At 46.6% G+C, this 71,412-nt stretch overlaps 2 protein-coding genes and 1 non-coding gene across 4 annotated transcripts in view; all 3 read right to left on the bottom strand.

Annotated features, from left to right (window-relative positions):
- Positions 1-28,577: 28,577 nt before the first annotated feature.
- Positions 28,578-31,477, bottom strand: RPL39 (ribosomal protein L39). The gene is made up of 3 exons (XM_049767646.1): positions 31,211-31,477; positions 29,401-29,504; positions 28,578-28,673 (listed from the first exon to the last, which is right to left on the bottom strand). The coding sequence occupies exons 1-3, from the start codon at positions 31,211-31,213 to the stop codon at positions 28,625-28,627; spliced, it is 156 nt and encodes a 51-aa protein (XP_049623603.1). The 5' UTR covers positions 31,214-31,477; the 3' UTR covers positions 28,578-28,624.
- Positions 29,096-29,230, bottom strand: LOC125999683 (small nucleolar RNA SNORA69). Its single transcript, XR_007492164.1, has one exon. It is a non-coding gene; the product is annotated as a small nucleolar RNA SNORA69 (small nucleolar RNA).
- An 18,119-nt stretch (positions 31,478-49,596) lies between the features above and the next one.
- Positions 49,597-71,412, bottom strand: part of UPF3B (UPF3B regulator of nonsense mediated mRNA decay) — a 24,434-nt gene continuing 2,618 nt past the window's right edge. Inside the window, exons 4-11 of one of the 2 annotated variants that reach the window (XM_049767584.1) lie at positions 61,395-61,493; positions 59,998-60,108; positions 57,115-57,158; positions 56,427-56,609; positions 56,000-56,038; positions 53,720-53,880; positions 52,884-53,196; positions 49,597-50,552 (exon numbers count right to left, since the gene is read on the bottom strand). In XM_049767584.1, coding sequence (XP_049623541.1) covers positions 50,403-50,552; positions 52,884-53,196; positions 53,720-53,880; positions 56,000-56,038; positions 56,427-56,609; positions 57,115-57,158; positions 59,998-60,108; positions 61,395-61,493 — 1,100 coding nt within the window. In that variant the 3' untranslated portion in view covers positions 49,597-50,402. The remainder of the gene's footprint in view (positions 50,553-52,883; positions 53,197-53,719; positions 53,881-55,999; positions 56,039-56,426; positions 56,610-57,114; positions 57,159-59,997; positions 60,109-61,394; positions 61,494-71,412) is intronic. The other variant, XM_049767585.1, reaches the window with a different exon arrangement.

The raw sequence follows: 71,412 nt of genomic DNA, 5'->3' as shown, positions 1-71,412 counted from the left end.
CAGGAGTAAGCTCCGATCATCATATATGTGGCTCCAAAACCAAGGAAATAAATGAAAATCCATGCCACTTCCTCCAGGAAATAATCTCTGCATCTCGGGTTAAGGAAGTGTCTTGCTTAGCCCATTGTGCTCCTTTCCACTGTCCTTTTCATACTTGAGAAGCTATCTTTGAAGTTATTAGATTTATTTCTGCTCTGTCACCACTACACTTAAACCCTGTAAGGGTGAGGACCTGGCCTGCCTTATTCAACATAAGCAATATTCACCTAATTCCTGAGAGATGAGTCACTTGATAAATATTGGTTGAAAAGAGAACTATAGATTTTTACCTAAAAGTACAAGAAACAAAAGAAGAACTTGATATTTTGGACTTGATTTCTTTTGGAGGAGGCCACCATTGGCAGTGCTCTGGGACTACTCCTGGTTCTGGGGACTATAAAGTGCTAAGGATTAAGTGCCTGCAAACCAAGTGCCTCAATCCCTGTACTATGTTGGTTTTTTGGGGGGGAAGGGTGTTTGTTTATTTTGGTTAGAGAATCACACCTGGAAGGGCCCTTCAGTGACTATTCCTGGTTCTATGCTCAGAAGTGGCCCCTGGCAGTGCTCTGGGGACTATATATAGATAGTAGCAGGAGATTAAGCCAAGGACAGCTATATGCAAGGCAAGTGCCTTATCGCTGTGCAAGCCCCTCAGCCCTGCATTATCTCTATGGCCTAATAAATTGGCAAATTGAAAACTTCTCTGGGCTCAAGAGAGCCTATAAGGGGCTGGAGAGATAGCACAGTGGTAGAGCATTTGCCTAGCATGCAGAAGGACCGTGGTTTGAATCCCGGCATCCCATATGGTCCCCTGAGCCTTCCAAGAGTGATTTCTGAGTGTGGAGCCAGGAGTAACCCCTGAGTGCTGCCCAGTGTGACCCAGCCCCCCCCAAACAAACAAACAAACAAAAAGAGAGCCTATAAGAAAATGAGAGGGCTGGAGCAATAGAACAGCAGGCAGGACGTTTGCCTTGCATGTGGCTGACTTGTGTTTGATCCCTGGCACCTCATATGGTCCCCCAAGAACTATCTTTTTTTTTGGTTTTTGGGTCACACCTGGCAGAGCTCAGGGGTTACTCCTGGTTCTATGCTCATAAATCACTCCTGGTAGGCTTGGGGGACCATATGGGATGCTGGGATTCGAACCACCGACCTTCTGCATGAAAGGCAAAAGCCTTACCTCCATGCTATCTCTCTGGCCACTATCAGGAGTAATTCCTAAATGTAAAGCCAGAAATAACAACCAAGCACTACCTAGTGTGTCCCCAAAACAACAAAAAAGACAACCCAGAGAGAAAAAAAATATCTGCTTAAACTCTGAATACAAAACTGAAGTTTCCATGGGGAGGAGGGCAGGGATGGAAGATGCAGACTTGGTGACACTAGGACACTGTGGAGAGTTTTCAACAAATTGTGGTAGTGAAGGCAAGGTAGCTATGTATAATATAAGCATAAATGTGAACATTATTGTAACCATGACACCTCAACATTTTTGTCTTTTTTTTGGGGGGGGTCACACCCGGTGGCACTCAGGAGTTACTCCTGGCTCTGTGCTCAGAAATCGCTCCTGGCAGGCTCAGGGGACCATATGGGATGCCGGGATTTGAACCACTTTCAGTCCTGGGTCGGCCATGTGCCAACAAACGCCCTACCGCCATGCTCTCTCTCTGGCCCCTACAGTTTTGTCTTTTATTGGCCACACCTAGTTGTGCTCTGGACTTACTCCAGAGCTTTGTGCTTAGGGATCAACTCCTGGCCAGGCTCAGAGGACCCTATGGGGTGCTAAATATCCAACCAGGGTCAGCCATATGCAAGACAAGCACCCTACTCACTGTACTTATGCTCCAGATCCTCAAAATGTTTTACTTTTCTCTAACTTTATTTAAACACTGTGGTTTACAAAGTTGTTTATAATATAGTTGTTTAGGGGTGTTCAATGTTCCAACAACCAATCCCACCACCAATGTGACCTTTCTTTGACCACTGTCCCCAGTTTCCTACCAACCCCCCACATCCTGCCTTCTTAGAAGACAAAAAAAATTTATTTTGTATTGCTTTGTTACAACAAAACAGTAAATAGATTTATCAAAAATATAATTCAGGGGCTAGAGTGGTGGCACAACTGGTAAGGCCTCTGCCTTGCCGGCCCTAGCCTAGGACGGACCGTGGTTTGATCCCCTAGTGTCCCATATGGTCCTCCAAGCCAGGAGCAATTTCTGAACACATAGCCAGGAGTAACCCCTGAGCGTCAGTGGGTGTGGTCCAATATATATATATATATATATATATATATATATATATATATATATATATACATACCTTGCATGTGGCAAACCAGGATTCTATCCCCAGCATCCCATATGATCCCACATGCCTGCCAGGAGTGTTTTTTGAGTGTAGATCCAGGAGTAACCCCTGAGCACTGCTGGGTGTGCCCCCCAAAAAACTTTATAGGGGCCATAGCAGTGGTGCATAGCGGTAAGGCGTCTGCCTTTTTTGTGCTAGCCTAGGACAGACCATGGTTCGATCCCCCAGTGTCCCATACAGTCCTCCAAGCCAGGAGTGATTTCTGAGCACAGAGCCAGGAGTAACCCCTGAGCGTCACCAGGTGTGGCCCAAAACCAAAAAAAAAAAAACCCAACAACTTTATATATATAATTCAGTGAAAGAAAATTTGTGTAAAATGCTGTATCTTACAATTGTGTATTGAAGTCCTTGAAGATTTACGAGCTGTTTGTTACTAATTGACCCTTCTTTGTTATTATTTTCATTTACTGAGTTTAGTGGCTTCTGTGCTACTTAACCACCTAATTTGCTCTTCTACTGGGCTCCTCTGTTGAAAAACATATTAATTATTGTGTCCTGGATGGAGGTGGATGATGATGAGATGGATGGAGGCATGGTGAGGCCTTTGTCTGCCCGCCCGGGTCATGTGCCTGCAACCCCTTCCCGTCGGCGGGTCTGAAGGTTCCGTGTAGTGGCAGGGAAATGATCTACAGGCAGTCAGGTTTCAGGAGACATCAACTTTATTAAGGCCCTGGCCACTGTGTGTGGCCTATAATCTGAAACCTTTTTAAGCATGCTCTCTTCAGCTGCCCTGATATCTCAACCTCTTTCAACCATGTCTACTTCTGCTTCTTGCTCAATCCCTGGCTGAATCCCCCTCACACCCCTCAGGAAATCCTTTTGTTACCTTTCAAAGATTCCTCCCAGAAATGAGCAGATCTTACCATCAGGTAAGCTAACACTGAAAGATGGGGGTGGAGTGACATTCCTCAAGTACTCTTTTTGGGGAAAGAGAGAAACACCAGTGATACTCAGGGGTTACTCCTGGCTCTGCACTCAGGAATTACTCCTGGAGAGCTCAGGGGACCACTGAGGATGCCAGGATTGAACCTGGGTCTGCCTCGTGCAAAGCAAGCACCCTACCTTCCATAGAGTCTCTCTGACTTTCCTCAAAGTACTTTAAGTCCTGAAAAAGGAGCTGGAGCAATAGTACAGTGGGTAGGGTGTTTGCGTTTTATATGACCAGTTCAGGTTCAATCCCCAGCATCCCTATGTCCCCAAGCCCACCAGGAGTTACCTCTGAGCTCAAAGCCAGGAGTAAACCTTGAGCACTATCAGGTATGGCCAAAAATCAAAACAAAACAAAAATCATCGAAATACATGCTTAGCTGTTTGTATCAAGCAATGAAATATTTCCAATGAAATGGAATTTTCTTTGACTTTCATTTTTTAATTTATTTTTGGGCCAAACCGGTGACATTCAGGGGTTACTCCCGGTTCTGTGCTCAGAAATCGCTCCTGGCTTGGGAGACCATATAGGACGCCGGGGGATCGAACCACAGTTCATCCTAAGATAGCAGTTGCAAGGCAGATGCCCTACCACCTGTGCTACTGCTCCAGCCTCTCTTTGATTTTCATTCTTTTTTGTTTGTTTGTTTGTTTGGGTCACACTCAGCAGCGCCCAGGGTTTCCTCTTGGCTCTATGCTCAGAAATCGCTCCTGACATGCTCAGGGACCATATGGGATGCCGTCCTTCTGCAAATGCCTTTACCTCCATGCTATCTCTCCGGCCCCGATTTTCATTCTTACACTTTCATTTTTTTTTGGGGGGGGGGTCACACCCAGCAGCGCCCAGGAGTCACTCCTGGCTCTATGCCCAGAAATCGCTCCTGGCAGGCTCGGGGGACCACATGGGACACTGGAATTCGAACCACTGCATGCAAGGCAAATGCCCTACCTCCATGCCATCCCTCCAGCCCCTACACTTTCATTCTTTTGGGGGTGGTTGGGGCACACCCGGAGGTGCGCAGGGGTTACTCCTGGCTGTCTGCTCAGAAATAGCTCCTGGTAGGCTCGGGGGACCATATGGGACACTGGGATTCGAACCAACCACCTTTGGTCCTGGATCGGCTGCTTGCAAGGCAAACGCTGCTGTGCTATCTCTCCGGGGCCATACACTTTCATTCTTAAACAAATAGAACAGGGCTGCTATTTTATCCATGATACACAGTAAATTATTCTACTATATATTCTCAAATATTTCCAGGAGTTTAATGTGTAACATTCTTGTAGTTTGTGTTCTTAAGTACCTGAGAAAATGTAACTATTTTTTTACATTGCAATAAAAAGTGACTAGAATTAATTATAGCTGGATTTAGAAAACCAGTGGGCAGGTAATTTTCCAGAGATTGCTATCATCCTTCCTACTAAGATACAGAGATAGTGGTTTGAATTTCATAACACGTCCACAGAAAAGAAAATATTTGCAAACATATCTCATAAAGGTTTAACATCAGATTATAAGGAACTCGTACAAGCCAACAACAAAAATACATAAATAACTTGCTCTTGGAAATGAAGACATAGCACAGCGGATAAGGTGTTTGCCTTGCATGTGGCTGACATAGGTTTAATTTCCTGCACCTCATAGGCTCCTCTGAACACTACCAGAAATGATCCATGATCATAGTCAGGAGTAAACCTTGAGCCCTGCCAGTTATGGCCCCCCAAAACAAAACCAACTTGATTATTTTTGGTTTGGGGGCTACACTCAACAATGCTCAGGGTTCTTACTAATGGTGCTTAAGGAATCACATGGTTACTCAGGCCTCCTGCATAAAGCAGGCACTCAGCCCATTGTGCTATGTCTTCCACTCAGTGGCTTGGTTTTTGAAATGAGCAAAGGAATTTAGTAGACATTATTTATTTATTTATTTATTTATTTATTTATTTATTTATTTATTTATTTATTATTTTGGGGTGTTTGGTCAGGAGTTACTCCTGTCTCTCCGCTCAGAAATCGCTCCTGGCAGGCTCAGGGGACCATATGGGATGCCAGGATTCGAACCACCATCCTTCTGCATGCAAGGCAAATGCCATACCTCCATGCTATCTCTCCTGCCCCCACGTAGACATTTATTTTTTAAAATATTATTATATGGGCTGGAGCGTTAGCACGGAGGTTGGGTGTTTGCCTTGCATGTAGCCTACCCTGAATCTACCCAAGTTTGATTCCCGAAATTCCATATGGTCCCCGAGACTGCCAAGAGTGATTTCTGAGTGCAGAGATGGGAGCAACCCCTGAGCACCTCCAGGTATAGCCCCCAAACAAAAAAGTTATAATACTATGATTTACTAAATTGTTCATAATACAGTCTTTTCTGGCATTAAATGTTCAAACATCACCAGTGTGACTTTCATTCCAATGAAGAGTAGAGCTTCGAGGTGCAAGAAATCAAAGCTAGGACTAGAGAGATAAAGGATAGTAAGTAGGGCATTTGCTTTGCAAGCGGTGGACCAGGGTTTGATTCCCAGCATTGTATAGGGTCCACCAGGCACCCCTATCGTTGATCCCTGAACACAATATTGGGAGGAAGCCCTGAGCTCTGTAGTGTGGCTCCAGAGCAAAAAAAAAAAAAAAAAACTATTGTCAGAACCATGGTTACAACATGTGGGACACCAAAGGGTTGAACTCATGACCATATGCTTACAAGCCAGGCGTTCTAAGCTGCTGTGCCACTCCTCAGAGTCCTCCAGTTCTCCCTTGACTTGCATATGCAATGCCCAACTGTCTATTCACCTGGTCGTCTTGTACCCAAGTATAACTATATCTATTCTAAATCAAACCCCTGACCCTTCTGCCCTCCCACCCAATTAAAATGAAGTTTCTCCTAGTCTGGTCTATCTTACTAAATGGCAAAACCCTCTTCATGATATTGCTCCAGCCAGAACACCTACAGGGTTCTCTCTTCCAAATCCCCAAATCCCTTGGCTTCTCTCTCTCTCTCTCTCTCTCTCTCTCTCTCTCTCTCTCTCTCTCTCTCTCTCTCACACACACACACACACACACACACACACACACACACACACACACACACACACACACACACACACACACACACACGTCTGGCATTCGGCTGACCGGGGAAGGACCCAGGTTCAATTCTTGACATTCCATATGGTCCCTGCAGCCTGCCTGGAGTGATTTTGAGCACAGAGCTGGAGTGATTTTGAGCACAGAGCCAGGAGGAATCCTTGAGCGCCACCAGGTGTGGTCCAAAAAAAAATTATTCCTGGGCCCGGAGAGATAGCACAGCGGTGTTTGCCTTGCAAGCAGCCAATCCAGGACCAAAGGTGGTTGGTTCGAATCCCAGTGTCCCATATGGTCCCCCGTGCCTGCCAGGAGCTATTTCTGAGCAGACAGCCAGGAGTAACCCCTGAGCACCGACGGTGTGGCCCCCCCAAAAAAAATAGTTCTGGCAATGCTCAGGGAACCATATGGAATGCTTGGGATTGAAACCAGGTCAATCTCTACATAGGGATTTTTTGCTAGGAAAGTGCCCTACCTGCTGTTCTATCTGTCCAACCCCCTGGCTTCTCTCTGTCTTCTCTGTTTCTCTTTGTCTCCACTGCCTCCCCTTGCGACACCAATTCTCCCTGAGCTGATGACCTCTCTGAGTCTTTGCTTCAGTTCTCTCTCTAGCTATTCCTACCCAGACCTTGGTGATCTCATCTTTCTCATTGTGTGTGAGGGAACCTCCATTTAGTGGTGCCTACAGGCTGCTTGCTCAGGATCTCACTCCTAGCAAGGTACAGAGGCCTCTGAGGCCCCTGAGTGTCATGCCAAGCCCTGTGAGCTGCTGTTTGATTAGATTTTGTGTCGAGAAGCCAATGTCCGAGGTAAAGGGGTTTTTTTGTTTGGTTTGGTTTGGTTTTTTTGGTTTTTTTTTTTGTTTTTTGGGCCACACCCAGCGGTGCTCAGGGGTTACTCCTGGCTGTCTGCTCAGAAATAGCTCCTGGCAGGCACGGGGGACCATATGGGACACTGGGATTCGAACCAACCACCTTAGGTCCTGGATCAGCTGCTTGTAAGGCAAACGCCGCTGTGCTATCTCTCCGGGCCCCGTTTTTTTGTTTTTTGAGTCATACCCGGTGGTGCTTAGGGGTTACTCCTGTCTCTGTGCTCAGAAGTCGCTCTTGGGTAGGCCTCATGCAAGGCAAATGCACTACTGCTGTGCTATCTCTCCATCCCAAAGTAAATGGTTTTCTGACTTGCGGAGAATCCAAGTTAGACACCTTGGCTTGGAGGTTCCTGGGACTCTGGCATCCTGCTTTCCTCCCCCCACCTCATTCTATCCACTCAACACTACTTCCTCTAGACACCCTCTCCTGCCACCCCCAAATGGGTCATTTCTACACTCCCACGACCCAGACTGGTTTTCAGTTCTCTAAAATCTTCCCACTTTCTCTGGGAAATATCTTTGCTGTCTGGTTCCTCTGTATCAGAGATGAACACTCGATACTTTAGCCCACCTTCAAACGTAACTCTCCTTGGGCCTTTGGAGTTCTGTCCTTTCTCAGTTTGTGACATTGGTACAGCACAGATTCCCAGAGACCAATGACATTCTCTTAACAACAAGAGGGGGTGATGGGCCCGGAGAGATAGCACAGCGGTGTTTGCCTTGCAAGCAGCCGATCCAGGACCAAAGGTGGTTGGTTCAAATCCCGGTGTCCCATATGGTCCCCCGTGCCTGCCAGGAGCTATTTCTGAGCAGACAGCCAGGAGTAACCCCTGAGCACCGCCGGGTGTGGCCCAAAAACAAACAAAAAAAATCAACAAGAGGGGGTGCAACTTCCTGTCTGCCTGTGACTTTTGTGGGGAAAAGGTCACACCCAGCAGTGCTCAGAGATCACTCCTTGGGTTACCATCTAGGGTTTTGCAGATGGAATCCAGATTCACTGCATGCAAGACAAGTACTCTACAGTTTTACTATCACCTCTCCAACGTCTTGAGGTCTTTTTCTTGTCTCCATAAGCCATGTATTGCCAGACCATATTTGGTTTCACTCTTTGCATAATGCACGGAATTAAAAAGAATGTCATGATCCGGGGCCGGAGAGATAGCATGGAGGTAAGACGTTTGCCTTTCATGCAGGAGGTCATCGGTTCGAATCCCGGCACCCCATATGGTCCCCCGTGCCTGCCAGGAGCAATTTCTGAGCCCGGAGCCAGGAATAACCCCTGAGCACTGCCGGGTGTGACCCAAAAACCACAAAAAAAAAAAAAAAAAGAATGTCATGATCCTTTTGTCTTGCCATTCTCCAAATGGATTCTGGTTCTAAACATAAAGAGGCCTTCTGGAATGGTCTTGTACACTGTAGCCAGTTTCTCTCCGATGTGTTTTGGGGACTGTTCCTTTCTGCTTCCCATTTTATCAAAAATCAGTGGGAGATCTTGAACTTCCTGATTTGGATATTTCTGTTTCATTCTGGACAACCTTGTCTCTTCAACACAACTGGGAGGGAAAAGTACAGTTAGTAACAGTTTTTATACTATGTTGTGCTTAGGGAGTGACAAGTGTGTCATTCGGTGGTGGCAGAGAGATAGTCAGCCAGTAGGGTGCTTGCTTTGCCCTTGTCAGCAGCCAACTCAGGTTTGATTCCCAGTATCCCATAGGCCCCCTGAGCACTGCTGAAAGTGATCCCTTAAGTATAGAGCCAGGAGTGACTCCTGAACCACCACCCAATTAAAAGTGTCATTTGGAGTTCATGAACCCATTTCCTGGATGGATCACAGTTCTTGAAGTCTACTCCATTAATTGGATCATACTGTGGCTTCTGCTTACTGCATGGTCTTCTTCATCCTCCTCTTCCTCTTTTTTTTGGGTTTTTAGGTCACACCCAGTGACACTCAGGGGTTACTCCTGGCTATGCACTCAGAAATCGCTCATGGCTTGAAGAACCATATGGGATGCTGGGGGCTCAAATTGAGGTCCATCCTAGGCTAGCACGGGCAAGGCAGACACCTTATGGCTTGCTCCACCACTCTGGCCCCTCTCCTTCTTGTTTTTTTTTTGGGGGGGTCAACCTTGGCAAGGCTCAGGCATTACTCCTGGCTCTGCACTCAGGAATCACTGCTGGCAGGCTTAGGGAACCATATGGGATGCTGAGGATCAAACCCGAGTTGGCCGAATGCAATACTAGCAACCTACCCACTGTGCTATCTCTCTGGTCTGCTGGATGCCTCTTGAATGGTGGGTGATTGATAGTCATACTCCCCTCTTTTCTTCTTTGCATGAGTTATTGCTCTGGCCTCAGGTGGGGAAGGAAGAATCAAGTCTCTGATTTCTGCATTCCAGTACTTTCCCTTCTCTCTTAGCCCATGAAATATGGAATAAAAACCGCTCTAACTTCCTTGAGCGTCTCAGTGGGAGAGGTAGTCTAGAACCCTTTCCCTTAAGGTTCCATCACTATCTAGGCCCTGTTTCTCAACCTTGTGCCCACCATGGCCCCTTCCCATCTGTTTTCTTCTGGTGACCTCCCTGTACAACTGGTTTGTTCCCTAGACTGGTGCTATGGATGCCACAGGTCTGATTTTTACCTGTGGCTCCTTTGGAATATCCTGGCCAGACACAGAAGTCATGTAATCTCTGGCTGAGAAATGCTGGCCTTCAATAATAAAATACTACTAAGAAATACATGGAGCATGTTTCAGACCATGTTCTCCTTTGAATAAACACCTCAATTTCTCTTTGCTTGCTTGCCTGCTCTTTCAAGTTGGTGGAAAAAAACACATATTCCTTCCTTCTGCCTCCTCACACTTTTTTTGTTTTGGGACTACACTTGGTGGTGCTCTGAGGTACTCCTGTCTGTGCTTAATTAAGGATCACTTCTGGGAAGTCTCAGGGGACCATATGGGGTGCCAGGGATCATAGCCAGGATGGCTGTGTTGCAAAGTAAATGCTCTGCCCCCCGCCCTGTATGCTCCAGCCTACCCTCACATTTCTCAATAAAAACTATTTTGTTTTATTGAGAAAATGAGAGTGAGAAACTGAGAGACAGACAGACAGACATTAGGAAGGGCCCAAATGCAAATAGGGATGTCTTCCAAAATAGAATTTCATTTCAAGATGCTAGGGGCCCAAGGAAGGCCCATCAATGGAAAGTACTAGCCTGGGGTCAGAAAGATAGCACAGTGGGTAGGGTGTTGTTGCCTTACACACAGCCAACCCAGATTCAATCCCTGGCATCCCATATGATCCACCAAGCACTGCCAAGAGTAATTACTGAGTGCAGAATGAGGAGTGACCCCTGAGCATGACCAGGTGTGGCCAAACAAAAAAAGATAAAAATATAACAGAAACTAAACACAAAATCAAGTGTGATTGGTCAGATCTGCCACCCAGAAAGCTGGTTCTGAGATCTATGTCAAGGTTCCAGGTTAGAAAATATTGGCAGTTTCTGGTTCCAGTTTCACATTATACTTGGTCAGTCCACAGCCTTAGTCTCACATTCACTTTTCTGATCTCACCATGCAGTGAGAACTTTAAGGCATTGCAGAGGGCCTGAAGGATGTGAGGCCAAGTTGAAAGAGAAAGGCAATGGAAAGCCATAATACCAGTGCACAAGAGAAGTCACGTACTCTTCTCTCTGTGCTCAGGAGTTACTCCTGGTGGGCAGAAAGCCACCATCTTGAGAGGGTCGTGAAATGAGGATGGAAATGATACTGGTGGCAGTCCCCAATTGACTTACATAAAGTGGGGAGGAGAGAAGCATCAGCCTAAAAGGAGAATATGCTGCTTTACTCTTCACTTCTGCCACACTTGAATGACTGAGCTTTAGGACTGACAAAGTCTGCAATAAGCCCCAACATAGCAAGGACCTCAAGTCCTACCAGTCCCACTAGGTGACCATCAAGCCACACCTATGGCCCACTTGATCGCCTGGCATGGGAATGGGTCTCTGCTGCCTGATTGTTCAGGGATCTGGAGTGAGAAATCATTCAGTACAGGAAAGAAGAGTCAGTCCTAGATCTTACTCAGGTTTTTCTGGCCTGCTGCCTTCCCTCACAGAAAAGAATTTCAGGAGGAGATGAGCCATGGAGGCAAAACAGGCTTTATTGGAAGGCATTGAAGAAGGGGAGGAAGGGGATAAGAAATGGAGAGAGAGAGTAATGTGCTCAAGAGAGAGCCTGGGCTTCTCCAAAGGGAGAGAGAGCCCCAGTACACAATTCAGTATGAAAGTAGGCAAGTCCACATCTCAGGAGGGGGGGATGCAGACAACATGTGCTCAGGCACTAAGTTCATAGGCCCAGGGAGCCTCTCTTTTGTTCCAAGATGGCTTTTATGGGGTTTCTCCCAATCTGTCCTATGTGGGCCTTCCTTGGTTAAGAGTCTGTTGTGTGGAGCCAGAGATAGCACAGTGGTAGGGCATTTGCCTTGCATTCAGCTGACCAAGGAGGAACCTGGTTTGATTCCCATATGGTTCCCCAGCCTGCCAGGGGTAATTTCTGAGTGCAGAGCCAGGAGTAACTCCTGAGCAATGCTGGGTGTGGCCCAACAACCAGCAAATCAATAAAAGTTTGTTTTTTAAAAAGAATCCTATTGGGGGGGCGGCGAGGTGGCACTAGAGGTAAGGTGTCTGCCTTGCAAGCGCTGGCCAAGGAAGGACCGAGGTTCGATTCCCCCGGCGTCCCATATGGTCCCCCCAAGCCAGGGGCGATTTCTGAGAGCTTTCCAGGTGTGGCCCGGAAAACCAAAAACAAACAAACAAACAAACAAAAAAACAAAAAAGAATCCTATTGCGGTTGCCAGAGGGAAAAGAAAGATTAGGGGTTTTTTTTTGTTTGTTTTTGTTTTTGTTTTTGTTTTTGTTTTTGAGTCACACATGGAGTGTGTAACTCACAGTACACAGAATCACTTCGGGTTTTGGGAAACCATATGAGATGCTGAAGATAGTACCATCTACAAGACAACACCCTACCCACTGTACTATCTTTCTGGCCCCTCATGTTAGATCTTAACTTTTCTTTCCTGGGGGCCGGAGAGATAGCATAGTGGCGTTTGCCTTGCAAGCAGCCGATCCAGGACCAAAGGTGGTTGGTTCGAATCCCGGTGTCCCATATGGTCCCTCGTGCCTGCCAGGAGCTATTTCTGAGCAGACAGCCAGGAGTAACCCCTGAGCACCGTCAGGTGTGGCCCAAGATCCAAAAAAGAAAACAAAAAAACTTTTCTTTCCTTTTTTTGTTCTTTTCCTTTCCTCCTTCCCTTTGCCCTTTCACCTTGCCTCACCTACTAGGCAATATTCCAAGGTTATTCCTAGATCACCACTTAGAATCTAATCATGAGGGCTGGAGCACAGTGGTAAGACATTTGCGTGGAACAGCGGGACCGACCCAAGTTCGATCCCTGGCATCCCATATGGTCCCCCGAACCTGCCAGGAGCAATTTCTGAGTGCAGAGCCAGGAGTAACCCCTGAGCACCACCATGTGTATCCCCAAACGCCCCCCAAAATCTACTCCTGGCAATGGTAGGAGGACCATCAGATCTTTTCTATTTAAAACCTGTGAGCTCAGAGCCACACCCATGATCCAGAGCTCACAGCCATGTTTGCACAAGCGGCCAATGCCTTAGACTCATGTGGGGTGGGGCAAGTCCCCTGCTTTGCTGAAGTCCTGGCAGCTGTTCACACAGACTCACCCTACAACTGCCACCACGTCAATGGCTCAGCTTCAATTCTTTTCACTGTTCCCTGAAGTCTCTGAGCCACCAAAAGCTCCAGGTATGCCAGTTTTATATCTATCTCCAGGAACATTTGGAGCCAGGACGAGTCACCTTCCCATGTCACCCCTCACCCCATGCCTCTGTACTTCCAGAAGTCACAGCGGCCACAACCATGAGCCACCAAATGTGCTTATCGGCCTCAAAGCTTCTCCATATATCCTGAACCAAGCTTAAGTGGCTGTGCAATACCACCACGATTTTATATTATTTTATTTTTGGTTTTTGGGCCACATCCGGCGGTGCTCAGGGGCTACTGCTCAGGGATTACCTAGCTCTATATTCAGAAATCACTCCTGGAAGGCTCAGGGAACCATATGGGATGCCAGGAATCGAATGCAGCTCCATGCCGGATCAGTCGCATGCAAGGCAAATGCCCTACCACTGTGCAATCGCTCCGGCCCCACCACCAGGATTTTCATACTGACTTTCCCAGTAGGAATACACCAAATTAGGTGTGAAATTCTTTGTTTTTGGCTTTTTGGTTGGGAGGCCACACCTGGAGGCACTCAGGGATTACCCCTGGCTCAGCAATCAGAAGTTATTCCTGGCAGGCTCGGGGGCCATATGGGATGCTGGGGATTGCACCTCGGTTAGCCTGTGTGCAAAGCAAGTGCCCTACATTCTGTGCTATCACTCTGGCCCATAGGTATGAAATGATCATAGAAGCCACATAAGCTAAAAAGAGCCATATAATAACAGAATAACAAAATATAATAACAGAATGCTCTACTAGCAATAAATAACTTAGCGAACTATCAAATAAAACACCTGTGAGTTTAGAAGACTTCCCTCAATCTCTGAGTATTCTTTTATTATTGCAGTCTTGAGTTTGGTTTGGAGCCATACCCAGCTTTACTCAAGGTTCACTCAAGGTTTAACTCACTGTTGGTAGTGCTCAATGGACATATAGGATGCCAGGGATCAAACTCAGGTCATCAGTTGCAAGGCAAGCCCTCTACCGGCTGCACCATGGCTCCAGCCTCCAATGTGTTATCACTCTTTCTGCATATCTCCCCAACTAGATCAGAAAATGGATGCAGCTGACTAATGGGTTCTAAGTTCCATTTCTTGGCCTTAGACCAGGGGTCTCAAACTCGAGGCCCATGGGCCGTTTGCAGCCCTCTGTACAACATTTTGTGACCCTGCCCTAGAGGAATCCTTTTTGTTTTGTTTTGTTTTAGTTGTTTGGGTCACCCCTCCCCCAATGTTCAAGACTTACTACTGATTTTGCACTCAAGGATCACCCCGACTTTGCCTCCTGCGGCCCCCAGGTAAATTGAGTTTGAGACTCCTGCCTTAGACTCCATTTTTCTGGGTGAAATCAATTAAAATAAAAAATACAAGGGACTGGGCCGGAGAGATAGCATGGAGGTAAGGCGTTTGCCTTTCATGCAGGAGGTCATCGGTTCGCATCCCAGCGTTCCATATGGTCCCCCGTGCCTGCCAGGAGCAATTTCTGAGCCTGGAGCCAGGAATAACCCCTGAGCACTGCCAGGTGAGACCCAAAAACCACAAAAAAAAATACAAGGGACTAGGGAGATAGCTCGATTGGTTGAGAACATGCTTTGTATGAGGGAGCCCTGGGTTCAATTCCTGGCACCACATGATTCCCCAAGCTGGGAATGAATTTCTCCTCCTGTCCCCTGCCCTAACACAAAGCCAAGTGTAACCTCTGAGCACTGTTGGCACCTAAAGAAATGAGAACCAAAACAGTATTAAATGATTGGATAGCAATTTCTTTGCTTTTTTATGTCTTTTGGCCCCACCTGGTGGTACTTGGAGCTTACCCTTGGCTTTGTGGTCAAGTATCATTTCTGGCAGGCACAGGGGACCCTATGTAGTGCTGGGAATCAAAACTTCATTATCAGGTCCTGAGTGGTAGCACAGTGGTAGGGCGTTTGCCTTCCATGTGGTTGATCCACGATAGACTCGGGTTCAATCCCAGACATCCCATATGGTTGCCCAAGCTAGGAGCCATTTCTGAGCGTAGAGCCAGGAATAACCCCTGAGAGCCTCCAGGGTTATTAAAAATACAATAAAATTTTTATTATCCAGAGGCCAGAGTAATATTACAGCAGGTAGAATATTTGCCTTACATGCTTCCAACCTGTGTTCAATTCCTGGCATCCCATCTGACCCCCCCTTTCCTGCCAGAAGTAATTTTTGAGTGCAAGATACAGGAATAATCCCTGACTGCCACTGGATGTAGTCCCCAAACAAACAACCTCCCCAAAGGCAAATTAAAAGCAAAAACAAAACTTCATTGGCTACATGCAAGGCATGAATCTTACCTGCTGTACTATCTCTCTGGCCCCAACCTTAACCCAGCCACTTTTGACAAGTTATGTCATTTATTTGTCACAGCAATCCTGTACTACAGCCATATTTATTTATTTATTTATTTTGGTTTTGGGGGATCACACTGAGTGTTGCTCTAGGGTTGCTCCTGGGGACCATGTGGTGCCAGCAAGATCAAACCCAGGGTTCCTGCATGCAAAGCACATGCTCAGTCCTTTGAGTTCTCTGCCCAGGCCTCACTGTCCAATGTATGCAGTCCAAAGTTAGCCTACTCATGTCACCTCTCTCTGTTGGGTCAGGCTAAAAAGGCAAAGCTGTTAATCATGAAATTTTCCTATACATGGATGACATGGAAACTATTATACATAAAAAAGACAGAGAGAGATACACAGAATAGTCTCACTTATCTATGGGTTTTAAGAAAAATAAAAAAAAACAATATTGTAGGGGCCGGAGAGATAACATGGCGGTAAGGCATTTGCCTTGCATGCAGAAGGTCAGTGGTTCGAATCCCGGCATCCCATATGGTCCCCTGAGCCTGCCAGGAGCGATTTCTGACCGTAGAGCCAGGAGTAACCCCTGAATACTGCCGGGTGTGACCCAAAAACCAAAACAAGACAAAACAAAGATAAACAAAACTAAACAAAACAATAAAAACAATATTGTAATAATGCCCAGAGATAATAGAGATGAGGGCTGGAAGGACTGGTCTATGTTATGAAGCTTTCCACAAAAAGTGGTGAGTGTGGGCCTGGAGAGATAGCACAGCGGTGTTTGCCTTGCAAGCAGCCGATCCAGGACCAAAGGTGGTTGGTTCGAATCCCGGTGTCCCATAGGGTCCCCCGCGCCTGCCAGGAGCTATTTCTGAGCAGACAGCCAGGAGTAACCCCTGAGCACCGCCAGGTGTGGCCCAAAAACAAACAAACAAAAAAGTGGTGAGTGAAGGTATAGAAATAACTACACTAGGGCCCGAAGAGATAGCACAGTGGTGTTTGTTTTGCAAGCAGCTGACCCAGGACCTAAGGTGGTTGGTTCGAATCCTGGTGTCCCATATGGTCCCCCGTGCCTGCCAGGAGCTATTTCTGAGCAGACAGCCAGGAGTAACCCCTGAACACTGCCGGGTGTGGCCCAAAAACCAAAAAAAAAAAAAAAAAAAAAAAAAAGAAAAGAAAAGAAAAGAAAAAAAGAAAAAAAAAGAAATAACTACACTAGGGCCCGAAGAGATAGCACAGCAGCGTTTGCCTTGCAAGCAGCCGATCCAGGACCCAAGGTGGTTGGTTCGAATCCCGGTGTCCCATAGGGTCCCCCGTGCCTGCCAGGAGCTATTTCTGAGCAGACAGCCAGGAGTAACCCCTGAACACTGCCGGGTGTGGCCCAAAAACCAAAAAAAAAGAAAAGAAAAAAAGAAAAAAAAAAGAAATAACTACACTAGGGCCCGAAGAGATAGCACAGCGGCGTTTGCCTTGCAAGCAGCCGATCCAGGACCCAAGGTGGTTGGTTCGAATCCCGGTGTCCCATATGGTCCCCCGTGCCTGCCAGGAGCTATTTCTGGGCAGACAGCCAGGAATAACCCCTGAGTATTGCCGGGTGTGGCCAAAAAAAAAAAAAAAAAAAAGAAATAACTACACTAACAACTATCATGACGATCTCAATGAGAGAAGTAGAATGCCTGTCTTAAACACAGGTAGGGGTTGCGAAGGTGGGAGGGGGGCATCGGTGGTGGGAATGTTGCACTGGTGAAGGGGGGTGTTCTGTTTATGACTGAAACCCAACTACAATCATGTTTGTAGTCATGGTGTTTAAATAAAAATAATATTTAAAAAAAAAAGGCAAAGCTAAGCCTTTTGAGACACTCTGCTGCCCTCTTGCGATCGATTACAGAAGCTGCATGGAGGGTCCGCTGAAACTGGACTTACTGGATCAACCTCTGGCACACGCTGAGGAATGGGAGTGGAAGTAGGGGGTTAGGAATCCGCTGTACTCAGAGAGGTTGTGTGCTCAGAGATAACCCCTAGCAAGACTTGGAGGTGCCAGGGACAGAACCTCAGTTGGCAGTATGCAAGGCAAGCGCCTGAGCAGCTGAACTATTCTGATTTTTGTGTGTATTAGAGATTGAACCCAGGGTATTACTTGCAAGGTTTATACTCTACTGCTAAGCCCCATCCCCAGTTCTAGCTTTTTATTGGAGGGATGAGTTGGGCCACACCCGGTGGCGCTGAGGGTTACTCCTAGCTCTGTGCTCAGAAATCGCTCCTGGCAGGCTCAGGGGACCATATGGGATGCCAAGATCAAACCCAGGTCGTTCCCATGTCAGCCTCATGCAAGGCAAATGTCCTACTCACTGTGCTATAGCTCCAACCCCAGTTCTACCCTTTTTGGAGTATAAGAAAGCACTAAACAGAGGGCCACTGGGATAGATGTTTGCTTTGCACGTGGCTAACTAGGATTCAATGCTCAGAGCTGCATATCAGGAGTAAGTCCTGAGCACAGTCAAGTGTGGCCTTCCGCACAAAGAAAAAAAGGAAAAGTAGTAAACAAAGAAGCAGAAGAGGACAAAGATGCAGGGGAGTCATCTTCTTCCTCACCTCCACGCCCTCCCCTTTTTTTGTTTTTGGGCCACACCTGGCTCCGTGTTCAGAAATTGCTCCTGGATTGGGGGACCATACGGGATGCCGGGGGATTGAACCGAGGTCTGTCCTGGCTCAGCTACATGCAAGGCAAATGCCCTACCGCTTCGCCACCAATCCGCCCCCTCCCTCTCCCCCATTTTTTTGAACTGTGCTGGGGATTAAATTTAGGACCTCACACACACAAGGCAAGTGATCTACCACAAAGGGATTTCTGAAGCCCAGCTCCTCGACTAAGCTCCAAGAAAATTCTGTCCACCAACTCTTCCTATTAGTCTGGTCCTGGCTGAAAACTTGGAAGCCTTCTCAGAAGCAGTGGAGACAGATGTCCCTTTCTGCCTCAAGTCACAGCAATCTTTAGCCACACCCAATACCTACCCAATACCCTCTGATGGAAATGGACCAGCTCCACAACTGAACCTTAGCAAACTACCACTCCACCAAACTTGTTCCAGATCTCTAGGTCCTGGAACATGCAAAGACACCTCAAAACTTCATAGAATGTAATGTCAGCCCAGTGCAAGAAGCAGAAACCCCACATCAGAACTTATAAAAGTGGTTGTTATTTGCATAGGCATAGTAAAAGTTGGCTGTAATATCGTCAAAGTTCAAATTGTCTGCGTCATTCTCAAAATAATCAGCTTTTTACATATCTTTCTGTCTTATACATGTCACAACATTTTTTCATAGACTTCTCTGAACATAAACATTAGAACATAGGGACCGGAGATACAACACAGCAGTAGGGCGTTTGCCTTGCATGTGACTGCCCCAGGACAGACGGTGGTTCGATTCTCGGCATCCCATGTGGTTCCCTGAGCCTGCCACGGACAATTTCTGAATGCCAACCCAGGAGTAACCCTTGAGTATCGCTGGGTGTGACCCAAAAAACCCCAAAAAACAACAACAACTACAACAACAAAAATTAGAACCTTTCTGCAGATACACTTGATTAGAAATTTCTTAAACAGGGCCCGGAGAGATAGCACAGCAGCGTTTGCCTTGCAAGCAGCCGATCCAGAACCTAAGGTGGTTGATTCGAATCCTGACGTCCCATATGGTCCCCTGTGCCTGCCAGGAGCTATTTCTGAGCAGACAGCCAGGAGTAACCCCTGAGCACTGCCGGGTATGGCCCAAAAACCAAAAAAAAAAAAACTTAAACATTCTTTTTTTGAGAGAGAGAGAGAAAGGACAAAGAGAGAGAGGAGAGAGAAGAGGGAAGAGAGGAGAGAGAAAGAGAGTGAAGAGGGGAGGGGAGAAGAGGAAAGGAGAGAGGAGGAGAGGAGAGGAGAGAGGAGAGAGGAGAGGGGAGAGAGGAAAGAGACAGAGAGAGGAGAGGAGAGGAGAGGAGGGGAGGAGAGGGGAGGGGAGGGGAGAAGAGGAAATCTCTTAAACATTCTTACACTGAGCACTGAATACGAGTCTAGGATATCCAAGTTCCTTTTCATAAACTTCCTTAAAATCAAAAGAACATTTCTGCAGATATATATACAGTTTAAAATAAGTTTGCTAAAACATTCTTATTGTGAGCAACCCGTAAAATTTTATTTTACAAGGAAGGAACAAAGGAAGGAAGGAAGGAAGGCTGCTTCTAGAAGGCTGGCTGCTCTTTGCCCTCGGGCTCCACCTCTTTCAAGTCCTGAATTCCAAACTTTATTTTTTTTCTGTTTTTTAGGTCACACCCAGCAGCGCTCAGGGGTTACTCCTGGCTCTATGCTCAGAAATCGCACCTGACAGGCTTGGGGGATCATATGGGACGCCCGATTCGAACCACCGTCCTCCTGCATCTAAGGCAAACGCCTTACCACTGTGCTATCTCTCCGGTCTCCAAACTATTTTCTTTTTTTTTTTGTTTTTGTTTTTGAGCCACACCCAGAGGTGCTCAGGGGTTTACTCCTGGCTGTCTGCTCAGAAATAGCTCCTGGCAGGCACGGGGGACCATATGGGACACCGGGATTCGAACCAACCACCTTTGGTCCTGGATCGGCTGCTTGCAAGGCAAACGCTGCTGTACTATCTCTCCGGGCCCCAAATTTTATTTTCTTTAAAGAGCTACAAGATGGGTTCAGTGGGTAGATTGCTTGTGTGGCATGGAGCCGAACTGGGCTTGATCTCCCACACTCCTAGCACTGCTATGAATCATTCCTGAGTGCAGAGCCAGGAATAAGGAACATCTCCAAGTGTGTCCCCCCAAAAAATTTTTTTTTGGTTTTTGGGTCACACCCCGCCGGTGCTCAGAGGTTACTCCTGGCTTGTGATAAAAAAATCACTCCTGGCTGGCTCGAGGGACCTTATGGGGTGCTGGGATTCAAACCAGTCTGTCCTAGGTTGACTGCGTGCAAAATGAAAGCCTCACTACTGTACTATCTCTCCAACACCAAGAAAAAAATTTTAATGAGTCCCGAGGCAGAGCTCAAAGAGCTGGAACACATGCTTTGCATGCAGGAGCTCTGGCTTTCGTTTTTGGCACCTCAAGTTCCCCTGATTACCACTAGCAGTAACTCTCAGCAGGATCCATGGAGTAGCCCCTAAGCACCACCTCATGTGGCCCCAAACCCCAAAAATTCAAATGAAATACACACACTAAACAATATTTTGTGGGTCCATTATTATCCTGAAGGTGAATTTATCTTTATTGCTTGACAGAAAGCACATGTCTTGCATGCATGGAGCCTGAGCTCAATCCCCCACCAAATATTTTTATTCAATAAATCTATTTTTGTTTATGAACAAATGCTCAATGTAGAAATTCACTGGTTATGGGGATAAAGCTTTGCACAGCACTCAAAGTCAGGTTTTTTTGCGAGAGAGAGAGAAAGAGAGAGAGGAGAGAGAGAGGAGAGAGAGAGAGAAAAGAGAGAAAAAGAGAGATCTCCATCAAGCTATATGCTTGGGGTCCGTACACTTTCCTGTATGTCTACTTCTGGGAAGATTTTTGGGGGTTACACCCAGTGATGCTTAGGGGTAATTCCTGGATCTGTTCTCAGATCAACTCTGCTCTCTGGATCTACTCCTATTGAGCTCAAGGGACAATAGAGAATGTGCCTGGGATCAAACCTGGGTCAGCTGTGTGCAAGGCAAGCGCCATACCTACTGTTTGTTTGTTTGTTTGTTTTGGGTCCATATCCAGTGGTGCTCAAGAATTACTCCTAGTGGTGCCTGGTAGGCCACATAAGATGCTGAAGATCAAACCCAGGTTGGCTACGTGCAAGGCAAACACCCTACCCACTGTACTATCGCTCCAGTTCCCATGTATGTCTTTAGACTTTTAAAGCTACCCTGTAATTCCAAGTACTGATAACGGTAGGCTTTTTGCTTTGAGGTCACAACCAATAATGTCCAGGGCTTACTCCTGGCTCTGTGCTCAGAGATGACTCATGACAGTGCTCAGGGGGACTCTAGGGGTGCTAGGGATCAAAAACAAATCGGGTATGTGCAGCAAATGTGCTGTACTATCTCTCCAGCCCCATAATGGGCTTTTTATTGTGGGGAAATGAGGCAAATGGTTCACTTTTATTTTTATTTTTTGTTTCTTGGCTACATATGACAATGATCAGGGGCTACTCCTGGCATTGGTCAAGCGACTGAGCAGTGCTTGGGATCGAACTCAGGCAAACACCATGCAAAACCTGTATTCCAGGTTGTTGAACTCTATCCGTGGAAGCTTGCAGTTAAACTTCCAGGCTTTATTTCTTCTCAAAATATGACTGGTCTGAAATAAAAAGACTGGTCTGGGGGCCAAAGCGATAAAAAGTAGATAGATCATTTGCCTTGCACTCTGCCAATCTGAGTTCGATCCCCGGCATCCCATATAGTTCCCCGAGCCTGCCAGGAGCGATTTCTGAGTGCAGAGCCAGGAGTTACTCCTGGGTGTTGCTGGAGGAGGAGGAGGAGGAGGAGGAGGAGGAGGAGGAGGAGGAGGAGGAGGAGGAAGAAGAGGAAGAAGAAGAAGAAGAAGAAGAAGAAGAAGAAGAAGAAGAAGAAGAAGAAGAAGAAGGAGGAGGAGGAGGAGGAGGAGGACGAGGAGGAGGAGGAGGAGGAAGAGGAGGAGGAGAGAAAAGAAAAGAACCTAGTACCTCATTAACAGCAATCACTCGGCACTTCTCCCCCTGGAAATCTACTTTCTATTTTTCTTTTATGGACTCTTTCAGTAGTGTTTGATGAAGGGGAAATCATTTTATACTTGGGGCTGAGACCCAGGGCTCCTCAAAGCAAAACCTATATTCAGCCCTTTGAGCCATCTCCTGGTCCCTGGACACCTACCTTTTTCTTGAGGTGTGTGGGGGGGGGGAGGGTTGAACTACACCCAGATTTCTTCAGGGCTTATTCCTGGCTCTGCACTCAGGGATCACTCCTGGAAAGTTTGGGGGACCATATGGGGTGCTGAGTATTGAACCGGGGTCAGCAGTGTGCAAAGCAAATGCCTTACCTGCTGTACTATAGCACTAGCCCCAGAAATCTGCCCTCCTTTGAGGGCAAGAATCTGGGTCACATTCAGGGTATTTAGTGGGGGGCTATTCTGAGCTCTGTGCTCAGAGATCACTCCTGATAATGTTTTAGGGGACCAGGTATGATATTGGTTATCAAACTGGGAGGACTCAGCTGCATGCAAAGTAAGTTCCTGAACCTCTATTTCACAGGCTCCAGAATTCTTTGTTGGTGGTGAAAATATTGGAAACCAGGGCCTCATACAGATGAAGCAAAGTATTTACTTCTTAGCTATTTTTCCAACTAAAAATGTTTTTAGGGCTAGAGCAATAGCACAATGGGTATGGCATTTGCCTTGCACATGGCCGACCGGGGTTCAATCTCCAGCATCTCATGTGGTCCCCCAATCTTGCCAGGAGTGACTTCTGAGTGCTGCTGGGTGTGACCCAAAAACCAAAGAAAATGTACTCTTCAGGGATGAAATACAGTGAGTCCACTTGCCTTGCCATGTTGCCAGCCTGGGTTTGATCCCCATATGCCCCCCATCCACAGGCACTGATTCCTGAGCACAGACCCAAGAGTAGCCCCTGAGTACTACTGGGTGTGGCCCCAAACAAAACAAGTTTTTTGGGGGGCTGAAGAAATAGTAGTAAGGGGCTTGCCTGGCACATGGCCAAACTGAATTCAATTCTCAGCACTCCATTTGGTTCCCAGAGCTCTGTAGGGAGTGATCCCTGACTATGGAACCATAAATAAGCCCTGAGCAAAAGTCTCAAAAGCCACAAATTTTTTCTTCTGCAGTGCTTAGAATGGAATTTAGGGCCTTTCACATAGAAGGCATATGATCTATGCCAGAGATCAAACCTGGATCTGTCCTGAGCCAGCAGCTTGCAAGGCCCTCCCACTGTGCTATCACTATGACCCCTTTTTTCTTTTTATGGGGAAGAAACTATGTCCAGAAATACTCAGGGATTAAGTATTCCAGGCCCGGAGGATCATGCCTAGTGGCAGGGATGGAAAGCATGCAAAGTGTCCTACATGCAAAGTATACGCTAAGTAAAACCCTTTGAGCTCTCTCGGGTCTGGGAATTTAACTTTTTTGTTTGTTTTGGAGTCACACCAAGTGGTCAGGACTTACTCATGGCTGTGTTCAGTCCTGGTGTGGCTTGGGATACCATATAGAATGTTGGAGATTAAGGGGCCAGAGCAATAGCAAAGCGTTGGCCTTACTCGCAGCCAACCTGGGACGGACCTGGGTTTGATCCTCGGCATCCCATGTGGTCCCCCAAACCTTCAGGAGCAATTTCTGAGCACAGACAGGAGTAACTCACTGGGTGTGGCCTCCCCCCAAACAAAATCAAAAACAGAATGTTGGAGATTGAACCTCAGGTCTGGCACCAGTAAGGCAAACTCCTTACCCACTGTACTATTGCTCCAGCCACTAGAAACTTACCTTTTTATTTTTTAAAGAAAAATAAGGTTTTCTGGGGCCAGAGAGATAGCACAGTGGTAGGACATTTACCTTGCATGTGGCCTACCCAGGAGGGATTTGGTTCGATTCCCAGCAACCCATATGGTCCCCTAGCCTGCCAGGGCAATTTCTGAGTGCAGAGTCAGAAGTGACCCCTGAGCACCACTGGGTGTGGCCCAAAAACCAATCAATCAATAAATATTTTTTTAAAATTAGAACAAAGGGGCCGAAGAGACAGCATGGAGGTGAGGCATTTGCCTTGCATACAGAAGGACTGTGGTTCGAATCCCGGCATCCCATATGGTCCACTTGAGCCTGCCAGGAGTGATTTATTTTTATTTTTATTTTTTATTTTTTGATTTTTGGGCCACACCCAGCGGTGTTCAGGGGCTACTCCTGGCTGTCTGCTCAGAAATAGCTCCTGGCAGGCACGGGGGACCATATGGGACACTGGGATTCGAACCAACCACCTTAGGTCCTGGATCGGCTGCTTGCAAGGCAAACACCGCTGTGCTATCTCCCCGGGCCCAGGAGCGGTTTCTGAGCTTAGTGCCAGGAGTAACCACTGAGCGCTGCAGGGTGTGACCCAAAAACCAAAAATAAAAAATAAAATAAAAAAAAGATTGGAAAAAAATTTAAAAATAAGGTTTTCTTTGAAAATCAAGAAAAAGAGGTTCAGGAGGAACATGGGCTTCCTCAGTCCATATCCCAGTGTCAAGTGCGAAAACACACATTTCAAGAGGGCTGATATGGGCAACACAAAGGTGTGCCGTGGTGCCACATAAACCCAGGGAGCACCTGTGCCTGGAAACCTACCTACCAAAAGCCAAAAGAAGCTTACCTTGCAAGTGGATGGCCTGGGTTCAATCCCTAAGCACATGTAGGGTCCCCGGAGCACCACCAGGAATGATTCCTGAATGCAGAGCTAGGAGTAAGGAGTGCAGAAGGAGTGAGTACTGACAGGTGTAGCTCCCAAACTAAACCAAAATAAAATGAGGCATCCTTTATCTTGGGTGTTAGGCACATCCTTCAACTCCGGGGTGCAACTTCTTCCCTTTTATAAAAGATACTCTAAAAAATATACTCTAGGCCCTGAACCAGGATGCCATCTACAAAAGAACCACGGTTGTCTATAACATCACTGCGGAGAAATCCTCTACCACGGAAGACCCTACCGCTGCCCGGGCATTGACCTACTTCAAAGAGAGGTCCCTTAACACCGAGAAGACCTAACAACAACAACAACAACAACAACCTGCTTTCAGGGCAGGGCTATCTGCATTGCCCTCTAATTGTGAGGTGAAACTAGAGGACGCTCCACAACATCCTGACTTCGATGTAGGATATGCAAAGATTCCAGGATCTTTTTTTTTGGTTTTTGGGTCACACCTGGCAGTGCTCAGGGGTTACTACTGGCTCTACGCTCAGAAATCGCCCCTTGGCAGGCTCGGGGGACCATATGGGATGTCAGGATTCGAACCACCGTCCATCTGCATGCAAGTCAAACGCCCTACCTCCATGCTATCTCTCCTGGCCCCTTCAGGATCTTTTTTTTTTTTTTGGTTTTTGAGTCACACCCTGTGACGCTCAGGGGTTACTCCTGGCTATGCGCTCAGAAGTTGCTCCTGGCTTCTTGGGGGACCATATGGAACGCTGGGGGATCGAACCGCGGTCCGTCCTAGGCTAGCGCAGGCAAGGCAGGCACCTTACCTCCAGCGCCACCGCCCGGCCCCCCCTTCAGGATCTTTAACTACAGAAACCTGACACCAACAGCGACTTGCGTGGGGGTGGGGTGGGGGGTAGGAGGTGGGGTGGGTAAGGTTTATTGGCACTACATACAATGACTTGGGTTGGACAACCTAGTATGCCTGGAGCATAGAGTTGGTCTTATGCCAGGAAACTTCAGGTAGGGTCTCCTTGTATTTAGGCCAGGGGTCTCAAAGTCAATTTACCTGGGGGCCGAAGGAGGCAAAGTCGGGGTGATCCTTGAGTTCAAAGTCAGTAGTAAGCCTTGAACATTGGGGTGTGTGACCCAAACAACTAAAACAAAACAAAACAAAAAAGATTCCTCTGGGACAGGGCCACAAAATGTTGTACGGAGGGCCGTTTGCAGGGGAGTTTGAGACCCCTGATTTAGGCCAAGGCTATTCCTTTCCATATCCCCCATATTTTGCTGGGCCTATGCAAACAATTGCCACTCTAACACTGTTTTTGCTGTACTTCATCAACTCTTATCTTTAAAAAAAGAAAAGCTTATTAAACCTTCTGCTAGGCCTTTAATGAGTTAATTGGTAATTCAATGATTTTCAAAAATATACTTGCTACTGAACCTTTTCTTTCTCTTTCATCATGTTAGTTTTTCTATTTTTAAAATAACTTTGCCTTTGTTCTTCCTGAAACGAATGTATTGATCATTGTGTCAACTATGTGATATATTTTTCCCTTAAATAAATTGAAGACATATCCATTTAAAAAATGAAAAAGTATACTCCAGGGGCTAGTGATAGTACAGCAGGTAAGGCACTTGCCATGCATTTGGTCAATCTGGGTTCACTCAATAGCATCCTATAATTGCCCAAATCCTGCCAGGAGTAAGCCCTGATCATTGCTGGGTGTGGTCCAAAACTGAAGAAAAAAGAAAAAGAAAGCCACCTAAAAAAAGGGATATACTCTATGTCTGGAGCCAATTGGGACATACACTTGTTATCTGGTTAATGTGCAAGGGAGCACTAAGGATAAAGAGGGATCAGGCCCACCCTGTGCAAGCTAGGAACCTTACCTGTTGTCCTCTCTCCTGCCCCAAAAACAGTATTTTCAATGCAGCCAAGTTGTGCATGCTAGACTGAGCTCTCTCTGTAGCCTGCTTCTCAGCAGGCCATCTGGGACCCCAGAACTAGCTCTTTGCTTTCTAAACAAAGCATCTACCCCCTTCCTTCGAGTTTCACTTCCAGGCATTTTCTGAATAGGAAGTAGTGACTTGGAGCCACTCTCAGCTATTTTCAAGGGTCCCTACTGGTGCCAGGGGTGGGCCATGTACAAGGAAAGCACCTTATCCACATTATCCTTGTCATTAATATGTCCCGCTCCTCCCTTGGGTGCATTTCTGCAGGGGGGAAAACCAATTTTTGTGTCGAGCCACATTGAGCCATGCTCGGGTTATTCCTGGCTCTGCACTGAGGTACCCCATCATTCCTGGTGGGCTCAGGAGACTAGACGGGATTGGACTCTGCTCAGCTGCATGCAAGGCAAGCACTCTACCCTCTGTTCTACCAAGTTAGCCCCCAGAAAACCAGCCAAAGGAACCATCAGAACATGTGACCAGCTCCTAGCCAATGAGCTGTTCAAGCCGCTGCTCCCTGAGGTCAATAGGGAAAGGCCAAGAGCCAATAATGACCTTGACCTTACCAACTTTATTGGGGGTGGACACCCGGCAGCACTCGGGCTACTAGTTCTGTGCTCAGTAATCTTTTCTGGCAGGCCCAGGGGTGTCCTGGGTCGACCATGTGCAAGGCTAACGCTGTGCTCATTCCGACCCCGACTTCACCAATTTTTTTGGATTACACCTAGTGGAGCTCAGGGCTTACTTCTGGGGGAGGGCTTATGTTAACAAGTGATGCTAGGAACTGAAAAAGACCCAGCTGGATGCAAAGTTCACTACCCTACCAGCACCCATTTTTCTTGGTGGGTACTACTGGCAACTCTGGTGACAATATGAAACACTGGGGACTTGAAACAGGGTAGGCACATGCAAGACAAATGCCATACTCTGAATAACCTGATTCACAATAGTGAAGCTGGATTTCTTAGCTGAAACCAAGGGGAACCATGGGAGGCTAGGATGAAATCCAGGCCAGCTATTTGGTATGCTCTTTAGTTCTAAGGCTGAGCTATTGCTGGCCCCATAACTGCTAATGTTAACATTTGCACTACTTAGTGGCAGCTGTTCTTAACTCCACAGGCCAACAGTGAATTTAATTAAAGAAAACATTTTAAATCAATGAGCTTGTAAAGGAAACCTAGATTCCAAAATTGTTGGCTTCAGGTTTCCTTGACTGGTTGGAATTATGGGGGACTCTTTAAACTTTCCCAAAACCCCTTAATTCTACTGGCAACATTTTTCTTCCCTTCTCCACACATTGGCAAATTTATAAGGCTTGCAGACAGGTGCTCTCAATTCAGGATTCCTGAGGAATGATCACTAAGCATGAGGTGTGTTCAGAGTTCACAGGATTAAGATAGTTGGGGTGTTTAAATAACATGTTACTCCAGAGCACAAAAATATGGTATCCATCTGTGCCCATGGGGGAACAATGGCACTGTAACACCTTTGAAGCAGTAGCCAAAAGGAACTTCAGAACTGCAATGGAGTCAAACATTGCTACCCTTTCCCTGCCTGGCCAGTGACCAGTTGAATTACCTACTGCCCCTGTGCAAGCAAACGTGTCACGAACCCACACACAAAGAGCAGGCCAAAGAAGGTTCTTGAAGATAATTTATTATTATTTTGTCAGCAAGCCAAGTACAGGCTCCAGTTTAATTGAGTCAAGCAAGTATAGCTTCTAGAAGAGGGAACAATTATTGAACCAAGACATTCCCATCACTTTTCTGCACCGTGTGTCCGTTTCTGCACCGTGTGTGCAATATGCTAACACCCTGTAGGCTCATATGTGCACATGCGTGTCTCGTGGAATTCCTTACAGACCCAGCTTTGTTCTTCTCCAGTGCCGCCTCTTGGAATTGTACCTACACAAATGCAAACATCAGGTTACCACCAGGACAGTCAGCACAGATCGAGGTCCCCAAGAAGTCACCCAGTACAGTACCATCCAGTACTCACCAGGGAGAGATCCGCAGCTGGCTTTCCCTCAGTATTGTTGGAGCTCTTTTTGGAGAGTAAAAAGTGATTTGCTAGATGTGTTTAAGAACTAGTCAAATCAAATTTTTACCTCTCAAAAGGATTCCAAATTTTGGAAAGCGCACTGCTTCTTGAGGGTCAAGGCGGGTGGAGCTTGATCCCCATCCCCAACAGCTTGGTCCCATTGCATCAAGTTTCAGGCAGAGACAGACTGAAACCCCCTCCAATCCAAACCATAGGGACAGAAAACAAAGCTCCCATCATCATTTGAACAGGCCTGCCCCGTGATAGACTTTCAAGGCTACCTCAAAACTGTTTGTGCTAACCAGTGGTGACTTTACCCCTGTACACAGGTAAAATCAAAAAGGATCAACACAGATTTGTTTTTAGCAGGGTAATGTCAGCACTCCCGCAATTTAGAAGCGCTGGAATTGCAACCTGCTCATTATCTTTCTTGGGGGGGGGGGATAGAGGTTTTAAATTGGGGAGGCCACTGCAAGCTTCAACCAGGTCAAACTCAAAACTCAAGTGGACGGAGGGTCACTGAGCACTGCAGTATAAGTCCTTCTCCCCCAAAAAACAGAAAGAAAATAATGGGAAAAGAATATACTTTACCTGATCTTATTACCAGTTTTCATCCGAATCCATTGAGGAATGGGCCGGTTCTGCTTTTGTTTCTTGGCCAGGAACCGCTTGATCCTAAACGTCTTGTGGGAAGACTGCAAGGAAACCATATAGACCGTTAATTTAGTCTCAAAAGTGATTCCTAATTACTGCCTCCAACAAGGAAATAAATATTGATTCATGACCCCCAAACAAGCTCAATTTTCCACAGCTTTTGCCCCGCAATCTTACTTGAAGAACGGAGACACTGGCTTCCCAAAGAACCTTCATTTCGAATTCTAAGTTCTGTAGCCTAAATTTGTTATTAAAACAGAGCCCTTAACTTACATTTTTCTAAATTAAGTCAGAAAAAGTCCCAAATCATGCCGCACAGAAGGCATTCAAAGAAACTAGGCTTCTCTAGACTCCAGGAACTTTCCAGAGTCTCTTGCTGGTCGCCCATGATCCGGAGGATACTTGAATTGGAAGCGGGTAACTTCGTTCTGAAAAAGCAGAGGCCAGTCTCCAGAGCAGTGCCTCCTTCCTTCCAGAGTGGGGACTCGAAGTCTGCTCCGGAGGAATTCCAGCCGCTTTTAAACTGTAGCCTGAACTCAAGCTCCTCCCTCCAAAGGCTTCAAAGGCGACCTTGGTCCAGTCCACACTGCAGCTTTGGCTTTTACAGGCGTCTTTTAAACGCAACCCAGCACCTCCCTTTCCCCGCCTACAGGAAATTCCAGCGGCATGAGGTACGTGTGCGACACCCACGTCCGGTCCAGCATTCAAAAAAATATTGGGAGCATTCTTGGCCGATCGCAGTTTCTTCCCGGGCACTTCATAAGACCACCCCCCTCCAGCCCTCCCAAGATTATCCCTGAGCAGTCAGGCCTATATCCTCCCCCCCCCCGCAAATAGAAAAAAAAAGAAATCGAGGTACCCTAAGTCTTAAGACGTCCCAGGACCCTCTTACAGTCCCTCTGCATGACTAGAAATCCACCCGGAATTTGAATTTCTCGCGGAGCTGTCCCAGAAAAATCGACAAACGAGTGGGAACGGTGGTGCAGGCAGGAAGGCGTCTGCCTTGCCAGCGCTAGCCTAGGACGGACCGTGGATCGAACCCCCGGCGTCCCATATGGTCCCCCAAGCCAGGCGAGATTTCTAAGCGCATAGTCAGGAGTAATTCCTGAGCGTTACCGGGTGTGGCCCACCAAAAAAAAAATAAAGAATTGAAATAGACAAGACTGGCTATGAAGTTCTTAGGCTATAAAGAAACGGCCAACGAGCACGAAGTTCGCCCCAAGGCTTCCTGCACCCCGGTGCAGCCACTCGGTGACACCCAAGCGACTAAAAAAGTGGTTCAGTCCTGCCTGGAAATAAGGGAGCATGCACCTGGCCCCAAGTTAAAATACTTTGCAAATATCACCAGCTTCCTGCCCCTTCTCCATATTCGGCATGGCTGCTAGTGGCTTGCGATCTACACTGTGGCCCCCATTTTAAGAAATACAGCCCTTCTCATTTTCTCCCGGCCCTGAAAAAGTTGCTCCCAAGAAAGGCGAAAGAAAACTGGGGTCCCGGTTGGCCTGGGCGGTGGCCTGGAAGAGAGCGCCCCCTTGGACATCGTGGCGCCGGCGCAACTCGCCAGGAGGCGGTGTTTCCCAACAGGCCCAGCGGACTTTGAAGTGGGGGGCCCCCCAAAACCAAACTTTTCTCGAAAGGGCCTGAAAATGCCGCCGGCACCTCGATGCAGCCCGCGACCCCGAAGAACTAGCGCGAAGCTGAGGTGCGGGGATGCCCTCCCCGAGTGGATGGATTGGGATACACTTACCATGGCGAACACCGGCCACGTTCGCACAGCGGCGATGGCGGAGAAAAGGAGAGAAAGGGGGAAGCGGGCGGAAGAACGTGCTTAGAAGGCACTGGGTGGGGGCGGGATTAGGGACGTGACGTCAGCGCCGCCCGCTTCCTATTGGTGGCCGTCCCCGGCCGGGCGCTCCCAGTGGGGCGGTGGGAAACGGCGCTCATTCCCGCGAAACGAAGCGGGTTTAGTGACTGGAACGTGTGGAAGAGTCGGGGGCCCGCCACTTAGTCAGGGGTCCCTAAGCGAAGAACAACTCCCGCGGTAAATGGCGAGCAAGGCTTTTGGGAGCCAGAGCCAGCTCAGTGGGCGGGACGCTGGCCCCGAGAGCGGGCGGAACTCAGGCTCCCAGGATGGGCGGGAAGCGCCGTCACGTGACTGGGCGCGGGCCCAAGTGCGCCAAGTTGTCTGGGAAGCTCGCGCTCTGATTGGCTGGCGGGGGATATTTTTTTTTCTCCTGCGCTACGTTTACAACCGTTGGCCGAGCGCGCTATCTGATTGGTCGGTAGTGTTGGAGGAAGTCAGAGGGGTGGGACCTGGGAGTAGTTGTTTGCTTTAAACTTCGTGATGGCCGCGGAGTTTGTGAGCCATGGGGGGGGGGTGCAATGTGGGTCTTCATTACTTTTGTTTTCCACCACACCCCACAATCCTCTGGACAGCTAGGTGTTCTTAGGGACCTTTTTTGGGTCCTTTGGGCTCGGACCCAGACTATCTTCTTCATCTAAGGGGTCTCAAACTCAATTTACCTGGGGGCCGCAGGAGGCAAAGTCGGGGTGATCCTTGAGTGCAAAAAGTCAGTAGTAAGCCTTGAACAACTAAAACAAAACAAAACAAAAAATGATTCCTCTAGGGCAGGGCCACAAAATGTTGTACGGAGGGCCGTTTTGGAGTTTAGATTTAAAAATTTTCCATTTTTAAATTTCAGCTGCTTAAGGGACTGGAGAGAAAAAAAAACGCGGGGAAGGCGTTTTTGTCTTGCATGTGGCCAATTAACTGTTTTGATCTCTGGCACCGACTATGGTTCCCCTAACCCCACCAGTAGGGATCCCTGGTCCCAGAGTTAGGAGTAAGTCCTCAGCACAGCCCTGTGTGAGCCTTCTCCCTCAAAAAAAGCAGTTTGAATAATTATTTTAGTAGTTTTGGTAATATGGTTGCAATTATGTAAAAGTTTATAATATTGATATACAAAGTTAGTGCACACCACCACCTTCCTAACGTAAAGCGTTCTATCATGAATTCCATAAAAAGAGACCCAGGGATCTGATCGATTTTACAATAGGTACTTCATGCATTTAGTCTTGCATGAAGTCTTTCATGAAGCTCCCCAGCACCATATATGGTCCGTCAGAGCCCGGCAAGGCGTGATCCTGGAGCAAAGCAAGGAGTAAGCCTTCAGCACAGCCAAGTGTGCCCCACCCCCCTGCAAAAGCAAGGCCTATTATATTTATTTTATTTTTGGTTTTTGGGTCACAACCGGCGATGCTCAGGAATTACTCCTGGCTCTGTGCTCAGAAATCGCTCCTGGCAGGCTTGGGGGGAGGACATGAAATGCAGGGATTCAAACCACCATCTGTCCTGGGTAGGCTACGTGCAAGGAAAATGCCCTACAACAGTGTTATCTCTCCGGTCCCTAAGTCTATTTTATCTTGTGTTTTTTTTTTTTTTTGGCCGACTTTATTTTTAAAAGGCCTAGATTAATTGAAAAACGTAAAATACTGACACAGGCTGACTCCATCCTTGCTAGTACACAAGCTATGTCCAGGAGACTTAGTGCTACAGCTCATTTCCTAGAATTAACCCAGTCACTCTCATCCTGGAATAGGCTCAAAAGTATTTTATATACATAGATCAAACTCTCTTGTCATAATTGGTTGAGAACATTTTATATACAGCACACCACCCAGAACTGCCTAGACATCCTTTGCTCACCCACTTCCCAAAATAAACTAATTTATAGAAAGCAGAAACTACCTACACTAACAGCTCAGAGTCACAAAGACTCCCCAAGACTGTACTAAATAGGTTTCTGCCTCTGGAGACCTTCACCATGTCAGTCCAACCAACCATCTCACTCTTCTTGAACATTCTTGGACCCTCAGGGCCTGGGCTTGAACTCATTTGCTCTTCATAACTCAAGTGCCAAAGAACGTCCACCACTGTCCTTTTTTTGAGGGGGCACACCCTGAGGCACTGATGGGTTACTCCTGGCTCCAACCTCACAAATCACTTCTGGCAGGCTCAGGGGACTATATGGCATGCTGGGGATGTAACCCAGGTCAGCCACATGCAAGGCAAATGCCCTACCAGCTATGCCCCTTCGGCCCCTTCACCACAGTTCTCATGACTCCCCTAGTCAGATCTTTATCCCACCATCCCTGTTAATGTGGTTTTTTTTTTTGTGGTTTTGGGGTCACACCCGGCAGTGCTCAGGGGAAACCCCTGGCTCCATGCTCAGAAATTACTCCTGGCCTTCTTCATGACCACCACTCCCCCCCCTTAATGTTTTGTAATCCAAGGCCATGTGTTTGTCTTTTTCTCCAGGGAGGGTTCGGCTACCCCCAGCAATGCTGCAAGTAAAGCGCCTTGTCTGCTGTATTATCTCTCCAGTCAAGGGCTTATCATTGTTTTTGAAGCTGTTTTTTTCCCTTACTCTGTTTTCTATTACACAAATGACTGAGATCATCTGTTTGTCCTCTCTTTGATTTATTTCATCTAACATGTTTATCTCCTTCAATCCCATCCAATTCAAAGGATCTGCACTGATTTAATATTTCCTTACAGCTATACTGTATACCACACTTCTAATTTGTTAATTTTGTTTTATGGAGCAACAGACACATGATAACATGATGATGTGTGTGCTCATCAGGTATTTTGTTTTTATTTTTTTGTTTTAGGATCACACCCAACAATGCTCAGGACTTACTCCTGGCTCTGTGTTTGGGGATTGCTTCTGGTGGGGTTCTGGTGATCCTGTACAGTTATTTTTTTCTTTTGTTTATGGACCACACCCAGTGATCTTCCTGTACTCAGGAATTACTCCTGGTGATGTTCAGGGGACCATATAGGATGCCAGAGCTCAAGTCTGGGTCCGTTGCGTGCAAGGCAAACACCTTTCCTGCTGTACTATCACTTCACCCCTGGGTCCCTGTATAGATCTGGGGATACAACCAGAGTGGGCTGCTTGCTAGGCAAACCTCTGTATCATCTTTGGGCTTTTTTGAGGGGGGGTTGTGGGCCACACCACAGGCTCACACAGTGCTTAGGGAGAACATATGCAGTGCCAGAAAGTGCCAGAACCATGCTAGGCTGCATGCAAGGCAAGTGCCTAAGTTCTGTACTATCTCTCTGGTCCACTTGAGCTCTCTTTAAACAAAATTCACCGAGGTAGGCACAGAGACCTCTCCCATTCCCACCAATTATGCAGTCAAGTTTTCCATGAGTTTCTGCGTGACAGGAAAGAACCCAAGGCTCACACCTAGAAAGCATGTGCTTTACCATTGAGTTAGATCTCCAGTCTCCATCTTGGAATTCTTTCTTTTTTGGTTTTTGGGCCACACCCAGCGTTGCTCAGGGGTTACTTCTGGCTGGCTGCTCAGAAATAGCTCCTGGCAGGCATGGGGGACCATATGGGACACCGGGATTCGAACCAACCACCTTTGGTCCTGGATTGGCTGCTTGCCAGGCAAACGCCGCTGTGCTATCTCTCCGGGCCCCATCTTGGTATTTTTAACCTAGTTTTGTTTCTTTATGAGCCATTTATGGGTATTTTCCATTTTGTGACCAAGAAGCAGCAGTAAGGAAGCCCTTACTGACACCATCAACATTGCTCATCAAAGTCGCCATGTAGCTGGGGCGGAGCACATGTACAGCAAGTACGGTGTTTGCCTTGCATGCGGTCAATCTGGTCCTATCCCCAGCATCCTCAGTGACTCCTGAGGACAGAGCCAGCAATAGCCCCTGAACATGAACATCACTGAATGTGACTTCCCCAAACTAAAATAAAACCAAACGTTCCCAGAGAGTTCTGCTGAATACTGTGGGGCAGAATATTGTGGGTACTTGTTTTCAGCATACTCAACCCTTGAGCCCACCAAGAAGGTGGCTCTGGTGGTCCGCAAGTGTAAAATCAGCCCATATGCCATATCTCCAAACTCAGGTGAACGAGTCTAAAGCAGAGTCTCTGCACGAAATAATCCAGACCAGGCTGAAGGTGAAACAAGGTATTTTGGTAATACCTCATATCCAGAGGGAGTTACCTGCCATCATGGTTGTTTTTATACAGTACAGAAGCCACCCCAGGTGGGAGAGCAAGGACAGAGTAAGGACAGATAGCTCAGGCTGTCCAGAGCCAGTCTCACCCAGGTTTACAGGTAAGACAATCTCTGTTTTGGGGTAAAACCAAATTATAAACAAAGAGATGCAGGGGCCAGAGAGATAGCCTGGAGGTAAGGCGTTTGCCTTGCATGCAGAAGGATCATGGTTCAAATTCCGGCATCCCATATGGTCCCCCGAGCCTGAAAGGAGCGATTTCTGAGCTCAGAGCCAGGAGTAACCCCTGAGTGATGCCGGGTGTGACCCAGAAACCAAAAAAATAAAATCTGTAACAAAGAGATGCAAAGGAGCCAGGGATGTTCTTTGTTTTGGGTAAAATCAGGTGTAATCTAATACCCGGGTGCAACTGAGACAGATATCTCCTGAGTGCAGACCATGGACTTCTCCAGAGTTGGGAAAAGCACAAATGCATGGCCCCAGATGGGGGATGGATGAGCACTGTTTATCAGACTTGGGACATGATGCATGGGCACCCTGGCACCAGTGCTTACTCAGCATCTTCTCTCTCAGATATCAAGAACCCAGGCCAACACAGTGCCTGGAGGAAGTATGGTTCCAGAAGACAGCAGGAGAATGCTATACAATGTGCACATCCCTTTACTTCACTTCTCCCCCTTGACCTCTGAGCACAGTGTCTCCTGTTACCCCATTATATACTTCTAGAAATGTTTGGCCTTGTCTATCTCACAGGTTTACTTTGCCTTTTTTTTTTTCATTTTTGGTCCACAAGCAGTGATGCTCAGGGTTTACTCTTGGATTTTGTTTGGCTTTTTTGAGGCCACGCCCAGTGGCGCTCAGGGGTTACTCCTGGCTCTGCGCTCAGAAATTGCTCTTGGCAGGCTCGGGGGACGTGGGATGCTGGGGATCGAACCCAGGTCTGTCCTGGGTCAGCCGCGTGCAAGGCAAATGCCCTATCACTGTGCTATCGCCCTGGTCTTTACTCTTATATCTTTGCTCAGGGATCACTCCTGGTGGTACTCAACAGACCATATGGAATACCCAAGATTGAATCCAGCAAGGCAACACCATGTCTGCTATATTCTTTCCAGCCCATACCTATATATTTTAATATTCTTCACTGTGCTGGTTTGTCTTTTTATGACTTTTGGTTTTGGTCCACACATGGCAGTGCCAGCTGTGACCACCCCTCAAAACCACAAACTAATGATGTTCTCCAGGCCTGGAAAATAGTAAAGGCAATGAAGGGTTTGCCTTACATGTGGCAATTCCCATTAGAGCACAGTCCCCCAAACACTGATGGGAATAACTCGAGTACAGAGCTGAAAGTAGTCCAGAAGTACCACCATGCGCTTCCCCAATTCTCCTCCCTCAAGAAGGAACTATAAAAGAATAATTTATTCAGTCTTCCCACACTTTCCACTGCTTCTTTTTTCTTGAACCCCACTTCGGGTTTTTATTGGAGGAAAGGCCCACATTTAGAGATGCTCAGGAGTTACTCCTGGCAGGCACAAGGGACCATTTGGGACGCCAGGGAACAGACCTGTATCTGCTGCATGCAGGCAAGCACCCTATCGCTGTACTGTGGCTCCAGTTTCAGGCTATTTTTTTTAACCATGCCCAACTGAGCTCAGGGCTTATGGCTGTCCCTGCACTAGAGAACACTTCTGACGGGGCTCTAGAGATCCTATGGAGTGCTGGGGATTCAATACTGTTGGTTGCATACAAGTTAAGTATTATACCCATTGTTCTCTTGGGTCCTATCCTAGTTTTTCTTTTGAAAAGGTACATTCTGGGGTCAAGGATGTGACACAGTAGTAAAGCACTTGCTTTGTGTATGTGAGGTCTTATGTATGGATCCCTGGCACTCATCAAAAAATCCAATTCAGGGAGCTGGAGTGATACCATGGCGGTAAGGCATTTGCCTTGCACGCGGCCAACACAGGACAGATGGTGGTTCGAATTCTGTCATTCCATATGGTCTCCAGAGCCTGCCATGAGTAGCTTCTGAGCACAGAGCCAGGAGTAACCCCTGAGTGTCACCGGATGTGGCCCAAAAACCCAAAAAAATCAAATTCAAAAACTATTACAAGAACGTTGAGAGGGTGATGAGCTGACAGCATGCTAAAGGCAAGACATGCAGATTTAGTCTTAGAAGTAAGTACAAGGTGGTGCTCTGGGCCAATTTGCTCTACAGAAGACTAATGCCCCAGTACCTGAAACATTTGGGGGGGTGCATACCGAGCAGTGCTCAGGGGTTATTCCTGGCTCTGAGCTCAGAAATTATACTTGGCAGGCTTGGGGGACCATATGGGATGCAGGGAATTGAACCTGGGTTAGCTGCATACCAGGCTAATGCCCTACCTGCTGTGCTATTGCTCTGGTCCCCTTGCAATTTTCTTAGTGAGTAGGGGCCTTGGTAGGTGATAGAGCTCAAGTAGGGTTCTCAGCATATGCTTTCATTGACTTTAACCATGTCCTTCTAGAAGAGATTCGGATATACCAGGGTCATCTTGGGTATATGTACAAGCAGGAAGACCCCATGAGAACATAGAGAATCTGGACTGGGCACCATATGCCCACCCAGGAGAGAGGCCTCAAGGGGAATACCAGGCACTGGAGTAGGGCATTTGCCTGTTCCTGGCCAACCTGGGTTTTTCTGTGGCATCCCATAAGGTCCTCTGTGCCATCCAGGGGTGATTTGTGAGTGCAGGAGCCAGGAGTAAATCCTGAACATAACCAGATCACTAACCTGTAGATGCCCTACCTGTGGCTCCTAGTCTCCAGAATAGTGAGAGATCCAATTTTCTTTTCTTGAGAGATCTAATTTTTATTGACTCTGCTCCCCACCCTCACTCCCAGTCTATGATTACTGTTATGAGGATCCCTGAATACTGACACTCCATGGGGTCCTGAGAAAAGGAACATTTCAGTTAGAATAAATAGTAGTGCTCCAGTCAAAAGGGAACATGCAGGGGCCAGAGTGATAGTACAGTGGGTAGGGTGCTTGCCTTGCACACGGGCGACCAGGTTCTATCTCCAGCATCCCATCTGGTTACCCGAAAACTGCTAGGAGTAATTCCTGAGTGCAGAGCCAGGAGTAACCCCTCAGCACTGGTAAGTGCTGTCCCCAAACCAAACCACAACAGCAACAAAAAGAGAATATACTGGGCTAGGAATTTGTATGCAGGAGTCCTGGGGGTCATCCCCAACACAACAGGGTCCCCACAACAGTGCTGGGGATGAACCCCAAGCACAGAACTTAGAGAAAATCCCATGCAATATTGGGTGTGTGACCCTCCCTCCACATACCACTGTTATCTAGAAAGCCAGCTTTACTTTGTCCTTTCTTTTACAAGCCTAATGCCATCAATCACACATATCCTCTCTTCTCTTTCATCACAGCTCCAAGTGTTCCTTACCACCCCCACCTAGACTCAAGATTTAACCCTGGAGGGGCCAGAGCGATGATGCAGTAGTAGGGCATTTGCCTTGCACCCAGCTGACCTAGGACAGATCGTGGTTCGATCCCCTGGCATCCTATATGTTCCCCAAGCCAGAAGCGATTTCTGAGCGCAGAGCCAGAAGTAACCCCTGAGTGTCACCGGGTGTGGCCCAAAATTAAAAAAAAAGATTCAGCCATGGGGGATGAGAGATTGTACAAAGATTAGGGTGTTTGCCTTGAATAAGGCAGACTTGGTTATTGTTTGTTCTTTTCTTGGAGGGAGCCCATACTCGGTGATGCTCAGAGCTTCCTACTGGTTTTGTGTTCAGACATTACACCGGTGAGATTAGGGGACTCTCTGAGATGCTGGGGATCAAACCTGGGTTATTCAAAGGCAAGAGCCATGCTGGCTGTACTATTGCTCAGGCCCAGTGGCCAACCTGGTTGAATCCCTGGCACCACATAAAGTAACCTTAGTATCAGAAGTAATATCTGAGCACAGAGCAGGACTAAACCCTATATACTGCCAGGAGTATATTAGCACCTTAGTATAATCCAGAAGTAACCCCTAGCACTAATTCTGGGTGTAGTCTAACTCCTGCCACCACTTCCCTCAAAAAGATACACCATCTTCCTCTTGGACTATTGCCAAAGCTTCATTACTCCAACTTCTATCCTTGTTTTCTGCAGCCCTTACCCAGCACAGCAGTCGCAGGAATCCTGGGAAATGACAATAGGCTGGAGAGACAGGACAGTAGGGGTTGGCTGAGTTTATGCCATCACATAAGGCCTTCCAAGTACCACAAGGGGTCAACTCCTAAGCAGACTCAGGAGCAAGACTTCAGCACCCCAAACCCACCTCCCAATAAAACCCTGTCATGGAGGCTGGGAAGACAGTACAATATGTAGGGCATTTGCTGACCTGGGTATCCCATATGGTCCTTTGAGCATTGCTGAGCATAGAGTCAGGAGTAGCTCTTGAGTATCACTAGGCGTGCCCCCCAAATCAACCAAACAAACCCCACCAAAACCAAAAACCCTGTCATATATATGCTCTAAAGTCAAACTGGCTGAACTCATTCTGGGTAAATATCCCAAGTCCTGAGGCCAGTGTAAACTGGGTAGGATACAGCCTTACATGCCATAAACCTGGGTTTGATCCCTGGCATCCCAGAGGGTCCCCTGAGCATCGTCAAAATTAATTCCTGACTGCAAAGCCAGGAGAAATCTCTGAGATTTTCCAAGTATAGCCCCAAAACAAAAACATTCAAGTCCTGGGCCAGAGATAGGTGCTGCTTGCACCCAACCTGGGCTCAATTCCTGTTAACATAAAGAGTTATTGATTCCCTCAGGTCCTGCCAGGAGTAATCCCTGGGCCAGGAGGAAGCCCTGAGCACCACTGGGTGTGGTTCCCCTTTCCTTAAGAAAAAGAGCTTATTGTGGCCTGGGAAATGACTCAGCAGCAGAGAGCTCCTGCCTGGCATGCCTCAGGCCCTCCCCCAGCACTGTCAAACCTAAGGCAGAGAGAAGCACAGGCAACATGAAAGTCATTGCAATGGCCTACAAGGGGCATGCAGTGTGCTAGTGTTCTAGCCTCACTCTTCAACCTCATCTCTAAAGGCTCTCCCCTCAGTGCTCTTGGCTTAGACCACATGGGCCAGGCACAATTCCCTGTTGACCATACTTTTATTTGTGGCCATACCTGGTGATGCTCAGGGGTTACTCCTGGCTCTACACTCAGGAGTCACACCTGGCAAGGTTCTGGGGACTTTATGCAATGCTGGGGGGTGGGAATGAATCCATATTGAAAATCTGCAAGTCAAGCATTCCACCCACTGTACTATTGCTCTGGGCCCTCTCACTACTAATTTTCAGGTTCACACCAAGTGTGAATGGGTTTTGGAATTCCATCTTGGACAGGCCAATTTCCACCCTTGACACAGCAAGCAAGGGAACAAACCAGACAAGAAGGTGGCACTGCAGATAGGCAAAACTTTGTTCACTGTTGGGATTGTAAATGGGTGTGGCCTCTGTGGAAATAATCAGACTTCAGCGTATATTAAAAATCCAACTATTTTTTGTTTCGTGTTTTGAGGCCATATACGGCAATGTTCAAGGGTACTCCTGGCTTTGCTCTCAGGCATCACTCTTAGTGTGCTCAGGAGACCATAACGAATGTTGGAGATATTGAACTCAGGGTGGCCATATGCAGGGCTAGCCCCCAAATCCAACTTCATATGATCTAGTACTTCTTATAATGTATCTAGTACTCCTTATAATGTATCCCAGGAATACAAAAAAATATTCGTTTGAAAACGTAATAGGTACACCAATATACCTATTTGTTATGAGGAAGGAAGGTGGAAGGGGAGTCGCAGTGAGTTCTCAGAAGTTATAAAACCAAGATGTGATTTAAAGAAATTGATCTGGGGACCGGGCGGTGGCGCTAAAGGTAAGGTGCCTGCGCTAGCCTTGGACGGACTGAGGTTAGATCCCCCGGTGCCCCATATGGTCCCCCAAGCCAGGAGCAACTTCTGAGCACATAGCCAGGAGTAACCCCTGAGCATTACCGGGTGTGGCCCCAAAAAAAAAAAAGAAATTGATCTGTGATAGTACACGGAAAAGGGGCCTTCTTTGCATGGAACTGACCCTGATTTGGTTCCCAGTACCACATATGGCCCCTGAGCACTGCCAGGAGTGATCCCTGAGCACCACCAAGATTGTCCCCTATAGTAGTCCCCAAAGCATGCAGGTCAGACCCCTTTTGTGGACTTAAGAACTGAGTCCTATAAGTTTGTAACTGGCACCAGTACTGGTCTAGAGAAGGCTGGGTCCCTTCCAGAGAGAAGTCTAGTAACAACAAGGAGCTATGATAAGAACATGGGGATTTGGGGCTGGAGAGACTGTACGGGGGTAAGGACTTCATGGGTTCAATCCCTGATGTCCCATATAGTTCCCCAAGCATGGCCAGGAGTAGTTCCTGAGCACCAAGGGGTGTGCCCCCCAAAGAAACTTGGGTGAATCACTAAAAGTCCAAAGCTTGACAACTCCCTAGCAACAGATGCTTAGTTACATAGAAAGTCCCAAGCTTGGGTAGTTTGGGAAAAAAACCTAGAAAACCAACTTTGTAAAAGCAAGCAGTGTACTTCTCTATTCTGGGGGTTACCTCCATCTCAACTTGAGATCTATGCAATTTCATTTTAGATTATGGGTACCCTCAGCTCTTTCTCCTCTAGGGAAGCCTGCATTTTCTCTTGAAGACCTCTTTATAATCTAAATAAAAGTTACTTTCAGGGCTGGAGAGATAGGACAGTGGGTAGACTGCTTGCCTTGCACAAATTCTATCCCTGACATACCATAGGATCCTTTAAGCCCACCAGGAGTGATCCTTGAATATAGTACACGGAGCTGGAGTCGGGAGTCAGCCCTGAGCACTGATGGGTATGGTCCCAAACAAAGAAACAAAACAAAAACCAACTTTTTGTTACTTCGCTATTCATCTCCTCCTGATTTTTTCCCTTTTGGGGGTCACATCTAATAGTGTTCAGGGAAGACCCCTGGCAATGTGCATGTGATGCTGGAGATTCCAACCAGGAACAGTGGTATGAAGGCAAGTGCCTGAACTCCTGGATTATCTCTGGTCCTCCTCCAGAAATTCTCTTCCGTGATGGTAGATTGTGAACCTGGGAGCCCAGATCAGGGTTGGCTTCTCTGGCAGAGGAATACTTCACTTTAGTCTGTGGCCATGGCCCCCCCCTGAGAATTCAGGTGCTAGGGACTTGCTTCTACACCCATGAAAATCAAGCGCATCTTGGCTAAAGCTTGATACTGGAGGGATGCTACTGTCAGTGCTGTGTTCTGCTCATGGCACTTTACCCATCTTGACCTTCAAGACCTATTTTCGAGAGATTGACAGGTGGAATGGGAAGGCAGTAGACCTCCAGGCACCTATCTCCACTGTTCCCCACTTCTCCCACTTTTCCACCTGCAACAGTGCTACTGGCAATAGCCAAGATCTAGAAACAACCCAAGCACGGATGAGTGGATCGACTGTGGCTCATATACACAATGGAGTACTGTGCAGAACAAAGGGCATCTTACTCTTGCTACTGTGGATGGGAACTAGAGGGATCTTCTGAGCCAAAACAAGTCAAAGGGAAAACAGACCAGATGATTACATTTATCTTGGAACAGAGAAACAAAGTAAAATGGACAGTATTCTATGAAAACAAGCCCTCGGATTCTGGTAAAAGAATTGAGGGGACTAAGGACCAAGGGTGAGGGGAGTAGATGAAAAGGGGGCAGGTTGGAGGGACATTGGTACACTGGTGCTGGGTGTGGTACAGGAACAATGTGCATCTAAAGCAAAAAATATTAAGACAAAGGTAATCATTTTCCTCAATGTTAATCTTTTTGTTTGGGGTCACACTCACAGCACTCAGGAGTTATTCTTTTTTTTTTTTTTTTTTTGGTTTTTGGGTCACACCTGGCAGTGCTCAGGGGTTATTCCTGGCTCCAGGCTCAGAAATTGCTCCTGGCAGGCACAGGGGACCATATGGGGCGCCGGGATTCGAACCGATGACCTCCTGCATGAAAGGCAAACGCCTTACCTCCATGCTATCTCTCCGGCCCCATCAGGAGTTATTCTTTAGCTCTGCGCTCAGAAATCATTCCTGGCAAGTTCAGGGGACCTTATAGGAGGGTGGGGATAAAACCCAAGTCAGCAGCGTGCAAGAGAAAGGCCTTACACACCGTGCTATAGCTCAGTCCCCTCAATGTTAATCTTAAGAAGAAAGGCACTGTGAACAGGAAGTTAAGAGATTTTACAGGGATGAATCACAGCTGAGCTTGACCCTGAGGTTGGCTGGTGCATGGGAACCACCAAGGACACATTGTGTTACCAGCCTGTCCATTCTGGGGGGAATGTGGTGCCCAGGAATGGAATTTAGCCTTTGTATAAGTGAGGTATATACTTGAGTTCTCTCCCAGGCTCTTTTTGGGGGGTGAGGAGAGCAGACCACACCTAGTAGTGCCTCAGGGGTTACTCCTATCTCTATACTCAGGAATTAATCCTGGCAGTGCTTGGTATCATATGGGATGCCACAAATTGAACCCAAGTTGGCCACATACATGGCAAATGTCCTACCTCCAGTGCCTAAGTTTTTTTGGTTGTGTGAATTGGGGTTACACCTAGCATTGCTCAGGGTTTACTCCTGACCGTGCACTCCAGGTGTCAATCCTGGTGGTATTGGGTGAACTCTATGCAGTGCTAAGGATTGAATTCTAGTCTACCATATGCAAGATCAGATCCCTACCCACTCTCCTATCTCTGTGGCCCCTATGAAATTTTTGTTTGATTTTTATTTCTGGGACATGTCCTACTATGTATGCTCAGGGGTTACTTCTAGCTCTGTGATCAGGGATCACCCTGGTGAATCTCAGAGGACCATAAGGAGTGCTAAGGATACAACAACTCAGGTTGGTTGTATGCAGTATAAGCACCCTACCTGCTGTTCTATCTCTCTGGTCCTAAGAGATTTTTTTACAATTGTTTAGTGGGTGAGAAGGACCAAGTCTTGTAGACTCGGCAGTTGAAGTGGTTTAGGGATTTTCTACAGTAACCCTGGGAAATTTGGGGCAGGAGACCCCTTCCCTGTTAATCCAGCCTTTCCCACAGGTGCTCTAGTTTCTTGGAACTGTTCCTTGCTACTCCTGAGACTCCCTTCTGTTTTGTTTTTCAGCAATACCCAAGTGATAGTCAAGGGTTACTTATGGCTCAGCACTCAGGTATTACTCTTGTGGTACTCGGGATCACATGGGACAGCAAGGATTGAACCCAGGTTGGCTGCACGCAAATCAAATGCTGTACCTGCTATACTATCACTTTGGTCCCCAGGACTGTGGCTCTGAAGCAGGCAGATAGGGGGATCCTAGTGATGAGTGACGTAGAAATAATTAAACTAAGATGTGAGTGGCATAAAGTGAATTCACCAGCTAAAGTAGCCCCATAGCATTTAGGTCATACCCCTTTTGTGGACCTAGCAATTGAGGCCTGTAAGTTTCTAACTGGCACTTTTATTGGCCCAGGTAAATATGGATCCCTTCCAGAGAGAAGCTCCAGCAACAAAAAGGGCTGTGATAAGAACATGGAGGTGCTCAAAGCTTCTCCCCTTAACAATTCCCTACAAATTCCACATAAAATGCCCCAACTTGGGGCAGTTTTGGACACAACCTAGAAAACCAACTTGTAAAAAGCAACTAACGCACTTCCCCTTTCTGGGCGTTGCTCACATGTCAACTTGGAATGTGCAATTTCTTTCTTTTCCTTTATGGGGAACTGTCAGCTCTTTCCTCTCTGGAGCCTATGTTCTCTTGAATGTTTTTCTTCTCTTCCTCCTACCTTATCATCTTGTAATAAAAGTTTTACATTATCATTTGTCTTCCTGAAATTCTTTTCTTTTCCTGACAAGAATAATTTCCTTCCTCTAGCCTGAGTTCCATAGCTTTTCAAAATCAGTTACCATGTGTTTGCAGTCTGAGGACTGCTTACCGGCATTGGTACCACATGTAGTATCCGTGCTGCTTTGGTACTCATGGCAGATTTCACCAAGTGACCGGAGTGGGTCAAATGAGAAGGCAACAGCCCTCTAGGGGCTCCTACTCCCTGATCCCCAATCCCACAATAGTTCCATAGGAACATAGAACTGTCTCGAGACAATTGCCAGGTCCAGCACAGCTGATAGTAAATGCTGGTAAATGAATATGCAACTGACAAAAAACATTTATATCCTGGATAAAGGCAGGGCTGGGGAGGAAGCTCAGCAGTTCAGCATGTGACTTGCCTGGTAGAGACCTGGGATCCTTTGTTGGCCCTATTAAAAACTTAAAGGAACCGGAGAAATAACATGGAGGTAGGGTGTTTGCATTGCATGCAGATGGACGGTGGTTCGAATCTTGGCATTCCATGTGGTCCCCCGTGCCTGCCAGGGGCAATTTCTGAACACAGAGCCAGGAGTAACCCCTGAGAACTGTTGGGTGTGACCCAAAAACCAAACCCACAAAAACAAAAACAAAATAAAAACTTAAGTAAGGGTAGGGGAGTAGGTTAGTGTAGTTTATCCTGACTTAGAAGGTGCTGAGGATGAAAACTGACTAGTGGCGTTGGCAGCAGGCCCCAATCTGAGTAAGGAAGCCAGTGATACCAACTCCTGCCTGATGCCTGCTTGAGTGTGGCTTGGAAGATTCTTCTTTTTTTTTTTGGGTTTTTGGGCCACACCCGTTTGATGCTCAGGAGTTACTCCTGGCTATGTGCTTAGAAATCGCCCCTGGCTTGGGGGGACAATATGGGACGCCGGGGGATTGAACCGCGGTCATTCCTTGGCTAGCGCTTGCAAGGTAGACACCTTACCTCTAGCGCCAGGCTTGGAACATTCTCAACCTGGCTTTTAAGAGTCAGGAGGTTTTGTTCCTACCTGCCTTCTCCAGAAACCTGCATTACAAGAGTTTTATTAGTTCTCAAAGTAATGACTTTATTTTTCAGTCTGGGGGGGTCTCCCAAGTGGTGTTCAGGAGACCTTGTAGCCCCACTGCCAAAGCTATCTACATGGGTAGGTGTTTCAACGCAAGGGCCTGAAGATGCTGTGCTGACCTGTCTTGGCATTGCATGGGGACATCTGGGGCTGCTTCAGGCAATGGCCACACATGGTGCTTGGAGATGGAATTTAGCTTGGGTGCTCTGTTTTATTATGTCTTGACCCTTCATCTGTTTTGTTTATGGTGTGGGCATATAGGTGGTGCTCACAGCTTACTCGTGGCTCTGTGCTTAGAAAATACTCCTGGTAGGGCTCAGAGAACCATATATGGTGCCACAGATCAAACCCAGGTAGGCTACATGCAAGGTAAGCACTCTGCTCACTGTACTATTGCCTGACTTCCCCCTATCTGTTTTTAATAGGGCCAATCCCAGGGCTGGGGAGCACAAGAGCCACTACCTAAGCTATAGGGCCTAAAAGTACAGAACTGACTGTTCAGTGGTCAGGCCCAGCTATGTGATATTGACTCAGGCTCAGTAATTCTTGGGGCCACATGGTGCCAGGGATCAAATTGGGGTTTTGTATGTGCAAAGAATACACTAAAACCTTTTTTTTTTTGGTTTTTGGGTCACACCCGGCAGTGCTCAGGGGTTACTCCTGGCTGTCTGCTCAGAAATAGCTCCTGGCAGGCACGGGGGACCATGTGGGACACCGGGATTCGAACCAACCACCTTTGGTTCTGGATCGGCTGCTTGCAAGGCAAACGCCACTGACCTTTGGTTCTGGATCGGCTGCTTGCAAGGCAAACGCCACTGACCTTTGGTTCTGGATCGGCTGCTTGCAAGGCAAACGCCACTGTGCTATCTCTCCGGGCCCCACTAAAACCTTTTTAATTATCTCTCCTTCTCCTCTCTCCTCTCTACCTGGTAGTCAACTTTTTTCTCATACTGTTTATAGTTTTGGTTTGGTTTTTGCTCAGGGCCAACTCCTGATTTTGTGCTAGGGAGACCCAGTAATGTCAGCAATCCAACCTGAGCTTCCTGCATGCAAACAATATACTCCAGTCCTTTGAACTCTCTCTGGACCCTCCTTCTGACTTCTACATATATTTTAATACTTCAAGTTTTTTTGTGGGTCACCCTCAGGGATGCACAGGACCATGTGGTACTCAGAACTGAACCCAAGGCTTCCAACTCCAAAGCCTCTACTCCAGCCCTCACCTCTGCCTCATAGTTCAAATAACCCTCTTCATCAATCTCCATTTTCTTTTTTTCTTTTTTGGTTTTTGAGGCCACACCCGTTTGATGCTCAGGGGTTACTCCTGGCTAAGTGCTCAGAAATTGCCCCTGGCTTGGGGGGACCATATGGGACGCCGGGAGATCAAATCGCGGTCCTTTCCTTGGCTAGCGCTTGCAAGGCAGACACCTTACCTCTAGCGCCACCTCACCAGCCCCAATCTCCATTTTCATTGCCAAGTAAAGTTTATCGGTTTTCCATTTCTTTTTTTTTTTTTTTTTTTTTGGTCTTTGGGTCACACCTGGCAGCGCTCAGGGGTTACTCCTGGCTCCAGGCTCAGAAATCACTCCTGGCAGACTCAGGGAACAATATGGGATCCCGGGATTCAAACCAATGACCTTCTGCATGAAAGGCAAACGCTCTACCTCCATGCTATCTCTCCAGCCCCTCTGTTTTCCAGTTCAACCTGATCTAGCTTCTTTTTCCTAACATTCAGCACTAACCTCTATGTAAGTCTCTCAATCTCATGGCTTTTGTTTACTCTTCTTTTAAACATGCTTTCTTCAGGCCACAGAGATAATATGGTAGACAAGTCACTGATTTAGCATGCAGCTAACCCAGGTTTGATCCTTGGGACCCTCATCAGGTCCCCTGTGACACACCAGATTCCTGAGCACAGAGCCGAGTAAACTGTGAGCATAGCTGGGCGTGTCCCCAACCAAAACAAACACCCTTTTCTTATGAATTAGGGATCAGCAATCTGGTTTTCCCTATTAGCTATTCTCTCTCTTTTTGTTTTCAGGTGGTGGTGCTCAGGGGTTGGGTTATGCCTGGTTCTGCACACAGGAACTATTCCTGGTGATGCTCGGGGTGGGGGTACTATATGGGATTCCTGGGATTGAACCTGGGTTCATCAAATTCAAAGAAATGTATCTACCTGGTGTACTATCTCTCTCTAGCTCCAGCCACTCCTTTCTCTGTAGAAACTCTTCCTTATCTGCAATGATCTACAAGATCTTTTGTGGCTGGACCCTTGAAATACCTGTTACTCACTTTTCCTCCTGTGGCCAAGACTATAGGAATCACATAAAACAGATGAATTGAAACTCTACAGCCCAAATCTTACTCTGTCTCTAGACCCATTCATCAAACTGTCACCACCTCCATTCCCTACCCTGCCATTCCTATTACTGTAACTCGACTTTGACCTCTGCTCCCACGGGTCAGTCCTGGTGGAGTTTTGGGGACCAAATAGGGTGCTGAAGACCAAACCAAGGTTGACTGTACAATGTAAGTGCCCTACCCACTACTATATCTCAGGCCCTTATATTCTCTCTTGAATACATCTCTCTCCCCTCATAATTCCCTAAATAAGTTTCCTCCAATAAAACTATTTACGTCATTAAAAAAAAAGTTCCCAAGGGACCAATTCAGTATGGCAAGCGTAATCCTTTGTTTCTTTTTTCTTTTTTTTGGCTTTTGGGCCACACTCTGTGGTGCTCAGGGATTATTTCTGGAATAGATAAAGGGACCTTACATGTAATCAGGGATCAAACCTGGGCCTGCCATATGAGCCAAGCACCTTCACCCAGTGTAATACATTTTGGCTCCCAAATTTCTCCTTCATTTTTGGGGGGTGGGTCAGATCTGGGTATACTCAGGGATTACTCCCAGTTCTGCACTCAGGAATTACTCCTGGTGGTGCTCAGGGGACCATATGGGATGCTAGAGATTAAACCCAGGTCAGCTGTGTGCAAAGCAAGCACCTTACCTACTGTACTATCTCTCTGGCCCAGTCTTTGAATTTCTTAAACAGTAAAAGCCGTGGAATGAATCAGTACACACATACCTTCATATTTAGAAACTGCTCTTTATTGCAACAGTGCAACAGAGGAAGAAGGAAAGTTGCTATGTAACAGGAACGAATATTGATGCAGCTTTCCTTTCTGAAGAGTGTATGCTCAGATTATGGGACCTATGATAAAACAAAGACTGGATTGTCAAGGATCAAGCAAGGGGAAAACTGAAATAGAAACTTTTATAGGGCAAAAAAAGGGGGGATGTTTAACAATATTCTTGCCACTAAGCTCACAGAAGCAAACCAAAAAACACCTAAAACAAAACTAACCCTGAAGCTTGCAGATTGGGATGTGACATGTCTACATTTTTGGCATAAGCCCCCCACTGTACTTGGACTACATTACGTGCTTGCTTGCTGCATTTACACTACACCGTAAACAGCGATCACCACGACTCTCTAACTAGATCTGATGGTGACTTCAAAGTGACTCGGTGCCACTTGAAGTTGATGAACAAAAACGTTTTGACGGTGGAACCAGCTGATTTGCTTCTCAGGTCACTCCTGTGACCTTTCTTGCCTGCACAGGGCAGTGCCTGGCCTCGCCCTTCGTCTTTGTCTGACACTGAAAAATTAGTCTGTAGGAACTGCATAAACAAGAAAATGGAACTTCCCATCTGAACCTGCAATCCGGTTCCTGCTTTGCGCAAAACATACTCCTCTGCAATGGACCCCATCAGCACAGCGACCCCCTTTCTCGCTCGCTCTCTCTATTCCTTTGCCCTGAAGGCACTTCTGGATTGCTGAACATGTACTCTTTGGCTGCCTCAACAGGACACCTAAGGCCTTTTGGACTTATCACTCCTCTCCTCCTTCTTTTCTATGGCTAATACCACTTTCCTGCTTTCTGTCTACTCCTGTATCTCCAGGCTTGTTGGTGTCCTCAGGAGGAAGAAGACGACTGCGGCTTCGAGCTCCTGGCTGGTACAACTGCATGGCAGGGCGATCCTAAAACACAGGGAAACAGGTTTGGGTCACACCTTGCTCAGAAGCCTCCGCAAGGGGTGTGCAGAGTTCTAAATTCGAGATACATATGCCCCCAACACAACTCAGACCAGCCCAAATCTGCAAGGTTTATTCTCTGACAATGTGTGCTTTTTCTTTTTGGTTTTTGGGCCACACCAGGTGACACTCAGGGGTTACTCCTGGCTATGCACTCAGAAATCACTCCTGACTTGGGGGGACTGACCATATGGGACACTGGGAGATCGAACCACAGTCTGTCCTAGGTTAGCAGGTTAGCAGGTTAGCGTGTGCAAGGCACAGGCCCTATTGCTTGTGCCACCACTCTGGCCCACAATGTGTGCTTAATGGTCAATCTACCTTCACATTTACGAGTTTCCATTCTCCTATTACCAAAGAACAGCTACCATCTCATGAGCATTTTTGGTTTGTTTGGCCATACCTGGCATTCAGAGGCTACTACTAGCTGTGCTCAGGAGTGACCAACTTGGAGATCTAATCTGGGTTGGCTGCGTGCAAGGCAAACATCTTATCTACTGTGCTACCATGCCAGCCCCATTTGCTTAATTTTGTTATTACTGTTCAATGGATGTTTTTTCTTATCTGTTGAAACATGGATTACATTAATAATTTTGTAATGTGAAATTGTTATTATTTCTTGGGTGAATATAAATTGGATATGAGATTAAATTTCATATTTTAGTTAAATAAAGGAGTGACCAATTGGCAGCCCTTGGGGCAACATATGTGGTACTGGGGATCAAATGGGGGTCAGATATTTGCAAGGCAAGTGCAAGGGCTTTAACTAATGCAGGAATGCTCTGGTCTTCCTGAGTATTTTCCATGCGTGGGGTGTATTTGCTGGGGTAGGGAGGATTTGAGCCATACCTGGTAATACTCAGAGCATACTCCTGGCTCCATTCTCAGGGAGGGGACTTGGGGGTTTATATGTGGAGCTAAGGATCGAACCTGGGTCAGCTGAGTGTAAGGTAACTGCCCAAACCCTCGTACTATCTCTTCAGGCCATAGGTGCACAAGGTTTGAAAAATAGACAGCTCAATGTTCTTAACCACCTCAAGATGATCTGCATTAGCTTAAATATAAGCCTTAGAGAACAGTCAGGGCCTTCTCTTTGCCCATCCCAGGTCTGATTCCCAATCTCTGGCATCCTCTATGATCACCCAAATACTACCAAAAGTGATCCTTCAGTGCAGAAATAGGAGTAAGCCCTGAGCATCACCAGGTATGACCCCAAAACAAAATAACAACAACAACAACAACAACCAAGGGGTTGGTGCCCTGGTACAGAGTAGGGCATTTTGCCTTGCATGTGGATGACCTCACTTAAATCCCAGTACTCCATATGGTCCCCCAAGCGTGCCATGAATGATTCCAGAGCACAAAAAGTAAGCCTTGAGAATTGTTAAGTGTGGCTCAAACAAACAACAAAAACCCCCCAAACCAGGGGCTGAGCCGTGGTGCAAATGGTAAGGCATCTGCCTTGCACACACTAGCCTAGGATGGATGGTGGTTCGATCCCCTGGTGTCCCATTTGATACCCCAAGCCAGGAGCGATTTTTGAGCACAAAGCCAGGAATAACCCCTGAGCGTCCCCAGGTGTGGCCCCCTCAAAAAACTCCATAAAAACCAACCAACCAAACAACAACAACAAAAACCCCTAAAAGTTCTACTTTGGAAACAGAAAAATAATGCTATGATCCTCTGAGCCGACCAGGAATAATCCCTGATTACAGTTAGGAGTAAGCTCTGAGTACTGGTGGGTGTGACCCCCAAAGCAGATAACCTTTTAAGGTTTACTCTAGTATAGGGCTTGAGGGACATGCTTTGCGTGCAGCTGATGCCACCTAATACCTAGCCCTCTATATGCCTCCCAAGCAGTGCCAGGGGTTACTGTGGGCACCGAGCCAAGAATAGACCCTCATGTGGCCCAAACCACCTTCCCACTGAAAAAAATCAATGCTGCTGGTGGTGAAGTGATTTAACTTTTTACATCAAAAAAGTAATTTTTTGGTTTAAACCATGTCCATTAACACTTGTGAGCATGTTTCCAAAAGTGTGATTAAAAATTAAAACCCTATCATCACCAAGAAGCCAGCCTTTGACATCACATTTTTGGGGAGGGGGACACACACAGCAATGCTTACGGACTGAACCCAGGTCAGTCTTGTGCAAGGTAAGCACTCTACCTGCTCTATTATTGCTTTGGCCCGTGTCACATTTCTGTAAAGAACCCAAAACACCACCACCACCACCACCACCAGTCTTGTGAAAATGCAAACATTTAAGCAGTGGCACCTTGTTCCTTATGCGATCTCTCTTAACCACTTCCTCTTTCTTCTCCCCTTTCTCTGCACCGCCCACTGGTTCAGGTGTTTCAGGCTTCTTGGATTTGGCCCCCAGAGCTTCCTTCTCTTTCTTCAGCTCCTCTTCCTTCCTTTTAAAGGCCAAGGCCTTCTCCTTATCATAGCGCTCCTTCTGCCGTCGGCGCTCCTCCTCTAGCCGCCGGAGCCGTTCTCGTTCCCGAAGGATGCGCTCTTGGTCACGCTCATAATCCCGGTCACGGTCACGGTCTCGGTCTCGGTAATCTCTGCTAAAGTCCTCTTCGAATCTGCATGAGAAGCACGTCTGAGATGGGGCCCTGCGAGAGAATTCTCATTCTGGGCCATGGTGTTGCCTGCACCAATGCTGAGCACCAAGCAGACCTAGCCAAAGCCCTCAAGCCCTCACTTCCCGGGCAGGGTTTAAACAAACAAACAACAAGACTAGCACTTTCCCAAAAACCACTCTCTCAAAACCCAAATGTCCCAATGTGCATACATATCAGGATCCTGTATATCAACCATTGTAAAACAGGTGTAGAACACCATGGGGGCTAAAGAGCTGGTACAGTGGGGGAAAGATCTGGTAAAGGTCTTGTCAGGTATGTGTCTGATCTGGGTTTGATCCCCAGCACCTCTATGGTCCCCCAAGCCCCACCAGGAATGATCCGAGTGTAGAGATAGGAGTAAGCACTAAGTGTGGCCCCAAAACCAACCAACCAATAAAACAGCTTATCTTCATTCAAGGATGAGTTGAGAACCCAGAAACAAACACCTGATAACAAACATACCCCCAAATCCTCAACCACAAACCTCTTAGGCTTTTCATCTTTAAACTCCAGCTCAGGGCGTTTGGCCAAGGTACAAACAGGCCCGCTGGCCCTTTCATCACTCAGGTTCTCTTTGTCCAACTTCTTGGCCTTCTCTCTTTTCTCCTGTTCTTTGTCGTCTCCTTTTTCTGGCTTCTTGAGCAGCTTAAAGAGAAGTTACAGAGTATTACACGATCGGGTGGTGATGTTGCCACAGCCACCCTACGTGCTTCTAGCCAAGAAACAGTCTTAAACAGAGACTCCAGAAGGTCCCCATCGTGGTAGGAACACCTCAATTTCCAGGTGAACGAGTGCATCAGAGCAGTAGTTTAACAGGAAGGATAAGACAGGGGTGCAAGTGTTATCCACTCCAATGAAGTGGTTCCATCAAGGCTGCAATAGGATCCAGACTCCTTTAGCTTCAAGGGGGGCAAACCCATGCAGACTTGCAAGGAGCCAACTAGCATGGCAAGGCGGCTCACTAGGAAAAAGCTGTCACCAATTTCAATTGCAAGTCAGACCATGGCTGTGGCTCGATTTTGGTGGTAGGAATCATAACAAATACCTCGATAACCAAAGGAGAGATCTATTGCAAATAGAATTTTGCCTTTTCCCCAAGAGTAACGCTGCTGATGGTAGCACAATCGTCACAGATGAAGCACAAGAATTCTGTGGCACTTAAAAGATCTAATACCGTGTTAAATGGAGCACTGAGGGCCCACATACTATTTTATTGGGTAAAAACAGTACTCAATATCATGGCTATGGGCTATGATTTGAAGGCTCTTTGTTTTCAAGGTATTTTTTAAACTTCGGGTCACATTTGGTGGTGCTCAGGGCTGACTCTAGGCTCTGTACTCAATGATCATTCCTGGTGGGCTCAAGGGACCATACAGGATGCTGGGAATTGATCCAGGTCAGGTGCATGCAAGATGAAGGCCCTACCTACAGTATCAATGCTCCCCTTTTTGGTGGTGGTGGGTCCACACCACCTGAGTCACACCCGGCTGATGCCAGGGCTTATTCTTGACAATACTTGGGGAAGCGTATATGGTACTAGTGATCAAACTGGTAAGCACCTTCACCCCTGCACTGTCTCTCTCCAGGCCCAGAACAGGTAATTCTCAAAAGATAAGGGGTTGTACTTCCCCTCCAGGACTGGAGATTCTGCAGCAAAGGCAAGAATGGCCAAGTCTGGGGGGATGGAGGTGTGGGTGCAGGCATCAGACAGAAGTTCTTCTGGGGGAAAGGCAGTCTAGGCACCACAGGCAAAGCACAGCAAAGCAGATGGCAGGAGGGTGCTGAGCATACAGGGCAACACCCCAGAAGGGAGCAAGCGGTTGGGATAAGCAAGGGAAGTACATGCAGGTGCCAGGAGCCATGCTCTCTGTCTAATAAACATCTTGGTCGGAGGCCATGATGTTCGTTACACCAGGCAGAACATGATCAAAGGTCTTCAGTAGGACCAGCTCTACCTGCTGCGGTGCTGAGGAGGAACAAGTCAGTGGCATCATGGCGGACAGTGAGCTCACTAGAAGGAATGAAGAAAGGAACCACGCCACCGAGCCCCATCACCCCAACACCCAGTGCAAACCCCTCAGAGCTTGGGCAACCAGCGGCACTCTACAATAGGAGTTCGAGGCAGCCTAAGGAGCCTGTAACCAGCTGCAAGCGGTCAGTATCCCGCTACTGCAGGAGGGCCGAGCTCCCAGGACCTGGTGAGTCACCAAGGCCACCCAAGCCCCCACTCTCCAAAGAAATGTGGCCAGGCTGGGCTCCAGGCTCTGGGACACCCTCTCCCTACATGCCATGCAGTGACAGGAAGCCCAGCGTGAGGCAGGAGAGGTAAAGTGGGTCTTGTGTGAGACAGGCAGGCACAGAACACGGGTGAGTCCTACGACTCTCACACAAGAGCACTGCTTCAAAGAGGCACACAGGAAAGGGGGGGCCGCTGAGACCTGGGCATCTTCTGACTATATATACATACAGATTATATGTATATATAAATATATATATAAACACACATCTCTAGAGATTGCTGTCTACAGACATATATACATATATAGTCGAAGCTTCTGGGCACACAGCGGAGCATCAGGAGTCCTCTGGGGCTTCCCTTTCCAGTTGCAATTTTATAAAGCTCAGCTCTGAAGACGACTCAAACTCCGTCTGCAGGGCTGCTCTACAAGTGAACGCTATCACCGCCACCGAAAAGGGCTGGGGCGCTAAGGCCTGCGTGTGCGACATGATACTAGATGCTCTGTACCATGGACTTGGTCCTTACATTTTTCTGATTCACAGCTTGTAACAGAAACCTGTGTACCTGAGGACAGTGGAAAACAAACAGATGAGGCAACTTCACGCATCAAATATACGACAGGAAATAGTTTTTTAAAGCCGAATCCAACCAATATTGCATGCATGCCAGCCAGCCTAATGTCCCCAATTTACGGAGAAAACAGAGTCACCCCCAAATCAGGCATGCACCAGAACCCCAATGACACAGAACTGCACCAAGAAATGTGAGGTCAATCACATAACTCTGGAAATTCATCTAAACACTGGAAAAAGTCCTCTGACGATGAAAGGAGACTTTCTATTGTTTTCCTTCCCCACCCATCTCCCCAAAGACAAACACCCTCGCTACTGACGTCAGTGTGTGAGATGCATGCACATTTAACTAGCACGCACACAGACAACTGTCTGCCTACCTTAATCTTTGGTTCTTCCTTTATCTTCTCCCTCTCTGGAATCCGCTCTACCTTCTTGAGCTTTTCTATATCCTTCCGTTTGCGCTTTTCTTCTTCTTTCCACTTACGTCTCTCTTCTTCCCGGAGCCTTTTGCGCTCCATCTCTCTCCTCCTCCGCTCTTCTCTTTTTTCTTCTCTCATTCTCTACAAAGACAGATCGACACACGCCTTCAAAGAAGAGAAACATGGATGCTCCATCCAAGGACACACACATAAAACTCCCACTAAACTGGGCCATCTCTCCTTCCTAGCTTTCTCTACCTCCTTCCCCACCCCACCCTCCCAGGCCATTGATAACAGGAAAACCAAGATCAGGCCATTAGGGGACCAGTGTTCCACACGTGCCTGGCTCTATGAAGAGTAAGATGTCTACTGTTAACTCTTTTAATGGTAACAGATTTCAATTTTCTGAGAGGCTCTCAGAACATCATATCAAGACTATGACTTTGAAACCACTTCAGGATTTGGGATTTGCAGAGTGAATTCTTGTTGCAGCAGCAAGAGTGCAGGAGAGGGAAGTCAGAGCTTCGAAGGACAATGACAAGAAAAATGACCCTTTATTCCAAAAGGATCCTGATACTTCAAAAGGGTTGACAGAATGTGAATTGATAAAATGTACTGAGAACTATAAAAAAATCAAAAGGTTTACCTGCTTGTTTTTCAGGAAGCTCAAAAGTGGGGTTGTCCTTTTAGCTACACAAACGTAAACAGATTATTAATACTTAGCAGCCCCAAGAAAGGATTCCATTTTTCTGACATTCCTTACCAAACACCCAGGGTGGAAAGCAAGACCCCCTTCCACAGAAAGTTTGCCACTAAATTATCAGAAAGAAGTTTTTACAATACTCTACTTTCATTCAGTTAAAATACTAAAAAAATCAGTGGATAGAGACTGTGCTGTGTAAGATGCTTGCCTTGCATATTGCTAAAAAGGTTTAATCCTTGGCACACCATATGATCATGCTGGAATAATCTCTGAACACACCTAGGACTGAGCCCTGAGTACCACTTGGTGTGGTCCAAATACTACTCCCCCCAAAAAAGAAACTTTTGTTTTTGGTTTTGTTCTCAAAAAACAAACACCCAGTAGTGCTTAGGAAGCACTCCTGGCAGGGCTTTGGGGACCATATGGGATGCCGGGGATTGAACATGGGTCTCCCGTGCACAAGGCAAATAAATGCCCTACTTGCTTATTATTGCTCTGGCCCACCAAGACAAGTTTTTTCTTTTCCAAGAAAAATTTTAAGTAATTTCCAGTATGAAAATTAGACCAAAAGGACATCCTTTTATTTTATTGATGGCAGGAGAAATTTGTTCAATTGAACAGAAATGGAGGGAAGGGGTTAAATTTTACACACACACACACACACACACACACACACACACACACACACACCACATTTTAAAAACTGAATCACCATGAGAAACAGTTAAAAGGTTGTGAGGTTGTGATTGGGACCAGAGTGATAGTACAGCAGGTAGAGCGTTTGCCTTGTATGCAGCCCACCCAGTTTTGATCTCCAGCACCGAATATGGTCCCCCTAAACCTTCCAGGAATGAGCCTTGAATACAGCCAGGAGAAAGCCCTGAGCTCTGCAGGGTGACCCCAAAACCAAAATAAAAAGTTGTTAATAGTTGTTTTCAGTCATAAAATGTTCCAATATCCATTCCTTCACCAGTGTACACTTTCTACCAATGTCACCAGTTTCCTTTTCACCCTCCCCACCAGCCTGCCTCTGTGGCACTTTTCTTCTAGCTTCTCCCTTTTTCCTTTTAGACACTGTGGTTTGCAATACTGTTAGTGAAAGGGTATCACACCTATCACTTTACCTCCTTTCAGTACCCAGTTCTTGTCCAGAGTGATCACTTCCCACTATAAATTATACTTTGACTCCCAAATCCACTGAAGGAAATTTAGCCTAAAGAAATTGGGGCCGGGAGGTGGCGCTAAAGGTAAGGTGCCTGCCTTGCCTGCGCTAGCCTTGGATGGACCGAGGTTCGATCCCCCGGTGTCCCATATGGTCCCCCAAGCCAGGAGCAACTTCTGAGCGCATAGCCAGGAGTAACCCCTGAGCGTTACCGGGTGTGGCCCAAAAACCAAAAAAAAAAAAAAAGAAATTGGGGCCGGGCGGTGGCGCTAAAGGTAAGGTGCCTGCCTTCCCTGCGCTAGCCTTGGACGGACCGCGGTTCGATCCCCCGGTGTCCCATATGGTCCCCCAAGCCAGGAGCAACTTCTGAGCTCATAGCCAGGAGTAACCCCTGAGCGTTACCGGGTGTGGCCCAAAAACCAAAAAAAAAAAAAAAAAAAAAAAAGAAAAAAGAAAAGAAATGACCAGAGATGGGTTTATATGGTTCTTCTATTAATAGAACAAAGTTTTAGAAGAATAATCAAATTTTCCAATCAAAGCAATTAGCCTTGTACTTGTACCTAGCTTCTTAAAATAATGTTCTTTTTGTGGTGCTGGGGATCAAGCTAGTACTGTGTACAGGCTACTACAGAGCTGCCCAACACCAACAGCTAGCTTTTTTGCTTGTTTGGGCCCCACCCAGCTCTGTTCAGGGTTTACTCTCTGCTCTGTGTCCTCCAGGAATCACTCCTGGAGGGGCTTAGAGAATCATATAGGATGCTAGAAATTAAACATGCAAGGAAAACATTTGCTCTTCTATTTATGTTCCCTATAGTTAGCTTTTTTGGGGGGTATACCCAGTGGATACTAAGGCCTTATTTCTGGCTTTGCACTCAGGGACCACTGCTGGCAGGCTCAGGGGACCATCTGGAATGCCAGGGATTTCACCCAGGTCAGCTGTGTGCAAGGTAAATAAATGCTCTGTCCACTGTAGTACTCTAGACCCTCTTGTTTTAGCTTTTTCAGCATGATTCCTTTAGATTCTGGGTCCAAGATATGTTATGTTTAGACCTATACCTAAACTGACTCATGACAACTTACTCCAATCAATAGCCAAGTAGAGGTTTTCAATTTGACGGTAACTGATTTCATTGTGTTAGTTTTACATCAAAAGCATTTTTTTGGGGGGGAGCACACCTGCCAGCGCTCGGGTTACTTCTGATTCTGCTCTCAGAAATCGCCCCTGTCAGGATCAGGGGACCCTATGGGATGCCGGGAATTGAACCTGGGTCGTCTGGGGTTGGCCATGTGCAAGGCAAACGCCTCACCGTTGTGCTATCGCTCCAGCCCTCTTCAGCATGTTAATGCCTTTTCCCAATCTGATGAAGCGGTATCATATACATTTTGTCTGTTTGGCTGGTTCTGGCTTTTGAACTACAACCAGCAGTGCTTAGGGCACTCCTGGCAGTGCTCGGGGGTCCATATGCCGTAGCAAGGATGGGACAGGAATTGGCTGCATGCAAGGCAAGCACCTTCGCCCACTGTACTAGCCCTCCAACGTATTAGGTGCAGCTCAGAGAAGAAACAATCTTTGAGAGATCAGTGCCCTCTCATGGTCAGCGAGAGAACTGAAGTCAAACAGGCCTATGAAAAAGTCAAGGACCTGTACTCCTTCGTCTACTTACCTATTAATTCTCTATTTTTGGCTTCGATTTCCTCAAGAAGAGTCTCTGGAGTATGTGTCATCTTCTCATTATCTGCAGCATAGGTCTCCAAAAATTTTCTATACTCTGGGTCTAAAGAATTGTTTGTTTCAATGAAGAACAGAGTAGGCCTTTTAGCAAAATCAGGAACTGTTATGCAAAAGTTGCAGTTCTCAAAGAAGATAATGTTCCTCATGGAAGACTGAAAATAAACCACATTGTGCCCCTAACATAGCCTAGGAATTTGTGGGTCACTTATGCTCCAAACTCCAATTCAAGACACCTGCCAAGAGAGCTGGTATCACATGGGGTCAGGACAATAGGAGCTCCACAGACCCTTCAGGGACATAATGTAGTTTGTCTTTAAAAGTCAATATTCTAATCCAGAGTCACATTTAGGAAGAACCAAGTCATGGGCCTTCGGTATTATGCATAACACATGAAGAAATCCTGCTTAGCTGAATCTCACTTTAAGTGCTCAATAAATAAAAATCAGGTGGCCATCAAAAAACCTCTTGGGGAGGAATGTGGTAAATGTGGCACTGGAGGTGATGACAATCTGAGTCATTCTTGTTTGAAATTGTTTCAATTTTTTACTTGAAATGATTATATCTTGTTGGGTAGGCTCTTGATGGACCCTTCCTGCCTAAAATCAATAAGCGACTGAATGGTGTTTTCTTTTATGAAATAAATACCCATTAGTAACAGATATTAGACATTCCAAAATAGCAATGTCATATAAAGTATAGCCGCTTAATCCAAAATAAAGCATGCAATAGTTAACCAACAAAACATTACAGAGATCTCAAAAACTGGATCCAGTTTACCTTAAGTGGTAATTATTTCAGTTTTTCAGTTCTTGTATTTTAGTTAGTCATTACTACGGATGCAGTTAACTGCATAAAAAAGTCTGAAATACTCCTGGCTAAAATTTTTAGCTCCTTTATATTAAGTTACTCAAGCATAGACCTTTTCCCACCACAGCTCTCCACGACTAATTTTCCTCTTTATAAAAATAATGGAAAGGTGAGGCAAACTTTCATGAAAATGGTAAGAAGTCCCAGGGAGCTGGCTTTCCCCCTCCCCACTGTCTACTATAACCAGAAAACCTAAGAGGATTTACTACTCAATAGTCAAGGATATGTTGCTTACAGGGGGTGCGGGAGGAATGAAAGGCCTTTAGCCAGAGACAGTGGGAACTCTCCCGAGAATCCATCTCCATGTGATTAAAGCCAGGCTTCCCCTCCAGGATTTACCTTTTCCATTAACCTCATTCTGGATGCTTTCTTATGGAAACAATGGGCATACAAAGAATTCTCAGAAAGGCTTTGTTTCGAAACCCATGGCAAGAGCATGACATAACTAGGGCTATACTGTACCATCATCGATAGTCCCAACTTTGGTATCTCTTTTCTTAGTCTTCTTTTTTGCAGCTTTTTGAAAAGGTGCAAATTCTACTATAGCAGGATATTCCTGACCTGTTTAGAAAAAAATACCACTTTGCTATAACAAAGAAAATATGAAAAATGGACACAAGTCAACCCACTGTTTTCTAAGCCTTCTTGGATGGCTGTCATATGAACAAGGTCTCCCAAGAGGATCAGTGTAGGAGATGAGTCACAGGGGTACAATGACAATCAACTGGCTTCTCAAGACGCCCCCAATTCAGGTTCATAATATGCCGCACAGGTACAGCAGGGAAGTCAAGTGTTCATCTACATTCAACTTCTGAAGCATGAGCTTTTGATAATGCGAGGAGTAGATAATCTACAAACTAATTTTCATTCAAAAACATATTGGTACTGAAGAGACAGGACAGCAGATAAGGCACTCACCCCGCATGTACCAGCCCGAGTTTGCTTCCCAGCACCATACAGGCTCCCCGAGCCCTCACAGGAGTGATTCCTGAGTAAGACCTGAATATCCCATGGTGTGGCCCCAAAACAATAAATGAAAACATAATTTTGGGAGGGAAGAACAGATGAACTAGTAATGGTAGTAAGAGGTTTGGGTCCTTTGATGGTGAAGATCCAGTAACTGTACCAGAAAGACATGAATATTACCATTGTAGACACAATTTCTTATCTAATAAACTTTTAATATCTGGGTTTTTTTTTTTTTGGTTTTTGGGTCATACCCGCAGTGCTCAGGGGTTACTCCTAGCTTTATGCTCAAAAATCGCTCCTGGCAGGCTCAGGGGACCATATGGGATGCCGGGATTCAAACCACCAAACTTCTGCATGAAAAGCAAACGCCCTACCTCCATGCTATCTCTCCGGCCCCCTTTTAATATCTTTTAAACTTTTAAAAATTTAATTAAAAATGGTTATGTAGGGGCTGGAGTGTTGGGTCCCGTTTACTCCTTTATTGGTTGTTTGTGAATCCGCAAAGAACTTCCAGAATAAGAAACTGATTCCTATCCCCTTATCCCCTTTTGGGGGGAGATCTTGGTAATATTTATCCGCAGTAAATAATCCACACAGGAGGGTTAAGGGGTAAAAGGTTGGACGAGAGTCCTTTGTCAGCCTGCTGCTAGCTCCAAAACACACCTTGAGCCAGCCAGTCAACTCTGGCAAAAGACCCCGAATGCCTGGCACCCAAGCTATTTATTCAGCTCTCAACAGTGCCGCCACCTGGAAGGTCAAGGTGGGACAACAGGCAAAGAATAATCTTATGGAAATATTTTCATATACAACACTGGAGCAGTGGCGCAAGGGGTAAGGCGTCTGCCTTGCCTGCACTAGCCTAGGACGGACCGTGGTTCGATCCCCCAGCATCCCATATGGTGCCCCAAGCCAGGAGAGATTTTTTTGTTTTTGGGATTTGGGTCACATTCGGCAGTACTCAGGGGTTACTCCTGGCTCTATGCTCAGAAATCGCTCCTGGCAGGCTCGGGGGACCATATGGGATGCCAGAATTCGAACCATCATCCTTCTGCACTCAAGGGAAATGCCTACCTCCATGCTATCTCTCCGGCCCTGCCAGGAGTGATTTTTGAGCGCGTAGCCAGGAGTAACCCTGAATGTCACTAAGTGTGCCCCCCCAAAATAAAAAAATGGTTATGTGAGGCCATAGCAATAGTATATAGCAGGTAGGGTATTTGCCTCGCAAATGAACCTGAGTTCAATCCCTGGCATTCCATATGGTCAGTCCCCCAGCACCCATAGGAGTGATTCCTGAGTGCAAAGCCAGATGTAACACCTGTGTACCTCTGGATGTGACCCAAACCTCCTCCAAAAGTTTATGGGGGCTGGAGCGATAGCACAGTGGTAGGGCATTTGCCTTCCATGCGGCCAACATGGGACGGACCAGGGTTCAATTCCCATCATTTCATATGGTTCCCCCAAGCCTCCCAGGAGTGACTTTTTTTGTTTTGTTTTTGGGTCATACCCTGAGGTGCTCAGGGGTTACTCCTGGCTTTGCGCTCAGTAATCTTTCCTGGCTGGCTAGGGGGACCATATGGGTTGCCAGGATTCAAACCATTGTTGGTCCTGGGTTGGCTGCGTGCAAGGCAAACGCCCTACTGCTGTGCCATCTCTCTGGCTCCACCAGGAGTGATTTCTGAGTGAAGAGTCAGGAGTAACCCCTAAGCACCGCTGGGTGGGGTCCAAAAATCAAAATAAAATGTGTGTTCTGACTGGAAATTACTACTGTATTTTCCGGCATATAAGACGACCCCCTAATTTTACAGTTAACACATATGTTTAGGCCTATATTTGCTGTATAAGACAGAACGTTCCTCTGCTGAAACTGTATGTACCACAGTGAGCCAATCACAACAAGCAAAGGTTCAAAGGTTCTCTGACTCTGGCCAATCTGAGCAGGCTTCTGACAGTGTAGATTCGGGTCCAGAACATTGTCTAATTTGCATGCATCAAAAGCCTGCTTGGATTGGCTGAGTTAGAGAGGTGGTTTGAGCAGCCTTGTAGTGATTGGTGCAGGATTGAGTTGGAAAATTCATTTGTGGCAATATCCAGACGATTTTTGCTTAGCAGCATATTGAAACGTTTTCCGGGATATACTCAGCATATAAGACGACCCCCAGTTTTCAGTTGACTTTTTTCATTTCAAAAGTTGTCTTATATGCCGGAAAATATGGTATTTGTACTTTTTAAAAATATATCATTAATGGGGCCGGGAAGGTGGCGCTAGAGGTAAGGTGTCTGCCTTACAAGCACTAGCCAAGGAACGGACCGCGGTTCGATCCCCCGGCGTCCCATATGGTCCCCGCAAGCCAGGGGCGATTTCTGAGCACATAGCCAGGAGTAACCCCTGAGCGTCAAACGGGTGTGGCCCAAAAAACAAAAAAAATATCATTAAAACAAGGTTGTTGATTTATTTAGTATCTTTTTTGTTTGTTTTGGGGCCATACCCAGCAACCCTCAGGGGTTACTTCTGGCTCTGCACTCAGAAATCACCCCTGCCAAAAAAAAAGAGAGGGTGAAGCAATGGCACAGCAGTAGGGCATTTGCCTTGCATGTGGCTAACCCAGGACAGATCACAGTTCTACCCCCTGGCATCCCATATGGTCCCCCAAGCCAGGAACGATTTCTGAGTGCATAGCCAGGAATAATCCCTGGGTGTTACCAGGTATGGCCCAAAAATCAAAAAAAAAAAGAAGAAAAAAAATTGCCCTTGGCAGGCTTGGGGGACCATATGGGATGCCAAGGATTGAACCCAGGTCCATCCAGGGTCAGCAGTGTGCAAGACAAATGCCCTACCATTGTGCTATCACTCCAGTCCCTATATAGTATCTTTTAAAATGTTCTCATCACAAAAAAGTAATACTAATATAATGCTACATGCAAACTCTACCTCAACAAAGGAAAATAAAAATAATAATCTCTTTTTTTTGGATTTTTTTGGTCACACCTGGCAGGGCTCAGGGGTTACTCCCGGCTCTATGCTCAGAAATTGCTCCTGGCAGACACGAGGGACCATATGGGATACGGGGAATCAAATTGGACTCTGTCCAGGGTTGGAAGTGTGCAAGGCAAATGCCCTATGGCTATGCTATTGCTCCAGCCCCACAAAATAAAAAATAATTATTAAAAAATTTTTTTGTTTTTATTTTGGGGGGGTCCACAACTGGCAGCGCTCAGGGGTAACTCCTGGCTCTACGCTCAGAAATCGACCCTGGTAGGCACAGGGGATCATATGGGATGCCGGGATTCAAACCACCATCCTTCTGCATGAATGGCAAATGCCTTACCTCCATGCTATCTCTCCGGCCCCTATTTAAAATTTTTTAAGTCAAAAAAAGTCAGGAGCAATAAGTGAATAGGGTGCTTGCCTTGTATGCACACACAACCAACATGGGTTCAATCCCCAGCACCCCATATGGTCCTCTGGGACTGGCAAGAAGTGATTCCTGATGGTTGGAGCAGTGGCGTAAGTGGTAGGGCATTTGCCTTGTATGTGCTAACCTAGGACAAACTGCGATTCGATCTCCAGGCATCATATATGGTCCCCCAAGCCAGGAGCGATTTCTGAGTGACCCCTGAGCGACACCAGGTGTGATCCAAAATCAAAAGAGAACAAAAAAAGAAATGATTCCTGAGCATAAAGCCAAGAGTGACCCCTGAGCACCACAGGGTGTGGCCCAATCTCCACCATACCCCCCAGCAAAAAAACTATAAACATTAATACTATTGTAACTATGTTACCTAAACTACAATATAAATATGACATTCATTATTAGATAAATCTATAAACACAAAGATTAATGTATTTTTTTATTTTGGGGGGGTTTTGGTTTTGGGTCAAACCTGGCAGCACTCAGGGGTTACTCCTGGCTCTAGGCTCAGAAATCACTCCTGGCAGGCTCGGGGGACCATATGGGTTGCTGGGATTCGAACCACCGTACTTCTGCATGCAAGGCAAACAAACACCTTACCTCCATGCTCTCTCTCCAGCCTCAAAGATTAATGTTTGTCTAGAGAGCTTCAGCCCCTAAGTTCAATTTCTTTTTTTTTTTTTTTTTTTTTTTTTGGTTTTTGGGCCACACCCTGTGACGCTCAGGGGTTACTCCTGGCTATGCGCTCAGAAGTTGCTCCTGGCTTCTTGGGGGACCATATGGGACGCCGGGGGATCGAACCGCGGTCCGTCCTAGGCTAGCGCAGGCAAGGCAGGCACCTTACCTCCAGCGCCACCGCCCGGCCCCCCTAAGTTCAATTTCTAAAGTATGATATTCTGATATGGGGGGAAGTATCCTTTAAAAATCCAACAAGTAGGGGCCGAAGGAATAAATACAGTGGGTAGGGCCCTTGCTTTGCATGCAGCAGACATCGGTTCAATCCTTGATACACCAGAGCTTGCCAGAAGTGATCTCTGAGCAGAGTCAGGAGTGTGCTCTTAGCACCACCAGGTATGGCACAAAAGCAAGGATGAAATTAAAGTATTGAAAAAACACGAGATCTGTCTTCCCTAAATATGGCTGGCCTGGGCTTTTTTTTTTTGGTAGATTGGGCTCTTGCCTTACCTGTGGCTGACCCAGGTTTGCTCCCCAGCACCCTATATATATGGTCCTGAGTCACACCAGGAGTGATTCCTGAGCACAGAGCAGTAGTCATCCTTGAGTACTGCAGGATGTGGTCAACCCCAATTTTGTTGTGTTTTGGAAGCACACCCTGTGGTGCTCAGGGGTTACTTCAGACTTTGAGTTCAGAAATTACTTCTGGCAGGCTTGGAGACCCATATGGGGTGCTGGGGATAGAACCCGGGTCAGCTGAATGCAAGGCAAACATCCTACCCACTTTGCAAGCATCCCCCCACAATTTCTTAAAAATAAAATTAAAGTATGCCTTTTTCTTACTCTAGAAAAGCATCTATTCTCCCTTTTTTATTTTTGGGCCACACTTGTCAACGCTTAAGAAGTTATTTCTGGGGCCCGGAGAGATAGCACAGCGGTGTTTGCCTTGCAAGCAGCCGATCTAGGACCAACGGTGGTTGGTTCAAATCCCGGTGTCCCATATGGTCCCCCGTGCCTGCCAGGAGCTATTTCTGAGCAGACAGCCAGGAGTAACCCCTGAGCACCGCTGGGTGTGGCCCAAAAACCAAAAACCAAAAAAAAAAAAAAAAAAAAAAAAGAAGTTATTTCTGGCTCTGCACTCAGAAGTCACTCCTGGCAGGCTCAGGGATGCCATAAAGGATTCCAGGAATCAAACCCAGGTCTGTCCCAGGTAGGCCAAGTGCATTGCAAATTTCCTACTGCTGTGCTATTGTACTGGCTGCCTATTCTCTCTGTTTTTTTTTCCCGACCTATTCTCTCTTAACTAAGGGGCTCTCTCTCTTCGTCCTCATTTTTCTAAGCAATTTTCTTTTAAAAATTAAATTAGTGGGCCCGGAGAGATAGCACAGTGGCATTTGCCTTGCAAGCAGCCGATCCAGGACCAAAGGTGGTTGGTTCGAATCCCGGTGTCCCATATGGTCCCCCGTGCCTGTCAGGAGCTATTTCTGAGCAGACAGCGAGGAGTAACCCCTGAGCACTGCTGGGTGTGGCCCAAAAACCAAAAAAAAAATTAAATTAAATTATATGATTTAGCATTTGTATTTTGGGTAAGTATTCAAAAGTGAAAGCAGGGACCAGAGATAGTATAGTGAGTTAAGGCCAGAGATATAGTAGAGATATAGTATGTGGTGGACCTGGGTTCAATTCTGGCACCCCAAGTGACCCCCCAGACCTGCAAGAGTCCTAAGTATAGAGGCCCTAAGTATAGAGCCATGAGTATACCCAAGTATGGTCAGTTGTGGCCCCAAAAGCAAACAAAAAGTGAAAGCAGAAACTGAAACTAATGTATTTATCTATGAACACAGCAGAGTCATTCGTAAAAGCCAAGGGATAGAAGCAATGCCAATGGCTAACAACAAACAGATAAAAAGATAGCCTGCCAGGAGTGATCCTTGATCCTTGAGTGCAGAGTGAACCTTAGCACTACTGAGTGTAACCAAAAAAACCATATTTAATGGAATATTACCCAGCTTTAAAAAGGAACATTTTTTCTATGTTTTGTTTTTAGGTCAGACCCAGCTTGTTGAAGGATCACTCCTAGTGGTGCATGGGACAATGTAGATAGTGCCAGAGATTGAACCAGGGTTGGCTATGTTCAAGGGGAGTGCCTTAAGGCTCCAGTACTAGCTCTTAGCACCATATAAAGTTTCTGACAGGGGTGAGGAATTGGATAAAACTTGAGGCCATTATGTTAAATGAAAGGAGCCAATCACAAAAGAGACATGTAGACACTGAAGACTTATTTGAGGTCCCTAGGTTGTGGAACCTCATAGAATGGTATTCACAGAGGTACGAATAAGATAGCTCCTGAGAGTGAGTAATTTACTGGTTGCCAGGGATTAGAGGAGAAGAGCTCTGTGTGCCTGCTCAGCGATATAGGATTATTATTATTATTATTATTATTATTATTTGTTTGTTTGTTTTTTTTGGGCTGCACCTAGTGGTGCTCAGGGGTTACTCCTGGCTTGGGGGACCATATGGGATGCCGGGGGATCGAACCGCGGTCTGTCCTGGGTCAGAGCGTGAAGGCAAATGTCCTACCACTGTGCCACCATTCCGGCCCCTTTTTGTTTTTGAATTTATTCTTAGTTCTGTACTCAGGGATCACTCCTGGATGGGGCTCAATGGACCATATGAGGTGCTAGGAGTCAAACTGCAAGGCAAGAGCCCTACCCACTATACTACTGCTCTTATAGTATAGAGGAATAATTCAGCAGTGATGAATCCACTCAGCAATGACCTAGTGGTCACACAATGAGCAAATATACTGAAAACCACTTGATTATCTTCTTAAAAAGAATGATGTTATGTTTTATGGGAGGTGAGTTATATAGCTCAACTTTTTATTTTATAAAACCATGCAAAAAATAGGGGCCGGAGAGATAGCATGGAGGTAAGGCGTTTGCCTTTCATGCAGGAGGTCATCGGTTCGAATCCCGGCATCCCATATGGTTCCCTGTGCCTGCCAGGAGCAATGTCTGAGCCTGGAGCCAGGAATAACCCTTGAGCACTGCCGGGTGTGACCCAAAAACCAAAAAAAAAAAAACATGCAAAAAATAAATAAAAGTAAAAGTAGGTTTGGGCTGGAATTATAGCACAGTAGAAGGGCATTTGCCTTGTATCCATACGACCCAGGATATACATGGATTTGATCCCTGGCATCCCATATGGATCCCCAAGCCTGCCAGAAGCGATTTCTGAGTGCAGTGCCAGGAGTAGACTCTGAACGCAGCTGGGTGTGGCTCAAAAATTAAAAAAAGAAGAAAAAAATAGGGGCCAGAGTGAAAGCACAGTGGTAGGGCATTTGTCATGCATGCAGCTGCCCCAGGATGAACCCCAGGACGGACCTTGGCTTGATTCCCTCAGCATCCCATATGGTCCCCCAAGCCAGGAGCGATTTCTGAGCACATAGCCAGGAGTAACCCCTGAGCATTACCAGGTGTGGCCCAAAAATAAAAACAAAAAAAAAAAAAAAGGAAAGAAACAAAAAAAGTAAAAGCAAGTTTGTCCAAGTTCTTCTTTGAACAAGCATTCCTGTTTTTCTCTCTTTTTTTGTGTGGGGGGTTGGGTCATATCTGGCAGCGCTCAGGGTTTACTCCTGGCTCTTCACTCAGAAATCACTCCTGGCAGGGTCGGGGGAACATATAGAATGCCGGGATTCGAACCACCGTCCTTCTCCATGCACGGCATACGCCCTATTTCCATGATATTTCTCTGGCCCTCCTCTTTGTTCTCTACTCTCATATCTTTGTTACTGAATTCTGTTCAATAAAATCTTTCTTACTTCAGGGTCAGAGAGATATTACAGTGCATTGGCCACTTGCTATGCACACGGCTGACCTAGATGTAGTTCCCAGCATCCCAAATAATAGTTCTCCCCAGCAGTGCCAGAAGTGATTCTGAGTGCTGAGCCAGCAGTATCCTAGAAGCATAGCCAGGTGTGAGCCAAAAACAAAAATATAAACATCACAACAGTATGACATCACCAAAACATTACAAAAAGTCATGGAGGCAGCCTGCTTTTTTTAAATCTTAGCAAATGCAGGCTCAGATTATCTTAATAACTGAGTCCAGGAGAAGGAATGTAATCCAAACTAAAGCAATGGGGAAGACTGACTGGAAATAGACTGAGGCAGGGGCCCAGACAAAGAAGTCTCCTGACTAGCGAGCTATGGAAGATGGACTTCTCTCCACAAGTGGCTCTTAAATAACTTTCTTCTGAAAGATTCTTTTCATGGCACAAGAAAAGGCTGAACTATTCAGAAATGGGGGGAAATGGAAATCCTGTCTACCAAGAGGTATTGGTTGCTAAGCATTAGGTAGTGAGGACAGAAATTGGGAAAGTTTAGTAAGTGTAAGTGAATGTTAGTCACAAAAGATACTGGCAACATGCATCACTTGTGGAAAGATTAAAAAAAGGGCCCGAAGAGATAGCACAGCGCGTTTGCCTCGCAAGCAGCCGATCCAGGACCAAAGGTGGTTGGTTCAAATCCCGGTGTCCCAGATGGTCCCCCATGCCTGCCAGGAGCTATTTTTGAGCAGACAGCCAGGAGTAACCCCTGAGCACCGACGGGTGTGGCCCAAAAACCAAAACCAAAAACAAAAAAAAAGAAAGATAAAAAAAACAGAGGACAAAGTGAAACACACCTTGAATTGCAAAGCTAAGTCAGTAGGAACTAATTTTAGCTAGCCAATGCAATAAGGTTGGAATGGAGAAGTTCCATGTTTATGGCAGGGCATGACTCTCTCTGATGGCCACCCCAAAGGCCCACAACAAATTTTTTTAAAAAAAGGCATTTGGGGGGCTAGAGCATAGCACAGCAGTTAGGATGCTGGCCTTGCAAACAGTTGACCTGTGCTCAATCCCCAACATTCCAAATGGTCTCCTGAACCTAACAGGAGTGATTATTCAGTGCAGAGCCAGGAGTAACCCCTGAATACTGGCAGGTGTGCACCCTCAATAAAAATCATATGTTTGTAATGTCAAAAGAAAAATTGCAAATGGCAACTAGAAATGGTCTGGTTAAATGCTGCAAGCATAGATAATAAATGGGAGTGAAGATAGAAATCTTCCATACATAAAAAACTAGTGAAAACAAAGTCAGATAATAAAATTTTGTATCTTTCTAATATATAACAGTGATAATGTTAAACAGTAGTCCAGTTGAAAAGTAATGCCTTAAAGGATGTGAAGTAAATAAAAAATTTGGCCTTTGAAGCAAGATGAGAAGTAAATATTTAAATTTGGCCATAAACATTTCAAAAGTCAAAAGGAGCCTTGGGGCCTGAGTGATAGCACAGTGGTAGGGCGTTTGTCTTGTACATGGCTGATCTAGAATGGACCTTGGTTTGATCTCTGGCATCCCATATGGTCCCCCTTGCCAGGA

This window comes from Suncus etruscus, chromosome X, assembly GCF_024139225.1.
Source record: "Suncus etruscus isolate mSunEtr1 chromosome X, mSunEtr1.pri.cur, whole genome shotgun sequence".
In the NCBI taxonomy this organism is placed as follows: Eukaryota; Metazoa; Chordata; class Mammalia; order Eulipotyphla; family Soricidae; genus Suncus; species Suncus etruscus.
The sequence above is the reverse complement of the archived record's forward strand: the minus strand, read 5'-3'. Positions and strand labels throughout refer to the sequence as shown.

What these genes read in the sequence shown, in the direction of transcription:
- RPL39 (XM_049767646.1), bottom strand. An exon ending in AAAACTGGTAATAAGATCAG is followed by an intron (nt 28,674 to 29,400) that starts GTAAAGTATATT and finishes GCATTTGTGTAG; the next exon opens with GTACAATTCCAAGAGGCGGC.